The following is a 72,089-nucleotide window of genomic DNA, read 5'->3' on the forward strand; positions in this document are numbered from 1 at the left end:
CCAAGCAAAAATCAAGCTCAGTCACATGCACATGTAGGTGTTTGGGGACGGGCACCAAGTGGAAGTGTTTGTGTCTGATGGCCTCCTGATTCCTCTGTCTCTGTCCTTCTGGGGTCACCTCTAGTCTTCACAGGAAAAAATAAGAAACAATGACAAAGGGATGAGCTTTGGAGACAAATAGCCCTAGACTGATAAGTGAGCTCTGCCACTTTCGAACACTGTGATCTTGGGCAAGTTACTAAATGTCTCTAAACCTTCATCTCCTCATCTGGAACATGTGAGTAGGATCTCTTCTGCGCAGTGATCTGGGAGAACTAAATGATGTCACGCAAGCTTCTGACACATACATGTGCAGTAATTAGTGGCTATGAGTACACTTGGGCTCATGCTTTTACCAACAGTAGGAACATACCTAACCTTGCCTCTCCCTAAAATAACATACGGTTCAAACCCCACAATAAACAAACATGTCTACACCTTCTTTCATGGTACTCTGTAAACTAATTCATACAAACCTGAAAATGCCAGCTGATGGCATTTGTGCCACAAAGAGTCTCTGTGGGAAACAAGATGCGTGGGGAATTGATACTTGAATTTAAAGTGTGTGGTCTCTTGTTGTCAATCACACCAGAAGGAGGGCAAGGGGCACCCGGGCCATAAGGCTGTGGCATAAGGAGGCACGGGTTACAACACTGCTTTTTCCTGAGAACCTAGGACATTCCTCCTGGGTTTTCCATGACTTACTATGCAGTTACGCATTCCAGTTTCTATTTCTCCACCTGTTTAAACCTTGATCTTCCAGAAGAACTGGCAGGATTCAGGTTGTCAATATCGTGGAAACCCACACAGAAAGGTGTCACGGAAATGCTTTTTTAACTGAGACTGATTTAAAAGTGCCCCTGTATAGAAATCAGGAGTGTTGTGTTCTAAATTTAGCACTGTGTCAGGAAGAGGAGTACAGTGAGAGCAATGCAAAAGGAATCAGGAAATATGGCTTTCGGTCCCAGTTATTTCCAAACTATCTCTGTGGACTTTAGCAAATCACTCAGCTTTCTGGACTGGGAGCGGTTTCCTGTCGAATGACGGAATTAAAATAGACCGATACATCTGGGCTTTGACTCACCCTGGGTCCCCTAAGAACTGTTGTCACTGCTCATCAAAAAATCCAAACCCTACCTTTCCTCCAAACTCCAGCTCAGCCATGACTCATTTTCTTTGTTGATAATTATGTGGTTTGCAGGAAAAAGCCCTTGTTCTTAAGAGATGCATGCCTAAGTATTTAGGAATGAGGTGCCAATATGTCTACAACTTACTCTCAAATGGTTTTGAAAAATACATCATATGTATACATTATACATTATATGTACACATATACATGTATGCATACATTTTTATACATAGAGGGAAAGCAAATACTAAAATATTACTAAATGCACTAAATCTCACTGCAGGTCATATTGGTGTTCATTTTATGATTCTTTCCATTTTTTCCATCTGTTTTAAATTTCCAAAATCCAATGTTGGAGAGAAAGACAGCTCCCGTTCGATCTCCTCCATAAGGCCTTTCTTGAATTAGCTGCAATAACTCCTCCAAATTCCCACAGCTCTTATGTGCTCTGTGTTTTATCACTTCCTACCTTGTATTTTAGTGATTTAAGTACTCACATAATGGGTCATAAAATGGCTAACACAATACTCAACTATGCAGAGAATATTTGTTCTAAAATGACTCTTTATTTAGTTTACAGTTTCTCTGTCCTCCTTGCAAGACCCCGTGCTGCTGAAAACAGGAGAAAATAATCAAAGCAAATTTTAGTCCAATCTCATAATCTCAGATCGATCACAGAATTTAAAATCACCACTGTAAACAATTGCTTTAAGTAGCCCAGTCAGTCATGTTTGAATAAAGGCCAGGCCCTAGGTCCCCCTACTCCCCCTTTTTCCCCAGGTGCATTTGGGTGCAGGAGAGAGACTGGTGGGGTTCAGGAGATGACATGGGAAAAGGTCCCCAAGATCAATTTACAAAACTGGCTAGTGATACTATATTCATCAGACAAGCATTTATTCTATACAGGTCCTTGAGGGATGTTTCAGTGTTACAGGAACCAGTAACATGGAGTGTCACTGCAGTGTACCCTGGAGGGACAAGTATTGGCATCCCAGTCTCCCTGGGCTGTTGCTCCTATCTCCAAAACATGACTTCTGCTATCATTGCTCACCAAAATGTCAAAAAGTGATCAATAATAATTTGATATTAATAATAGCTTATGTACTGAGTACTTAATAGGTGCCAGGCCCAAGGTCGTTATATATAATATTTTATTTAATCCTCACAATAGCCAGGTGAGTTAGCCTTATAATCGTTATAATAGAGACAACCATTGATCTCTTCCTTGCCTGAATATTGAATGAACTACTACTGACTGCCATGCTATGTTTGAAACTCCCATTGTCTGTGACCTCCCAATGTATTCACCCAACAACACCTCTTCTCTAGCCATATTATTTTACTTTCTACGTCCTATAAATGTTGTAAGTGTTCTGACCATCACATCTTTTTAAATTACCTTTTACATTCCCTCCAGTCTCCTTTACGCCTCTTTAGAATCCATGCTTTAAGGACCAATATTCATTCAATCATTCAGCACGCTTTTATTGAGCACTTACTTTATGCTCAAACCCATTGTCTTCTGTTCTAAAAGGGCAATTCCAAGAAAAAGAAAAGCAGGTGTGATTCCTACTATCACAGAATTTGCAATCTAGTGACTGTCTGTGCTTCAGTCTTGTCCCAGTTATTCAAACAAGAATAGCTATCTCTTGCATGCCCGGTGAAACCTGCATGGCATTTGTATCACCCATTTAACAGGTATCAAGCACAGCTCTGTAGAATTAAGCATCCTATCCAGGGATTTATTTATTGAGCATAACAATAATAACATTGCTAGCTTTCACTGACTGTACATCTCCTCTATGCCAGGCACTCATTCTATTTATATTATCCCTAGTTGTCTCACTGACATTGCAGGAAAAGGGTGATTATTTTTCCTTTTTACTAATGAAGCACTTGAGGCTCAAAGACACAAGTAATATGTCCAAGGCCACATAAATAGTAAATGACACTATCAGCTTGAGAACCCGTGTCCCCTGGCTCTGAAGACTCTCTCCACAACACACCCAGATGCCAGGTATCTTTGTTGCATCATGCGCTGAGATAATGAATAGTCAGTAAACAGGAGGTAAGGTAATGTAAGGAAAAGAACATGTTTTTGGAGTTGAAGAGACTTGCATTGAACGTCCAGCTATACCACTTACTGGTTATTTGACATTGGACAAATTCATAAACCTCTTTGTACAGATATTATGATTTCAAAATCACCACCGTTGAAAAAACGGAATAAATAAGGCCACTTATCTCACGCAGGGTGGCTTCCAGAAATAAATGAATGATAAATACCTGGAAAAGCAGCTGGCCTCTAATCAACATTCAGTCAGAGCTCTTTCCCTTAGCCTTTTGTTGATACAGATCATTTAAAAGTTTGCCATCTACCTTATTGTTGTGGATAGAAGTTCCAAAGCTTGATACTAAGAAACACCTGCAGAAGGGCCTTTCAAGGACCTGCAAGTATATCAAAAAAGCAGTTACTGGCAAGAGATAAAGGCCATACCATTGAGAGGAGATGGAAAACCAATCTAGAAACCAGGCAGTGGAAGGCAGTGTGGTTCCTTTTGTTAGGAAAGCTTTTCTAAGGCAAAGCCCTTGAAGCCTTTGTATGTCAAAACCATTTTAAATGCTTTTTTTCAGATGCACTAATGGTATCCCTTCTGTGGGAAAGAAAGCATGGTCTTATCAAAATGCTATTGATTTTTTCAGAAGAAATCTGGAGACTGCATTAATGGAACCTTGCAAACAAGCTCAAAAGCCCACCGTTTTTTTATAAGCTGGCCACCTATTCCAGGACATAACATAGCTAATAAACTAAATTTTCACTTTTACTAAGCACTCTGAAAGACCTCATACATCTACCACTTCATTAATCCTTTTAAAAAAGCCTTATTAAGTAGAGATTATTATTTTGTATGTCGCAACCAGGCACACTGAAGCCCCGAGAAGCTAAGTATCTTGCACAAGATCACACAGTTAGAAACTGTTGGTGAGATGTGAACTGATTCAATTTTTCAATAGTTACCAAGTGATTACTATGTGCCAGGTCTATATGATTCTAAAATTAACGTTCCTTCCACTATATAACTCTTCCTAGTAAAATAAATGATAAAATAGTATTTTTACTATATTATATTAATAGTATCATACTATCACTTATAACTTTCTCTCAAAAAGTGAAAGCAGTTAGCCAGAACATGAGATACTCATAGCTTAGAAAATCCGGCTGATTGGCCTGGCCAGGCAAGTGCCCACATGCCCCAGCGCTACTCTGTGTGTGTCCTTCTCAAAGCTGGGTGCTTAAAAAGAATGGTCCTCTACAGCCAGAAGTGCCATTCTAAGAACAAGCATATGTAAATATCTGGGCTTGACTGCTTAAAAACTTTACAAGGATGATACACTTCAAAATATGTATTAGAAAGTGGAACACAGGTGAAGGTTAGTGCATACAACTCACTAAAGTGGGAAAATCCAATTGTTAACAGTGTCTTACATTTATTCAAGGCATGATCATTTTCCATGTACTATAACATAAATGATGCTATTTTAACCTCACATGGATCCTGTGAGATCCAGAAGGTGATGGTTGTTGTACCCATCCCTGAGGAAACTAAGATTCAAGTTGCTAAGGTCCCTGGTATTTTAGACATGTCCAAGGTCACATCACTATTCAATGGCAGAACTAGAATCTGAACTTAGGTTCTTTCTGCTCTTTCTAGTATGCAATCTGCATCGGTCAAAGATGAGTTAGGTTATATTGCAGGAACAAGTGGCCTTCATATCTCAGGAACTTGCAATAATAAAGCTTGATGTCTTGCTTATGTTCCTTGTCGGCTGTGGCTTTGATTGACTTTGTGTTTATGGCAGAACCCAGCTAACAGAGCAGCCTCTATCTGGAACAGAGCCAGTCATGTGGCAGAGCAAAAATGAAAATGAAAAACCCCACACTGGTTCTTAAAGCCTATGATAGAAAGTGACTGTCATTCTCAGTTCATTGGCCAAAGCAAGTCACACAGCCTTGTCTAGATGATATAGCAGAAATGTATTATTCTTCCCCAGAGAGAGGCCCCAAATAGAGGTAAAAACTTTTCAGTTTATATTAGGGCAGTAATGTATAAAGTAGTTGTGAGCCTCCTTTCCTTGTGTACCATGAAGTTATTCTCTAATAAATGTAGTATACTGATTAAGGAATATTTCAGATAAAATCAGTCAAGCAGTCAACCTAAACCATATAAAAATTAAACAATTAAATGAATTTAATATTTAAAAAGCAGCAATTCTTAAAAATGCATGTTGAGTAAGAAACCTCCTGCATTTACAAACAAAGCAACTTTCACTCTGGGCATAAACTTTCCATTTCTGGCAGCAGAATTAGAGAACACTGAAGTTGTCCTGTGAATGGGTGTCAGGCTATCATATTTGAATGTGTAATGAGTAAACATTGGCAGAAACCCCCTTTGCCACGTGACTTCAAAACAAACACCAGTCAGTGGGGAACTACCAGCTGTGTCAGTAGAAAAAAAAAAGAAAGAAAAGAAATGCACTCACACACCCTCTTCTCTCTCCTTGAAGCAAAAATCCCCTGCCAAAATCACCTCCCTCTAGAATGTAGGGCACAAGTGGAGTCTCACTTGTGTTCAAGCACAAAACCCCATCCCTGGAACGTCCTCCTGGCAAATCCATTTAAACAATATTCAGAGGAAAACAGACATAGGACATGGAACAGTGTTGAGTCATTCACAGAATCTTGCCTTCCCTTAAATCAACTGGAAGCTTTTTCAAAAAGGAGTATTTAGGAAGAGTTTAAAGTAGCTGATTTCTAATGCTGGTTGGTTTTTAAGGTCCCTTACACATCTAAGATCCTGTGATTCTTTTAAGTTTCTGTGATAAGAAAGAGCAAATTTGTTTCTTTACTTAAGTACCAAAAAGAAAAGGAAAAAGAATACACTTTATATATTAAAATTTCATAAGGAGTAAGATAAAAAAAAATCCTAGGAACTATAAAGTTGTCTTAGGTTAGTCAATCTGCATATAGAATTCTGTTCCTTAAAAATTTTTGGCAGTGAGTCAAGACCTGATTTGTAGAAATGACACTTCTCCAATACTTATTTTAGAGCAGTGAGGGGGAGGAGGAATGAACTGAATTAGACCTTTACACTGGAATTTTTGTAAAGGTCATCAAAGGGAAAACCCATAAAAAATCATTGTCCTTTAGTCACTTGCAAATATGATATGTGATCCTAAGAAAATGGAGAATCATTATTACATGTCATATTTTAAATTAAATAACTAAATTGTTATGTCTTCTTCCCCCCAAGAATTCAAGCTAAAATGAACCTGGATTATTAGAAAATGGTTCTAAGTGCATCTAATTGCGCCTTTCTGAAATGCACTGTAATTTTACTGGCATAATTGTTGCTAGCAAATCTTCAAAACTGATTTTAATCTAACTGTAAGTAAAGCTGGGTCTCAGGTACCAAGAAGCCAAAACAGAATATCTGAGTGAAAGAAAAAAAAATGGATATATTAACTCTTTCTCATAGCCTTCTGCTTTTCTAGCAACTTTCTAAAGAAAGAGTAAGTGGGCAGATGTGTGGAATCTCTAGAGTCTTAACGGGACCTGAAGAAACTTCTCTAATGGCTGACAGAAATAAATAGCACAAGAGGAATATCCAAGAGAAAAGATTGTGGCTCATTTTCAGAAGATTTTGTGTTACAGTTTCAAAGGATCAAAATGTTTGAGAGAGTTTGGGATCAATGGAGACTTAAACATAGTTTTTTTCCTTTCCACAACTCACTCAAATTTCTTATTCATTCCTGAATCAAATGGTTGATGGGACATACAGGTAGTAGTAGAAGTCAGTAAAATTATAAAAAGAATCAAGCATTATATATACATATATGTGAATACATATACATGTATATATATATATAGACATATATATAAATATGTGTGGATATATATCTATATATATGGAGATAAACACATTATATATATACATATAGTACTCATACCCATCATCTATGCATAAATGCATGCATACATATGGATATACACACGTACATATATAGATATAAACACATATATGAACATAAATGTGCATATATATTTATATATGTATTTAACTGTTTATAAGAGTCATTCAACTGTATTTTTAAAAAGCTAAACCTAATTATATGCCATCTGCAAAAATAAATGTTTTTTAGATTGAAGACAACTGTAAAAAATATAATATTTTCAAGAAAATCTAGCATATTATGTATACATATATGTAAAAATCTGCAGATGGAAGGATACTTTCTTGACCAAATGCAGAATCTCTAAAAAAAAGATAAATATGTTTGAGCATATAACAGAGAATTTAAAACCTTTATTGGTAATAGAAAGATATCACAAAAAGGTCAATAGACAAATGATAGGTTCAGAAATATTTGTACCATAGATGACAACACTTTGGTTTTGTTTTTACAAATCAACAAAAACAGACAAACTCATGAAAAAAATGAATAAATAACTAGAATAGAATATTTTCAGAAGAGCAAGTCCAAATGACCAACAAGAAAATGTAAATATGGTCACATTAAACTCTAGTCCAGAAAATGCAAATTAAAATAACAAAAGTGTATCTTTTTTTATACCCTCAGACTGGCAAAAATAGAAATAATCTATAAACTCTACTGGTGATAGATATGTGGAGAAATGGATGCTCATACATTGCTGAGAAAAATTTAACTGTTAAAACTGTGGTAGGCCATTTAGCAGCATATATAAAAAATTAAACATACATGTGCCATTCAACACTACAATCTCTTTCCTCGACATCTCTCAGATCACCAGTGCACAAGGGTCTTTGGGAAAGGACACTTAATGTCAGAATGTTTATTGTGACAAGAAATGGGGATGGGAGCAGGGATCAAAGCAAATGCTAATCAATGAGAATGTCTAAATAGATTATAGTTCATCCACACCAGGGATTATTATGCAGCCATTCCAAAGAATGAGTTACAGCTGAATAGCTGCTTTTAAGGAATTTCTATACAGTTACACTTCAGGAAAAAAAAGTAAGACTGTGCACTATTTAAGGTTCATAAAATAGAAAATAACCCAACCTCTCCCATATAAATAAGCATAAATGTATATATATAATTATATGAGTGGAGTGGGGGGACTGTAAAAGTATATATCAGGTCATTATTTATAGATATGTGGCAGGGAGGGGCGCAGAAGGGACCCAAAAGAGAAAATAAAGGAAAATTGAAGCTAAATATCACAAAAAAAGATTTCTCTAAATAATAGGTAAATATGTATGTGAGAAAATATGTATACATTTATGCAAAATTATATATATGCTTGAGTATACAAAAAATTACAACAGAATAAAACTCTTTCAAAAGCAAGCTCAGGATTGGTAGTTACAAAATAGTCACAGAGATGTAAAGGACAGCATAGGAAATACAGTCAATAATATTGTAATAACTATGTATGGTATCAGGTGGGTTCTGAAAATATCAGGGGTGTCTCTTTCTAAAGTATGTGATTATTTAACCACTATGCTATATATCTGAAACTAATACAAAATAATATTGAATGTAATTTGTGATTAGAAAACATTTTCTAAATAAATCACAATAAAAATAATTAATATAAATAAATAAGCAAGTTCAGAAGATAATAATAATAATCTACTTATTTATTGAGCTCTTACTATTGACAGGCACTGTCCTAAAAATGTACTGACTCAATAGTCTTCACAACAGCCCTACAATGGTGATATTACTATCTCTATTTTCAATAAGGGAAGAGTCTAACTTACTCCTTCATAACTTTAGAGCAGAAGATTTGAAAAATTTAAATGAAACCAGTCATTTCATTTGCTTCTCTTGTGATCTTGGTTTGTTTTGTTTAGTGCCTGAATCTAGAAGATGGAACTTAACAGCGTGCCACAAATAAACCTATATCTGCCCAACAAGCCAAGGCTGGTGTGAGTTATCTAAATCAAGGGCAACTATCTTCACAATTAGCTTCCTGTGTAATTCACTTGTTCACCAAGGACCCAATGAACAACATCTATGCTATTCTACACCCCTGGAATTTGTTGGTGGCTATGATAGCTTTTGGGTATTTGATACCTTGGGGTGGCTAACAACTCACAATGTCCTAGTGCATTTTGACTGTTCATTCTAAAACTGGGTGGGGAAAATTATCTGGACTTACCTTGACAACATTACAGGGCAGGATGCCCACCTGTCCCTAAGAAAGGGGCAGCCTCAAGTTACATATCAATTCTACCTGACCCAAATTGATAAGTGGGACTCAATATTGAAAGTGACCAGGCCACAAAAGTAGGCTTCACTTAGCAGCCCACCACTGGCACTTAGCAAATCATTTCTTCATTGGTGTTTTAGAGAGAAGTTAAAGGTTGCTAGCTTTTTCTTCTCTTTTCATATCTAATATAAGCATTCTTTAACCTTCAATCTTAATGAAAAGATATCAAGCATCAGAGCATCAATAACAAAGTGCTTTATGTTAATAAATTTAATGATTAAGTGAATATAGCTGAGAAAACCCAGAGCATTGGTCCACTCCTCTGAGTTTGGACCCTACATGAGATTTTGAACCTGTAATACACAATGAAGAAAGTGCTTTGGTGTCTCACAGCTCTGTGCAAGAGCCAAGACGTTCAAATGTGCATGTGTGTTTTTCAGGCCCCTTGCTCTCCCTCCTCGTCCTGACTTTGGCTGCCTCTCACACCATTTTTGGCAAGCTGCGTTCTGGAGAGGCCTGGAGAAGTTTCCACCCAGTCACTCCCTTCGGTTAATTATTAGCAGCTCTGGTAAAAGTTGGTGGGGCCTTTAAAAACAAGTATCTGAAAAGAGATTTTCAGTTTAACCATAGGGTTCATCTGTTAGGAGATTTCGGAAATCCCGTCCTCCAAATGCTGAAATTACATGGACAAAAGTGAAACACAGAACTAAGGAGTGATGTCTAATCCTTTCTCTGGGACTAATTAGCAGAGTCATCCTGGTTAAAAGAGGGAAGATAACTCTCAAGGTGATGCATTAGGAACTCAAACAGGGCTCTCTTATTTAACCCCCAACACAACTTATACCCTACACATTAATAGCTCCATTTTACAGTTAGACTTGAACCCAAAGTGCTGTATCTTGGCATTAAATCCTATAGATTCATGCCATTTAATTCACCCAAATTTTGGAGTCCCTACCTAAGAAAGCAAGAAGGTCGAATTTGTTGCTTTCGAAAAGGTCTTTCTAATTCTATAAGCCCATGTATCAGTTGACCTAGGAGGCAATAAACAATTTCTTTCTTATAATTTTTACAAAGCTTTTTTCTTCTCAGCCTTGTTTTACCAGTAACCTTTGTGAGAAAATAAACAAATTTGTATTCTGCTCATAAAGACGCTAAAATAGCAGTGTAGTCATTAGTTGTCAATAAAACATAACACTTTTTCTGCTGAAGCAATTGCTTCACCCTTGTTTATGTTACTCAGTTTCGTTAGTTTAGAGCCCATTAAAAAGCAGAACTGGGCTGGCTGTTTTACGTTGGTGGTGAACTTTGTGCCTCAACTGTATTGCAACTCCAGAGTTTACTCAACTCCACCTGGCAGTACAGCTCCTTGAGATAAAGCAGGTTGTCTCTGGCGGAAACCAGTAGCAGTTTATCTTTTTGCTCTGCTACAGATATCACAGCTGGCAGGGCATCTAATAGACACTCATTTGCCAGTAGAAAGTAATTTAAAAAAGAAAGAAAGAAACAAAGAGAACATAAAGGGAGTACTACCATATAAGAAAAATTAAAACCAATATCTTTTTTAAGTAGCCTTCATTTGAGAAGCTACATTTTGTGTGTGTCTGTGTCTATCTATCTGCATGTGCATGCATGTGTGTTCCTTTAGACTGTGCAGATGTGTGTGTGGAAAAGGGTTGGGATGCTTTGAGTGAAAAGATCTGAAAAAAAAAAAAAATAGCTGCTGAAGACCCAAAAGAAATTCTTATTTCCTAGACTCTTAAGTACTATCAGGTTTGGATCAATTTGTCATGTTTGAAATGAGGAGTTTCATTTTCTTATTCTTTTCCAAACTATATGTAGTCATATTCTTGGATAAAAATGTAATAAAAATATTTGTATAAGAAAACAATACAGCGTTAAGACATGTGGAAGACAGCAGCCTATGTGCATTGGTGGTTTGATGTTAATGTAAAGCAACAAAAACTTTCATGCTGCAAGCTACATAAATAATCATCCTGAAAACTCCATATTCAAGTATGATACAGAAAAAGACAATGAGATTTTCTAGCTCCAACCCTAGGTCTATGAGCTGAATTGTTTCCCCAATATATGTTGAAGTCTAAATGCCCGGTATCTGTGAGTGACATTGTTTGAATTAGAATCCTTGTATATAATCAAGTTAAAATGAGGTTATTAGAGTAGGTCCTAACCCAACATGCCTATGTCCTTATAAAAAGGGGAAAATTTGGACACAGAGGCAGACATGCACACAGCAAGAATGCCAAAGCCATGTAAACATGAAGGCAGAAATCAGGGTGATGCATCTAAAAGCCAAAGAATGCTAAGAATTGCCAACAAATCCTTAGGCACTGGGAAACCCTCCTCACAGTCCTCAAAAGGAACCAACACAGTTGACACCTTCATCTTGGACACCTAGCCTCTAGATCTGTCTAAGCTAACCACTCTGTCATACTTCCTTATGACATCCCTAGCAAATGAATTAACTTAGGTTTGCTCATGTTCACCTCCTACAAGGATACAACTTTCCTCTTACCGCTTTACCTGCACAGCATCTCCAAAGGAAGAGAAGGAATGTTTGAGGACAGTTGAGTTTCCCCCCATTTTCCTCTCCTCCTTGAATTCTGTCTTTTCTAATTTCCAAAGTGGTATTTATAAGAAACTTTCAACATAACAATAAATGGCTAATTTTACCCAAGGGCCAAATAGAAAGAAAAACAAAGAATAACAATTGATCTGGAAACTTTTTTCTTCCCAAAGGGCTTGAGATGGAAACTTCTGTGACTGGTAATCCAATAGCAATTGAAGAAGATGAGAGCACAATAAGGATTTTCCTCTAAAGTATCCTTCAGTTCAAATCTGATATCAAATAATCTAATATAATTCAATATTTTGTTTGGGATACACATTTGCAGCGCTGTTTATTACTTTTTTAATCCTTACGTGAGGACATGTTTTTATTGATTTTAGAGGAAGAGAAAGGAGGAAAGAGAGAGACAAAGAGAAACATTGATTGGTTGCCTCCCACATGTGCTCCGACTGGGGTTCAAACCCTCAAACTACGTATGTGCCCTGACCAGGAATCGCAGCATTTTGCTGCACAGGATAATGCTCTAACCAACTGAACCACTTGGCCAGGGCTGCAGCACTGTTTTTAAGCAGCTGACTTTGGTCATACATTTGGACGGGTTTGGTTTCCTTATTTTGTTTCTGGAAGAATCTTAAAGAATAGTGAGCGAATCCTGACACTTGGAATTGGATTAGAGTTAGCTACTGCCTCAAGGACGAGCCAAAGGGCTGGTGTTTAGAAGATACATTTTACACTAATTTAGGGAGGAGGGTGTGTTCAAGCAGACAAGAGATGACCAAATGGCAGTGCATGCTGGGAGTTCCTGGCAAGGCGTCAGTCACTAGCAGGGGGTGGTTGAATAAAATGCTTTTGTGTCCAGGTTGCAGGAGGAACAGGAAGTGGCAAGTATATTTGGCAGATTCTTATATAAATTTATGAAAGAGGCATGAGTTTGATTATAAACAAATGACAATTTATTTTTCATGTCTCTGCTCAATTTCCTAAGAGAATTTTCCTATAAAAGTTGAGCCTCTTAAATTACAATTCTAAGTGAATAGGTGGTTTGAATGGGACAACAGAGCTTCAACTTATCCATATCAATAAGCTTTGAAAAGATGGCAGAAATCTAAGAAAATACTTAAACATGAAGTTTTGTTCCTTTCTATCCATGACAAAAATGCCATGGATGATTTCAATAAAAGGTTAGGCTCTTGGTCCATCAATAAAAAAACCAGAGCCACTCAGCTCTTCTAGAAAGAGGGAGCTGCTGCTTTTTGTGATGGAGGTTTCCTCTGCCAGGTACACATGCAGTTGAAAGCAAAGTTTTGCTACTTAGCTAGTCACTCAAAGCATACCTCTGATGAGGACACTTTTGAGATAGCCACTACTTCTGAACTCAGCCATTTTCAAATAGTATTCCTTAACCAGTAATGGGCCACACTTTCCAAATCACTGTGGTGGTTAACTGTGTGTTAGTGCGGCTGGACCAGGATGCCCAGATATGCCATCAAACATTACTCTGGACATCTCTGTGAGGGTGTGTTTGGATGAGGTAAGCATTTACATGGTGGATTTTAAGTAAAGAAGATTGCCCTTCATAATGTTGGTAGGCCTCATCCAATCAGTTGAAGGCCTGGATAGAATAAAAGACAGACCTCCAAGCACAAAGGAATTCTGCCACTGGATGCCCTTTGGACTTGATCTGAAATATTGGCTATTCCTGGGTCTTCAACTTACCAGCCTACCTTGCAGATTTTAAACTTGGTAACCTCCATAAACACATAAGCCAATTCCTTAAAATGAATCTCTTTCTATGTATACTCATATCTTGTTGGTTCTGTTTTCTCTGGAGAAACCTAACTAACATAGTCACTTAGAGATTTATCCCCAGAAGCTGTCTAATAAACCTCCCAGCAGATACCAAAGATAATTCAATTTCAGTTTGAATAATGCGTAAAGGTCAGCTGCAGCAGACAGTGGTGCAATGACACATGCACATTTCAAATAGCCAACAAGCTTTAGTGAGACTTTAAAACATCACCTCTATTTTCATGTGAAGGATAAATATATGTGCTGATTTTCTCTAGGGCCATCACGTTGCTGCACCCAAGGAGCAAACTTCCTCAACATCTGTCCACTCCACATTTGTCATCCATCTCCATATCCCCAGCAGAATGCGTGGCATGGAGCAGCTAATCAATTAAGGGACAGAATTGAATCTGTGGGGCAGGGAATGCTGATGTGAGTGATCTCCAGCTTACTCTTCTGATATTCACCAATCACATTCCCAGAAACCAGGCCACTGTGGCAGAAAAAAAAAAAAAAATTAACTTTTATTGAGCAATCATTGTATGTCAGACCTTTTTGTTAATAAAATGTACCAGTTCACTTTTTCCTCAAAATAGCTTCATGAGGTAAGAATTTATTTGTATCACTTCCATTTTACAGATAAGGACATGGAGATACAGAATGTTAACTAATTTGCCTGAGGTCTTACATACACATTTAGTCACACATCCAGTGAGATGCAGAGCTGGGCTTTGAACTTCAATAATAGATCTAGCAGATTGGCACTATCCAGAAATTTTTAATCTACTCTCTACCCTCACAGCATTGGAGACTGCTGTGGAAAATAAGTTTCATTAGAGGAACTTGAATTCAACATTTAATGCAGAATTGGCTAATCCTTTGTTGTGGAAGACTGTCCTGTGCTTTGTCAAATGCCTAGAGGAATCTCTGGACTCCACTCTCTCACTACTCACCCCTCTGCCCAAGTTGTAACAATCAAAATTGCCTCCCGATATTGTCAAATGTCCTCTTTTGGGCAAGGGGTGGGGATCGTCCCAGTTGACAATCACTGGCTTAATGTACTAAAACTCATCATCCCATAGTGTAGCATTTTTCTCTAAACCCAGGATGATTATGGTATCATTTCTCATAGTTAGTTACAGAAGTTCCTCAAACACTTTATTCAGCATTTCCCTGGTGACCATGTATACAGCTTCCCCGAAGGGTGATATTTTTCTAAAAGCTAATAGAGGCTGAGAGGGGAAATGAGATAGCAAAATGGCAAAACGGGACACAAGATGAATTACCATTCTGCATAATGACCCTCTTTTTAGGTTCAGGCCATGCTGTCTAGCAGTCTTGTATCTCCCTAGATTTAAAATACCAGCTGACTAAAGACCCCTGCCTCCTGGTGATGGCAGAACTTCTGCCATGATTCCCAGAAAACCTTTGAGGCTGATGAGAAAAGGATGGAAGACACCCTGTCTGACAGTGTATTTTTGCATGTTCTGTTCCCTGTGCCTGGAATGTTCCACCTTACCTCACCTTCATCACTTTCGGTCATAACTCCCAGGTCTATTTCCTTGGTAAAATACTACCATTGGAAATCATTATATTTGTTATTGTCTTAACTGCTGAATATCTTTCTTTATCCACAACTAGAATGTAAGCTTCAGGGAGCAGGGACCGATAACTCTATCACTAATTCCTAAAAACCATGACTGGTGCATAACAGGTGTTCCATACATAGATTTGAACTAACTAACTAACTCTAAAAGCTACCTTGTGCTATTTCAGATTTTTTACATTTCTCTTTCTGAACCACAAATAGCTGATGAAATGATCTTTATTGGGAAGTGAGACCCATGAGTCAAAAGGAAGAGTCTTAAAAGTTGAGTTGCTGAATGTCATATTACTGTCCGACTGGAGGGAGTGGTTTAAGCATCCTAGTGACTTCAGAGAAGACTTGCAGACAATTCCTTGCCAGTCTGTCACAGTTTTCAGATCCCAGTGTGGAGCATGAGTCCCTATGTGATTCAGCCACTATTTGCTCCTGCGGTGCGTGTGCCCCACCCTTGTTAGTCTTCACATGTGAAGAGTCTTAGGACTTGGCCCAACCGACTCTGTGCTCAACAATTTATTGCTTCGTCCTCTCTTCTTTCTCATATGTGAATTCTCCTGGGGAACAGAAGATTTTGTGTGGGGTAAAGAGAAACACATATGTAATAGAAAAACAAAACTGTGAAAAGAAAAAAATGTTTTTAATGAAACTATGAAATGACTATAGGTTGATTCATCAGAGGAAACACATGGAAACTATTACCCACAAATTCAACAGTTATGAAACCTGAAACCTTCTTCTATATTTTGTTCAGAATTACATGTTTGGTATTCAAGAATTCATGTTAATTGTCTGCTCAAATACCAAAGAAAACATCTAATTGGTTGGTTAAGAGATATAAATAGATCTGGGTTTTTTTTTCCCCCTAAATTAATATTAGAAAAACAAGAGGAAAAAAAAAAAAAAACACAGAAAAGGAGCCTTGGGTTGATGTCTCTGCAGCTGGGAAAATTCTAAATCAAACTTGTTTTGTATCCAAGGGCTGGAACGAGGTTAACAGGAAAGTAATAGCAAAGAACAGTTTGCTATTTTGACCCTGGCCTTCTCAGCCTATTCTAGGTATGGCTACCACAATGTGCAAGTTTCACATCAGGCAGTCAGACACTGAATGTTACTTCATAGTTTTCTTTCCAGTGATTTCTAGTATACTATTTCTTTTCTGGTATAATGACCCTAATGATATAATATGGATGGAGTTGATCTGGTTAACCAGTGATTCTATAAACTCTCTCCAGAAGTCATAGAGTAACCATAATCAAAATCTTTCATAGCAGTAATATATCAACAGAGGAAAAAAAAAAAAAAAACAACACAAGTCTCTTTGAAACTTCCATGCAAGAAGGGTAAAAGAATACATAGGTTATACAGTTTCCTGGTCAGGCAACTAACTAATATACTTACTGCGTTCAGTCTCACTCTGCCTCTCTGTCTCCTTGGCCTCAATATGTCTCTCTCTGTGTCTCTGTCTCTCTCCCAGGTCTTTGGATACCTTTGCCATCACGAGCTCTCTCACACAGGCCTTGGGTTCTCTGCTTCAGTTATTCCACCTGGATGTAAAAGGACAAGCCATGTACCAACTGTCAGTTCATGTTTGTAAAGTAAACTAGGCTATCTGAGAACATTAAAAAAGCTATATACTTAGAATAAGATATATTTGGTAGCTCTGCTATATCAAATATTTTCAATTGTACACTTTAAGTTTAAAGATTTCTAGTCAACCAAAAGCCAAAGGTCTTGCTAGTTAAGTAAAAGTAAGAAAGGAAATTATTAAATTTTGGTCCAATAAATATAATGGCACAGGAATGTAGCTTATGGATGAGTTTCAGAGGACTGACTAGATGAAAAGATCCAGAAACAAATTTGCTCAGAGAAGAAAATGGAGAGAACTTGGGGTGGTAAACATACAATACAGTATACAGATTATGCATTACAGAATTGTGCACCTGAAGCCTATATAATTTTATTAACTGATTGTACCCCCAATATATTTAATTAAAAAATAAATAAGTAAGTAAAAAGAAAATGGAAAGGAGAATGTACAAGTGATGGGTAGAAATGAACATTAAGATACTCTTCTCCACACATATTTGAAGAAAACTCTATGTGTAATGTGTATATTTGTATGGCGATAAAAAGCACCCTGATTAAAGGTGCCTGCCCCTCTCATGGACTGGTGGCTCCCAGAGCATCTGGAATAGAGCACGGCTTATTAAGGGCATCAGTGCATCTCCAGTGACAGCGCTGAGTGACAGTATCTCTGATCCATGACAGAGTGGTCATGAACTCAAGAGCATGTGGCTGTCTTCACATTCATTCAGCAAGTTATTGAGAGCCTGCTAAGTTATAAGCACTGTTTTAATTTCTTGAGACATAGCAAAGAACAAAAGCCAAGAAAGAAGAAAAATTTGCCTTCATGAAGCATATGTTCTAGTGGATGATAAAAAAAAGGTAATGAATATATAAAACATACAGTAAGTTAGATTAGATAGATGACATGGAGAAAAATGGATGCCATGGAAGGAAGTAAAGAAGGTTGGAATCATGGTAAAATTTTAAATAAGGGGTTAGGAAAGACTTCAGTGGTAAGGTGATACCTCAGTCCACCTAAACAGTTAAGGAGTGAACCAAGTGAGTATCTGGGGAAAGAGGTTAATAAGCACAACTGGCTTATTTCTGAACCAATCACTACTTTAAATTTAGGAGCTCTGATTTTGTTGACTAATTACATGCATTCCTGTTCTCTTCACTTGGCTATCTTCTACTAATCCCTCAGGTCTCAGCTTAATATTGATTTTCTTGGGGAAGGATTCCTTGTTTATTTCTGGTCCAGGTTAGGAACCCTTTTGTAGTCCCACAACCTACTACTTGCCCTCAGAATAGTGATCAGACTTCATAGTGTGTATAACTTGTTGTTTCTTTTCCATGTTATTCTGAAAGGACTGAAAAGACCTCTTCTCCCACTCAATATTATAGCCCCAATATCCAGCACAATGCTGAGAAGACAGCATTGTGTTGGGAATCATACCACTTGGGTTGATATCCTGGCTCTAGCACTTACTGAATGTTCCTTTCAACAAGTTTCTTAATCTTTCTGTGCTTCAGTTTCCTCATTTTTAAAATGGAAGAATATATTTAGCAAGTGCCTAACACAAAATTGATATTTGATCAATGAATCTAACAATAATTATATCCTCCAGAAACACTTTAAATCCGCAGGGAGAACTCCCTTTCAAGATTGCACATTGAAGACAGTGTGTCCCAATGAAATGGGTATAAATTTTAGGCTCAGATAAATCTGAATCCATTGGAATACTGAGTTCATTATTCTGTAATTACATAAACAGGGATAAAAATCTTTCTCTCAAAAGTTTGTTGAGGATTAAGAGACAACATACACAAGATGCTCTTTTTGCCATCACCATTACTCACACATATCTATTACCATCTTTTATTTGCATTTTATTGTGTGATGTTTTAGAAACATCTCTTTTATAGTCATTTAACCTTCCCTTAAAGTCCGAATTCTGTCATCCCCACTACATTGTAAGTTCTTTGGGGTAAGACTCTTCACTTTATTTCTTAGGCATTCTCATGATGCCTCGCAGAGAACTATTCTCAGAGTAGACATTCAATATAAATTGAATGAATAATAAATGGGCAGGGGGAGAGGGAGAGAGATCTTGTTAAGTCAAGGGTTATGAAGAATAGAGACCTAGTAATGGTTCATGAAAATCAATGTAAATGACTCATATAAATGAACTGACTGAAATACATTTAGGGCCTCTTAAGGGGTGGGGAAAAAAAAAGCCATTTCCATCCATAGGATAGATATTTATCTGTTTGGAATCCTATAGATACAGTCCTGCCTGAAGAAAAAGATGACCTGTCAAACCCTTTGTTGGCTTATTATTCTCTCTCTCTCTGTTGTATTTTAATCAATTTATCAATAAATTTAGACAGAAAGAGGACCATAATATTGCATGAATGAGATGCATATTTTCCCACATGGTACAAATGGTAAAAATGTAATATTACAAAAGATAACACAATTACTGTTCAAGGTATTACTAAGAAAAGCTAGCTATATTTTTATTAGATAAAATACTCTCACTGCAGATAAACCAATCTGCTATTTTAATACTAAACAGAACAACTTTGAATTATGCAAAAAGTAATGGCAGTTTCTGGTGACTATAAAATGCATTACTAAAATCTTATTACTAAAAAATTTATTACTTATTACCAAAGTATTACTAGATGCTATGATACATTATTTATAGGTTAATATTAGTAACCTGAGTGCTGAGAGATAAGAAATTTAAACCATATAAGGGAAAATGGCTCAGCACATGGTGAAAGATGTTTATTTCACAAAATGTCCCCATTAAATTTGAAGTAATGAACTAAGAAACTTATAAATCCCCTAACAAAAGCACAAACAAAAGGACCCTACGGACCCACCCAGTAAAATACAGCAGTATTTGGGTCAAGAGGCCAGCATAGATAACCTGCCTTGCCTCCTCACACAACCACATCAAAATTACAACTAAATTATAGAACAACCATCACACCAAACCATCAGAAATCAAGCTGAATGGAAGTCTGACAGCTAAGGAATTAGAGAAACCACATCCATCCAGCCTGGTAGGAGGGACATAGGCACAGAACAGGCTGGTCCCACATTCACTTGTGGTGGATAAAAAATCAGGAGGGATATCCCATGAGTGACAAGTCCCAGTACAACACCAGGACTCCCAGCTCAGGGTTCCAGTGCCAGCAAGATAAATCTCCATAATGCCTGGTTGCAAAAGCCAGTAGGAGTTGAGTCAGTGGAAGAAATTTCTGGAGTCCCAACCAGTTGCCCTTAAAGAACCCATACATGGCTTACTCAGACTTACTTCCCCTTAATTCCAGCACCAGAGTAACAGCTTGAAAGGCACCAGTAGCATACAGGGAAGAACTGAAGTGTCTCGCACCAAGGCAAGACCTGGGTGACAGCTTTCTTCCAGACAGAAAGGAACAGAGGACATTGTCCCTTTCCTGAGCCCTCCTCCAACAAGGCACAGAGATGGCAGGCAGGTGCCATACCTGAGACTCCATCAACCTGGTTAACACTGTTTACCTCACCCTGGAGATCCCCTGAGGCTTCACCCCACCCAACTTACAGCTGTTAACAGTGGCTTTTCCATATGAATGGCTGGTCTTGGCTCATGCTTCACAACTTCCTAAATCCTTTCCAACAAGCAGCAGCTTGTCTTAGTGAGCCCTCAGCTCCTGTACCTCTTGCTAAGTGGCCCCAGGCATGGCACTAGCAGTAGCCAGCCTAGATGCACAACGTGGCTTTGCCTGGAAATCTCCAAGTCCAGCACAAGTAACAGCCATCTCAGATTGCTTTAAAGCTCAGGTAGGGTGGTTTGGGAAAAACAGGTGAGAGCTGACCTTGGCCTAAGTCACCAGGGAAATTCCAGGGCCAGTGCACCCAGTGAACAGCTACAGACCACATCAGAGCACCACTACCCTACCGTTACACAACTGATCCTCCATGGAGGGCAAAGGTTGGTGGTCAGTGTCACAGCCAATCCTTGCAGCTGACTGGCCTGGGTAATTCTCTCCCATTGACCTGACAACAGCAATCAGGGCTCAACTACAACAGGAGGGTGTACTCAGCCCACACAAAGGGCACACATGAAGTACCTAGCTTGGGTGATAGGGAAGGCTGTGCCACTGGGCCCTACAAGTCACCTATTACCTTACACCATGCTAACAAGAAGGGGTGTCATAGCAACTCCATACATAGAAACAAAAACAGGAAGGCTGCCAAAATGAGGAGACAAAGAAACATGGCCCAAATGAAAGAAAGTATCAAAACTCCAGGAAATGAACTAAACAAAATGGAGATAAGAGATCTATCAGATGCAGAGTTCAAAACACTGGTTATAAGGATGCTCAAGGAACATAGTGAGGACCTCAGCAGCATAAAAGAGATCCAGTCAGAAATGAAGGATACACTAATTAAAATAAAAAACAATTTACAGGGAAACAACAGTATAGTGGATGAAGCTGAGAATCAAATCAATGATTTGGAACATAAGGAAGAGAAAAACAACTGAGCAGGACAAGAAGAAAAAGAAAGAATCCAAAAATATGAGGACAGTATAAGCAGCCTCTGAGACAACTTCAAGAGATCCAATATCCATATCATAGGGGTGCCAGAAAGAGACGGGAAAGAGCAAGAAATTGGAAATCTATTCGAGAAAATAATTAGAGAAAACTTCCCTAATTTAGTAAAGGAAATAAACATGCTAGTCCAGGAAGCACAGAGGGTCCAAAACAAGATGGAGGCAAAGAGGCCCACTCCAAGACACATCATAATTAAATATCAAAGGTTAAAAATAAAGAGAGACTCTTAAAAGCCACAAGAGAAAAGCAGTTAGTTACCTACAGGAGAGTTCCTATAAGACTGTCAGCTGATTTCTCAAAAGAAACTTTGCAGGCTGGAAGAGAGTGGCAAGAAATATTCAGCAATAAAAAGCAGGAACTGACAGCCAAGATCATTCTACCCAGCAAAGGTATCATTTAAAATCAAAGGGCAGATAAAGAGCTTCCCAGATAAGAAAAAAACTAAAGGAGTTCATCATCACCAAACCATTATTATATGAAATGTTAAAGGGACTTAAGAAAAAGAAAGATCAAAACTATGAAAAATAAAATGGCAATAAATATGTATCTAGCAACAACTGAATTTAAAAAACAAACTAAGCAAACAAGAAGAGCAGAGACAGAGTCATGGATTAGGAAAGCATTTGATGGTTGCCTGGTGTCAGGAGGATGTGAGTGAATGGGTAAAGAGGTGAGGGGATTAAGAAGTACAAATAGGTAGCTACAGAATAGCCATGTGGATGTAAAATAAAGTATAGGAAATGTAGTAGCCAAAGAACTTATATGCATGACCCATGGACACGAACAATATTGGGAGAATTGCCTGAGGGAGAGGGCAGTGCTGGCTGGAGGGTGGCTAAGGGAGAAAAATTGGGACAACTGTAATAGCATAATCAATAAAATATAATTTAAATAAAATAAAATACAGTAGTATTTATCATCCTGGGACCCAAGGAGTCTTAGAGGATCCACAGGCATCTGTTTAAGGATTATGAATTATAAAAAACTTTGATTTTTTTGTATATTAATATTAGTGATATATTTTTAGATTTTTTTATTAATTGATTTTTAGAGAGAGAGAGAGACATCGATTTATTGTTTCACTCATTTATGCAATCATTGGTTGATTCTTGTATGTACCCTGACTGAGGTTTGAACCCACAAACTCTGTGTATCAGAATGATGCTCTAACCAACCAAGCTATACAGCCAGGGCTCTAGATTTTTTTTTTTTTTTTTTTTTTTACAGTTTTAACAACAGAACTGTGTTAGTTTTCTATTTCTGCTGTTACAAATTATCACAAACTTAATGGGTTAAAACAACACAAATTTATTATAGTTCTGGAGTTGAGAAGTCTGACACTAGTCTTACTGGGCTAAAATTGAGGAGTCAGCCAGGCTGGGCTTCTTCTGAGGGCTTAATGGGGGAAATCTTCTTCCTTACCTTTTCATCTTCAAAAGGTCACTCACATTCTTTGGCTTGTAGCCTCCCTTTTTTTTCATCTTCAGAGCCAGTGATGTAGCATCTCTCTGACCCTGTTTTCATTATATCTCTTTCTTTGATCAGAGCCTGGAAAGAAAGCTGCTCTATGTACAATAATTCAGGTACTAGATTAGCCCCAAGTAGATAATTTCCATGTTTTAAGATCCTTAAACTTAATCATTTTAGCAGTCCCTTTGGTCAGGTAAAGTAACATATTTACATGTTCGGGAGATTAGGATGTAGACGTCTTGGGGGAGGGGCAATATTCTGCCTAACACAAGAATATTTTTCTCATTTATAATTGGCAACTGAAAAAGTTTCTTAAAATAATATTTTATCTCCATAAATCAGCATTCTTCAAATTGGAATAGGTGAACACACAATCCTGAATAACTATAGTACTTTAAAGATATTTCTTAGTTTGAGAAACCTAGACATTCAACTTTTTCCATTTACATTTCTTATCAAATCAGGGAATGGGTTCCTGTGAGAATCGGTTAACTTTGTTCACATTTACTACCAAAGACTCCATCTGATGGAGATGCTACCATATGAATATATGCTTTAATTCAAGAGGGTCCATGTTGAGGAATATAGACAGTATTATACAAAGCCTATTGCCATTCCTGAGGGGAAAAAAAGCACTTTCCATCTCAATAATCATTTTCTACTATTGTATAACAGTGTCATCATCACCAGGTAGAAGAAAGAGTTCCCTAGGCACCTCTTCAAGAATAACATAGGAGAAGACTCTTACTAAGGGATTGTGGGACTGGAGCAACTCACACTGCCTGTTCTTGTCACTCCATTACTTTATGATACAAAAGAAACAGCACATCTTTGATCAATCAACATTAGAACATTTCGCCAGAATAGAAGTGGAAGATGTGACAAGAGAACAAGGAGCAATGGGATGGCATTAGAGATAAATAAGAGACAGGGATCTTAGAGAATAGTAGTTCTCAACTGGAGGCCCATCGATGATCTTCTAAGGACCTCAGAATCCTTAATATTCTCTGAGTATTTGTGACTTTTTCTTAGGAGAAAGATCCTACCATTCATAGGATTCTCAAAGAGATATAACTCCAAAAAGAGGGGGCAGTAGGTATTTATATGTTCATATGAGTAAATGTTTATTAAACAATTGTTTTAGAAATGAATATGAGAAGAAATGGAAAGCTCACAGACCTTTTTAAATCACCAGCTGCATTTTTCTCTTCCTCCTACTATGCTGCACAGCCAACCCAGCCCTGCTCCTCCTAGCAACATGGCAGTCGGCCTTTGTCTTTGGCTCTTGGCACTGTTTAGGACAGTGGCCTCAAATATGAAGGTGTTGCATTTATAAAGCTCTGGGAGCTGATGTTTAGAGACACATTTACACATGCACACCCAAATATGCTGGCACATAGCCCTTTGTAAAAGGGGCTCTTGCTCTGCAAAAATAAATAAATAAATAATAACAGGAGACTTACAGCTCCCTGTCTCTTTTCTACCAAATCAAGCCAAAATAGAAAAACAAAGATAATACCACTCTGAAATACACTCTTTATAGCACATTTGTAATGGTGCAGTTTACCATGACTCTCAAAAAGAATAAAATGTATTACCAGTAAAATGCAGTGAGACTCTGCCCCAGAAATAGAAGGGTTGTGGGACCATTCTTCTGGAAATATTTACTCACATTTACCTATATTTACTGCATTAAATGCCAAATTCTACAACTGAGTCAATACACTCTGATCTCTTATTGTGTCTTTTTAATCACTTTCTCTCCCATAAATAGTTTGGCGTTCCAAATCTCTGCCATTCCATTATAAATAGGGCTCAGTCACACACATTTTGTTAAAACACTCCATGTTACTTCTTGGATTCCAATTACCCAACAGAAGGTGCATTGAATTTGCCTGGGAAACAAAGACAATGTCTGTTTGTAAAAATTTATGCATTCCTTCCTCCCCTCAGAGTGTTTTTGACATCTAAGAAAGTCAAACTCTAGGGGGAAATATAAACAAGCTGCTTGGAATATACACACAATTACATATCCTATTTGTAAAAAATACTGCCACCATCTTGCCAAGCAGTGCAAAAAGGAAACATTTATCCCCGTGTAAGTCGCACAAACATTTTTTTCTTCATCCCCACCAAAGCCTAAATGGCTTAAATAGTGAATACATCATTTGGCTGAAACATGCTGTGATTGCACGTGTTAAAATTCCAAGTATAAAATGGTGACTTTGCATCCTGCTTTTATTTATACGTAAGGCAATAAATATTTGAGGATCAATAAGACTCACAGAGTATAACACCAAAATTCTAAGAAAAGCAGAGCAAGAGAATATATTCAACCAATCTTACCTGGTGGTTGGAAAATGCATTTAATACTAGAAAACAAGAGACTTCATTATATACACATATATTGATACATATATATCTCACATGGAATCTTGCAACTGTAAGCACCTCATAAATTAAATAAAATTGATTACATAGTGTGGCCAGAGGAAAGAATTCAGGATTTGGAATCAAATAAATGTGGATTACAATTCTGTATTTGCTACTCATTAGCTGTTCGATTTGGAGCAAAAGATATTATCTCTTTGATTCTCCATTGTTTTTCTCAATATAAATGAGGGAAATGCCTTTCTTTGAGATTATTGAGAAGACTGGCTTGTACCTGACACATGGTGGGCACTGGAGAAATGAAAGCTATTAGCAGTAATCACGTAATTACTTAACTCATTCAATGGCCACGGAGTTCCTACTCTCTTCTGCACAGTGTCTTCATGGGATCCTAAACATATGTTGATCTTAGTGCCTTAGGTACATGCCTCAACTCATATAATTTTTTTCTATTGCTCAATTTACATTTTGAACCCTCATTCTGCCTATTGTCAATACCTACACACAAGCAAAGCAGAGTCCTCCCTCCATCTTTTCTTTGGGGTTATGCCATGATTTAGAAGGTAATATAAAGGACATACATAAGCTCACAATCTAGTGAAGGACAAAAATAAATGATCTGTTTTAAAATAATGTGATGAATACTATTGCAGTGGGATGATGATATTTTGAAATATGAACACCATCTCTACTTTAGAACCCCTTGCTCTTGCCCTATTTTAGCAATATGTGTTCATTGCCAAAGAAATGTTACAGCAAAAAGCAGAGTATATGTTTTTAACTTTCAAAAGCCTAGGTTTGAAGGAATTCAGGACAGAGAGAAGACAGGATGGGATTAGACATCCACACACCTCCTCCCACCCTCCACCCATCTCACTGACTACTGAACGATATTTTCTCAGAGAGGGAAGGAACAACATTCAGAACAAAGGACGAGTTACATGGAGCTGGACCTGCAAGAAGGGCATTTGTCCCAAGGAAGAGGGGATGACAAGACCTTTAAATAAAATTGAGAGCTCCGATAACAGAAGACTTTGTTACTCGGTCTTTCAAAGAGCTCTTGAGAAGCATTCAGATCCCAGAGAAGAAACACCAACACACCTCATCAAGAAGGGCTAACAACAAGTTCTGATGAGAATGTGGAGAAAGGGAGACCCTTTTGCACTGTTGGCAGGAATGAATACTGGTGCAGCCACTGTGGAAAGCAGAATAGAAATACTTCAAAAAATTAAAAATGGATCTGCTTTATGACCCAGCAATCCCACTTCTGGGTCTATATCCAAAGAAACCCAAAACACTGATTCAAAAGAACATAGCACCCCTATGTTCATTGCAGCACTATTTACAATCTGCAAGATATGGAAGCAGCGCAAGTGACCATCAGTAGAGTAGTAGATAAAAACAACTCTGGGGATTTACACAATGGAATACTACTCAGCCATAAAAAAAAGAAAATTTTACCCTTTGCAACAGCATGGATGGACCTGAAGAACAGTATGCTCTTCATACTGAAGAACAGTATGCTAAGTGAAATAAGCTAGTCAGAGAAATACAAATATCATATTTCACTCATGTGTGGAATGTAATGAACAAAATGAACTACGAAGCAAAATAGAGATAGACTCATAGATAAAGAGGAGATGACAGTTAGTGGGGAGGGGAAGTTAGGAGGTGGAGGGATCAAGCAAAAAGAAGGACCCATGAACACGGACAACAGTGTGGTAATTGCAGGGGGAGGAGGGTATAAGGGGGATAAATGGTAATGGAAAAAATACAATTAAAAAAAGGGGCAGGGCCTCGGATAGTTTCACTGAGTTAGCAGAGTGGTTTTGTGTTTCTGAGAGTGATCGAGACAGAGGTCAGCCTTGGAGCGCTATACTTTTCCATTGCCTAACGCAGCTTGGGGACATATATTTATGTATGCTTAGGAAGGGCACCAAAGCAGGGATTTTGCAACATCATTTTGAAAATGAGGGTGATGTTAGAGCCGCCTGCCTCTAGCGACAACCAAATGAACAGTAAAGACAATGGGTTCAAGTAGAGGACAGCAAGAATCTATGATGTCCAATTTGATGTCCAATGATACATTCCCTAACTCAAATGCTTTTGGTCTATATGATCCATGAAAGTCACATGTATTTAAACATAACCCCAGAGAAGAGATGGGAAAAGTGCTTGCTTTCCCTAAGCTTAGGTATCCAACAAGAGGCACTGTGAGGGTTCAAAATGTAAATTAGGTTGATCAATATAAAAAAATTAGGTGACCGGTTCAGGGCACATACAAGAAACAACAATGAATGCACAAATAAGTGAAACAACAAATTTACCTTTCCTTCTCTCTCTCTCCTCCTTCCCTTTCCTCTCTGTCTGTAAAATCAATCAATAACTTTTTTTTTAAAAAAAGAAAAAAATTATGTGAGCTGAAGTGTGTACCTCTTGCACTAAAATCAGGTATGTCCAGGACTCCATGATTCCAAAGAAAGAGGCTAGAGGAATCAGAATAGGGTAGCTCGGCTGCAGGACTGAGGATGAAGAGGAGTTCCATCTGGGATCAGGAGTGCCCTGCACAGAGGGAAAATCTGTGCAGTGGTACAAAGGTAAGAGTGGTGGTTTTGGGGTGGAACAAGTAATTTGGCATGGCTGGTTTTAGGAGACAGGTTGAAGAGTGGTAGGAGGCCAAGGTGAAAAAGAAAAACTGGATCAGACCACAAAGACTATTTTCCAGAATGCTCTAGCACTTTAAAAGGGACATTCTGGCAATTATGTACAAAGTTATTTGGGAGGAAATGTGAGAGGGCTAAAATTAGAGACCACAAGTCCAAACTAGCTAAGACCAAAAATGAAAACAAAACTGATTAAAAGAGAAAGCAGAGTAAAGCTAACAAAGGCACCCAGCATACCTAGGAGGGATAAATATGCAAGAACAGACAGAAATAGATTTAAACGATGTTTAGTTCACTAATGGAAATCCTAGAAGTGAATTTAATTTAGGTTTTGTTTTTCAAAGAAGAATAAAGTCCCAGAGTCAGAAATCTTAATACAAATTGTTTTATAAAATGATATCAAATTCCAGAAATGGAAGAATCCAGCCACCAGGATTTTCCTCTCACCTCAGCTTTAGGGGCTTAGGGGAAAAAAGTCCCCAGTGCCTTCTTTGAACTCATCTGAGTTGGGGCCCAAGATTTGCATTTGCAGCTGTGGGATGCAGCACAATGGCAGCAGACTCACTGGCATCTCTGCATGGACAGAGAGCACTCAGCTCTTTTTGGCATAATGAGGTCTGGAATCTAAGCCTTGGGAGATTGGCTTTGAATAATGATCCCTTACCTCTCATCCCAATTCCCCTTCTCCACTTCATCCCTGCTGATGAGGACTCTGATTTTTGGCAGAGCATTTGGCTATGCAGGGTAGAGACTGCGTTTCCTAGAGTTCCTTACAGGAGAGTGTAGCTCTGAGATTAAATTTGGACCATGTGTTATAAGTACAAGTGTCATGTGGCAGTTTTAAGGAGACTGCCTCAAGAGGAGAATGTGTGTGTGCTCTTTGCTGTTTCTCTCAGTCTCTGACCTGCTGCTGAAAATCAGAAACCATTATTTTGGACAATAAGGTTGAGGCTATGTGGGGTTGAAGAAACGAGATATAGAGAGAATGTGGGTCTCTGAAACCATGAAACATTATGCCACACTGGGGCCTACCATCAATACAGACTTTTACATGAATTAGAACTATACGTCTACCTTTTTTGTTGTTGTTTTTTCTGTTGCTTATATCCAGATAATTCATATGAGCAAGCTCTTTCCATGGCCGAGTATACACTGATAAATCTTTGTCTTGAACCCAAAGATTGAGTCTAAGTGCTTCTGGGTGGGAGATTGTTCCCTACAATGGAGTTGAATGCATCCAGTTCTCATAACCTTGAGATATTTGCATCATAGAAAAAATTCCTAGTCTGATCCTATACTTATCTAACAACTTTATTATAATTTGACATCCTTAGAACATGTCTATAAGGAGAACATGTTCTGACCCAAAGAGGAAAGGCCCCAGTACTCCTGACAGTTATAGTTCTCATTCCACATTTGGTAAATTAATGTTCTGATTTTTACTGTAGTCTCGAGGAGCCCATTCCAGACAAGCCAAGCCTCCCACTGGACTGCCTAAATCAGAATTCTGCAGATGTGTAGGCTAGTTTCTACATGGAGTAAACTTGCCAAGATTGTGGCCATCTATAACATGTCTTTGGATAGTCACCCCAACTCTCCTGCCACCTCTCCAAATTTGCCTCATACTTCCTCTTCTAAACTTTAACAGTCACAATCACAGTGGGACACAATTACCTAAACTGATTAATAGTGTGTGGTATAGTCAGTTATGCTAGCTCTCATTAGCCAAGAACATATGGTAATGTTCTAAGAACATAGGGAAAAACACATATTCACATTACCCTATAATAGACTTTTATATACATTTTATTTTTAGAAAATATTTTGAGATAAATTATATATAATGGATCAACTCCACACAACTATGATTAAAAGCCTATTCTGGAGTCTTGCTGTTCTTGAGTTTGATTACTGACTACACCACTTAGCAGCTGTGTGATATTGGGCCAGTAACTCAGTTTTCCTAAGCCTTAGTCTCCTCATTTGTGAAAAAGGAAAGATAATGGTGCTATCTCATTACGTTATCATCAGGATGAAATTAGTGCTATATATATCTGAGAATAATACCTGGTATATACTAAGTGCTACTATCTATTATTTTTTTGAGGATTGAGATAACCCATTTAAAATACGTAGTGTTCTGTCTGGCACAATCATTGCATGTTGGCCATTGCCATAATTATTAGCCAAAGTCACTCAATATACCTTTCTCCTAGTCTGGCCAACAAGGTCTGCAGTGGAAGCAGCAGGGGAGTGGACTCTAACTGCTACTACAGCCGCCCTGGTAGACACGGCTTCAGCTGCTATTGAGCTGTCCTCCCAGATAAGATAGGCTTTGGTACTGCCCGACTCTGATAAGAGAGGGAAACTCTCTCCTATGAAGGCCTTTTGGAAACCCAGAATGAGTTTCCCTCTCCACTTCCCTTCCTTATTCTCATTGAAAGAACAAACACAGGTATAGAGCAGACCCACGATAGCTTACCTGCAAACTGAATGGCTCTATATAGCAGATACTGCACAGCCCTGATAGAGAGACATTGGCACCATGGTTTCATCCCTCTCTCCTCTATGGAGATGAATGTTAGTCTTGACATGACAAGGATGTCCTTCATAACATTAAACAACTTTCACATGAAGACACCTCAAAAATCCATACAACTTGCATTTTCAATAGACTTTACTTTTAGAGCATTTTAGGGTCACAGCAAGTTGATGAGTACAAAGTACAGAGATTTCCCATATACCCACTGCCATCACATAGACAGGCATAGCCTCCTCCACTATCAACATCCCTCACAGAGTGGTACATTTGTCCAATCTACATTGACACATTATTATCACTCAAAGCCCATAGTTTACAGCAGGGTTCACTCTTGGTGGCATACATTCTATGGTTTTGAACAAATGTGGAATGACATCTATCAACCATTCTAGTGTCATACAGAATAGTTTCACTGTCCCTAAAATCTTAGGTGCCCTGCCCAGTCATCTCTCTGTGTCCCCAACCCCTTATCTTTTTACTACATTCATGGTTGTTACTTTTCCAGAATGTCATATAGTGGGAATCATATAGTATGTAGTCTTTGTAGTGTGGCTTCTTTCGTTCATTAATATGCACTTAAGGTTCAATCCATGTCTTTTTATAGTTTGATAGCTCTTTTCTTTTTAGTGATGAATAATATTTTCTTGTCTGGACATACTACAGTTTACTGATCCATTCACCTGCTGAAGAACATCTTGGTTATTTCCAAGTTTTGGAAACTATGAATAAATCTTTTATAAACATTCATGTTCAGGCTTTAATGTGGACATAAGTTTTCAGTTAATTTAGGTAAATAGCGAGGAGTGCAATTACTCTATCATATGGTAAGAGTACGTTTAGTTTTTCAAGAAACTTTCAAACCATTTCCAAAGTAGTTGAACCACATTGCATTCCCACCAGCAATGAATGAGAGTCCCTATTGCTTCATAGGCTCATCAACATTTGATGTTGTCAGTGTTCCAGATTTTGGCAGTTATAATAGGTATGTAGTGATATCTCATTGTTGTTTGGACTTGCAATTCCCTAATGACATGTGATGTTGAGCATCCTTTCATATTCTTATTTACCATCTGTATATCATCTTTGATGCACTGTATCCTTGGCTTTTTAGCCTATTTTTAATCAGTATTTTTACTTTATTACTGTTGAGATTTAAGAGTTCTTTGCATATTTTAAACAACAGTTCTTTATCAGACATGTCTCTTGCAAAAATTTTTTTTTCCAGTCTGTGGCTTATCTTCTCATTCTCTTGATAAAACGTACATGTTAATATCTATTTCCTTGCAGAAAGTCTATTGCTATTGCTTTCTTTGTTGATGATGAAAAGAACAACAACAAAAAAAAAGGCAGAGAGACCACAGTAAAAGAAACAACACACATTGCAGAACACTCAGCTCAGGAAGTGCAGAATATTTGTCACTGATCAGGCATGTATAGTATATTTTTCTGGGTCAGCTCGTACTGGATGAGAGCATATGATAACGCTCAGAGTACGGGAACAATATAATATGTGATCACAGAGTGCTGTAATAAATTATTACATATATTTTATTTTTGGAATATATTTCAGAGACAAATATCATTCTTATGAATCAAACACAATAAGGAGAATATTTTGAATTGATGAGAAGGGAATTTCAGGCACCCTACCTCCTCTGAACGTATTGCCTTTCCACCTTGGGACAAAGGCTGACTAGAGAAAAGCAAATGATCTTCATGGGGCCCTGAAGACCTCCTGACACTGAGTAGGGATTTATCTTGATTTGGTAAAGGAAGATAAGAGTGCATAAATCCCCGAATCTGTCACAGAAGAAGGATATTCTGAGTCTGATGTGGTCTTTGTGTACTACGCTGAAGGGCATGGAAATTTCCAAGAGAATATTCACAGAGGCAGGTCTTGGATTACCTAAGTGTATTATCCCTGACACATTGAAATTGCACATAAAAGTATTTCAGGTGTTGCTCAAGTCATGCAGGAAGCTTGAAAAAGATACCTGTCTCTCTTACCCAATGCCATGAATCAGACACACACACTCACAAATTTAATATAAAGTTTACTGTAAAATGCTGAGCTCTGATAGTAAGTGCAAGCAAAACACTTGTGGAGGTCTCTTTTTGTTGGAAATATCAGGTGTTAGGGCCTAAGGCTCAAGATACTGCATTTGGGAGGGGCCATTTCCTTTGGCCATAAGGAAGGGCTGTGCAATCCTGAAAGTACAGGAAATAAGTACCAGGGTCTTCTATCTTTCGCAGAATTATGCTCACATTATCATAATGTCACAGAGACCAACACAAAAGGGTACACAGATTTCTCTACTCTGTCTCAAATATAGAAAGCTGTGTTAAATATGCTCTTTGAGGTGGCCTTTCAAGTAAATCCCCCAACTCTAGGCTGGAAATTGGTCCAGGAAAGAATCCTGATACACACACTTTCTTAGTCCTTTTCTTTCTATAGCTCATCAAGTAGAGGAAATAATAAATTAGCCTACAAAGGCATCTGGAACTGATCACACCAACTTTTAAGAAACTTTCATTTTAGGCCTATATTCAAGAATTCATGGTGGCCCTTATTCCAAATATCCCAAATATCAACAACTATAATAAAGGCTAAAGATATTTTTAATTCCTTTTAATAGATTATATTTATAATATAATTCACACAGAATATAATATAATTTTTTAAAATTTGACTTTAAAAAATACACTTAGTCATAGAGTACAAATTAGAATGTGACCTTACAGTTCATGAATTTAACTTCTTCATTAGATTCAATAGAGATAAAGTGACTTTTCCTAGCAAGTTTGTGATAAATAAAGTTCAATCAAAGGTCTTTATGCTAAAATACATGGTATAATGGACTTGCTACTTTTGCTATTCAAAATCCACTTACTCTTTTCTTGGTTTCCCAATTTTCCTTAGGGGAATGCTGCTCCCCTAAAAGAAATATACTTTCTCAGTCGTTGTCATTTCAGGTAGAACAAGTGACATAAGCATAAAACAATCAGCACACATTTGCTCTGATCACAATAATTTTTTCAGAAACAGGCAATCACCCAGTCAGAACAAAAGAGACAAAATAAGATTTTTTTCTGGTATTGCTGAGACAGAGACCTTCATTCTTCCCGTAAAGCTGAAGTATAAGAGTGTAAGAACCAGAGACACTACAGCTATCCTACAGCCACAAAAGGCCTATCTATATAAAAATGAAACTATCACATAAAGGAGAACAGAAAAGAAAATGTTTTCTTAATTCCTTTATAAGACCATGGATGAAGACGGCCTGAGTCCCTGAGTTTTCAGATACATTTAGCCAATAAATTCCTTTTTTCACTCAGTTTCAAAAGTCACCATTGAACTTCATTTCCTCTGCCTAGAAAATCCTTCCCCCAGATAACCACAATTAGCTCTATCCCTTCCTTCAAATCTTTACTTAAATGTCACCCTCTCAATATGGATGGGCCTGGAGAACGTTATACTAAGTGAAATAAGCCAATCAGAGAAAGACAAGTACCACATGATTTCATTCATATATGGAATCTAATGAACAAATTGAACTAACAAGCCAAACAGAGACAGCTAGTAGGGAGGGGAGGTCAGGGGATGGAGGGATTGAGAAAAAGAAAAGGACTCGTGGACATGGACAACAGTGTGGTTTGGGGAGGTGGATATAAGGGGACTAAATGCCAATGGAAAAAATATAATAAAAATAAAATTAAATAAATAAAGGTATGCCCCCTCCTCAATGAAACATTTCTTGGTGGCCATATTTAAATTTGCAACCCTCACCATCAACATCTGTAACCACAGGACCAGCTCAGAATGGTCCTACCCTTTTTTAACCTGATACTGAGTTGATTTTCAGAGACAACAGACCACAGCTGCAAGTCATGCCAAACCATGTGCGGACAAGAGAATTCTGACCTCCAGCTGCACTCAGAACCAGTCTCACCCCTCCCCCACAGAACCAAAGGACCAGGGCATAATGGAACTTGAGCACTAGAACACTTTCAAAAGCAAAGGATCCATTCTCGGGGAATATCCTATGTTTACTCCACTTAACATAAATGGCCAAGTTCCAAGGTCCTCCACTTTAAACTTGCCCTGCCAGCATTTCCACCTACCTGTTCCCCCTGTTTGCTTAAAAACCTATCCGGAATCCTGGATTGGGAAGTTCAGGCTTTTGAGCATTAGCTTCCCATTCTCCTGGGGGGTGCCACTCGTAACAAAATAACCAATCTTTTTTCACTATAATTCTTAGTGCTTAGTGTTAGCCTTTGTTAGAGCTGAGTGGACAAACTCTCTGTCCTTTAACAAATTTTCTACCTTTCTTACCATTTTTCCCCCTCTGTAGCATTTCTCTGCATCTAATACTTTATAGATTTTATTTATTTCCTTCACTGTCCATCTTTTCACTACAATGTCAGTTCAGTGAGGGCACAGATCTTTGCATATTGACTGCCATTCTCCCAGGTTCCAAAGGAACCCCTGGCAAATAGAGGAAACATTAAATAAAAAACGATTACATTAATTAATTAACTCGCCGTATCTAACACATTGTCCATAAATGACTTTCATCTTAAACATTTATCTGGTAGACATGAGGAGGACAGGGACAACCACAATGGCAAACAAACATGGACAAGTTACCAAAGTCTAACAACCTGACAATGATCTCACTGTCTTTCTTTCTGATTTATAGACCCACTCCCCATGAACAGGCTATCTGAAATTTCAAAGACCTAAGCTTTTTCTTCTGCAACACTGAAATTTAACTTCTTCTGGTCCTTATATTTTAAAACTATCCTCTCCCCATTAAAAAATAAGTAAATAAATAAATAAGAAACACACTAGGTGCTATGTTAGCAAAACTGAGTAATTTGCATCTCTGAGTTCCTACAGAGATCAGAATAGTATTTTCTCTGACTCTCAGAATACCTCTTAGGAATTTTCTCACAATCTTCAAGAGCAAAATGGGTATTTCTATTATTAAAAACTACACCCTGCCTCCCAATACCCAGCCCTGGCTGGTGTGGCTAAGTGGATTGAGTGCTGGCCTATGAACAGAGAGGTCACTGGATCGATTCCCATTCAGGGCATGTGCCTGGGTTGTGGGCCAGATCCCCAGCTGGGGGCATGTGAGAGGCAATTGATCAATGTATCTAACACATATAGATGTTTATCTTCTTCTTTCTCCCTCCCTTCCCCTCTCTCTAAAAATAAATAAATAAAATCTTCAGATAAATACCCAGAACACAGCCCTGCAAGGTGCCATTAATATCTACCTCCTCCAAAGCTCCAGGACCAAGTAAAACCACACCTTTTCCTGTCCCTATCCATGTTCTTTCTTGTCACTTAAATTTAACACACAGGTTTCAGGAAGTTCTTTAAAACCTCTGCTGTAGTCCAAAGCTAATTGTGCTATATCACTTTTTGAACAATTTTTTATGTTTTTTTTTAAATATACCATCTACTAGTCCAAATGAAATACGTGGCAAAACCAGATTGAAGAACAACTCACTTTGAGTAGAATTAAGAGCAATAAACCTCCAGCCTTGGTAAAACTCACACACTAACTTTCCTTTTTGAGGGCAGATTTAAATAGACAAAAGCCAAATTTTTCCATGAGGTTTATGTCCTCAGCTTAGGTGCAATTGACAGGATAAACACAGACTAGTTAATCATTACTTCCTGATTATTATTATCCACTAGAATTTATTAACAAGATATCAAGTTAGGTATGCAAAAGAAAACCAAATAAAACTGTAAGAAGATATCATTAACCCACAGCACTAGTGGGTGGGAATTCCCAATATGTGGGTATGGATTCCTACTAATGGGTGTGGATTCCTACTAAATTCATCATATATTCCATCTTAGTCTCTTCAATTAACCTCTTCACCTTTTGTTAACTGACTGGACAAGATAAAGGTATAATCAGAGGACACTGATTCAGATGGGCTTCTGACCCAAACTCTGGTGTCATTAGAAGCATGATAAATACTCTAAACATTTCAAATTTAACAAATATTTCAACTTTCACCAACCTTTATTACTGTGGGCGGTGGAACAAACTTTCATCTACCTTCAAGGTTCTTCTTGATGGTCTAATAATCAAATGGACATGAGAAAGATTAGAAAGAGAAAATAACCAAATGTAACACATATGTATATATGGGAGCTCCCCATACATAAGAGAGTCAGAGGCTCATAATGCAGGAGAGATTCAGAGATTAAAAGGGAGACAGAGGTATGTAAGACCTGAGCTAGGGAAGAGATAACGCACCTTGGAGGATTCAGAGGGTTATTGCAGGGTGATAAAAAAAGCAGATGTTGCCCTGACTTGTGTGGCTCAGTTCGCTGGGCATTGTTCCACAAGCTGAAAGGTCATCAGTTTGATTCCTGGTCAGGGCACATGCCTTGGTGGTTCGCCAGGTCCCCAGTTGGGGGCATATAAGAGGTAGCCTATTGATATTTCTCTCACACATCAAAGTTTATTTCCCTCTCTTTCTCCCTCACTTTCCCTCTCTCTAAAAATAAATAAATAAAATCTTTTTTGAAAAAAAGGAGATGTTTAGTAAATAAAAAGTTTACTACAGATAGGTCAAAAGAAGTTGTTTCTGAAAATCTCTCTTTATGAGAAATGCCCCTAATTCAAGTTCTTTCAGGTAGTCAAGGGGATGGGCAAATGTATCTGTTGAGCTTATGGCTAACTTCGCCTTTCACTCAAAACAACCTGCCCACCACAGAAGCACATCTCGGGGTGACTCATTCTGGACCCCCATATTACTCTTAGAAACAAAGCCTTGTGTTAGTTATCAGTCTTAAACACAAACCTGACCATTCTCCTGGTCTCCTAGGGCGTACTTCTAGTGTGGATTAGACAGATAACTACTGTCTAGGAGCTCTCACCTATCAGAGAGGGGTCAGAGTGTTGGGATTAGAGGAAAGAGATGAATTCAAAATGATGGGTCTGGGACAGTTTCTGAGTGAAGGTGAGATAAGAACTATGGTTAAGACTTTTATAGACATCGGTGCATTTATTCACTAAGTATTTAGTGTTTGTTCCTGGGCTGGGTACAGGGGACGCAATGGTGAGAAAAGTGGTCTGTGAGTGAAAAGATCTCTTCACTCAGAGAGTTTAAAGTGGAGGAACAGTCCTTAATCAAATAATTGCATAAATATAATTATAAACTGTGCATATTTAAGTACTGGAGCTGTTACTGAACAGCAGGTGGGGTCCTGCTGCCCGCCACCACCCTCCAGGCAAAATTCCAGAGGCAAAGTTTTGGCGATAAAGGAAAGGAGTCTTTATGCAAAAGCTTCACAATTCTGGAATAACAGCTTTTACTTAGCCTATCAATTTAGGCTAAACTCTTTAATACCCGAGTTCTCCAATCATTCCCCCTGTTAGTTTTTGGTTATCTTCTACAGGGTTAGTTTACAAACTAAAACAATATAAAAACTGCACAATTTTGGGAAAATGGCAAACTTCTGCCTCACAGTTGGTTCCCTCTAGAACACCCAAAGAAGAATAACCCTGCCGCCCTTTGCCAGGCCAGCCTGATCCTATACTGAGCCCTGAGTTTCTTCCCATCCAAAATACTGTCTGTTGGGAAATGCAGGAAGCTGCCACACGATCATCCAGGCATCCTCGAGGAAGAAAGCCTAAGAGCCAGAAAGAGCCGAGCCAGCCAGAGACCCCTTCTTTTATTCCAAATCTTCTCACCCATAATTCCATGCCCTCCAGAGGCATTCAGCTGCTCAGCCTGTCCCATCCTAGGCATTGCATTGGGCAACCTCCTTCTAAGGCCCTTTCCTACTCCTTCCCAGTGATCTAATCAGATTACTCTGTATCAGAGCTATGACTGTATTTAATCTGACTAGCATAAGAGCGGGAGACAGTGAAAGCTCTCTGGGAAGGGGTCTTGGAAGTCCTCTTGCAAAGTGATTTTGGAGTGAAATCTGGAGAAGGAGTGACAATTATACAACCAAGTGCAGCTAGCAGACAAGCTGGGAGGGCACTGCTGGCAAAGACTTTAGTGGGAGAGGGCAGTTGACCAAAAAGAACCTGCGTGGCTGAAGCACAGCAACAAAGAGATTCTGAGGTCTGTCCAGGGGGTGACAGTTCACCAGCCTCCTAGGGAAAATCGTGCATGGCAAGATATAGTTTAAGCTGAAAATAATGATTGGGGTCCCTCACATTCTGGGAGTATTCTTCCAAAATGTTAGGTATTCCGCAAAGTGTTAGGGTGGTCCTTCATGTGGGCTGTGAAAGAATTTACAAAGAAAAAAAAGTGTAGAAAGTAAAGATTTTATTCACTCTCTGATAAGGCAGAAGGGCACGATGTGGAGAGATTAAGGTTTTGCACACAACACCAGCATTGAGAGGTGGGGGGCTTTGAGCTTTTACTGGATTACTGGATTAAAAAAGGATAGGGCAGGTGGCTGTTGTGTGGCCCATGGGCTGGTGGGGCATTGTAACACAAGGTTTTGGGGGGTTTTGCATTAGCTGCAGTTTGCTCCAATATTATCTTTTGTCTGCTGCTGTGGGGGGCAGTTAGTCACCTTCTGCTCTCACTTTCCAGTAATTTCCAGTCTTGAGGACATAAGCTCAGAAGAGTAAAATGGCAGTCATGTTTAACAAGGTCATAGGTCTCCTCGGCAAATGGTGCCATGATAGCAAATGGTGCCAGCTTTATCCTTTCACAAAGCAGGTTAGGGGGGTTGAATTGTATGCTGTAGGCAACAAGAAATCATTACAGGCACAGAGTGACGGGGCACCTGTTCAAGGATAATTGTCCTAAAAATAGTATTAAAATGAATTTTGGTGAAGTGAGAGAGTGGGGAGAGTCCCTGAAGGAAGGATAATAATTAAGGGGAAACTGTAAATATCCAAGTGAGAGGGAACAAGATCTTAAACTAAGACAATGGAGCTGAAAGAACTGAACAGGTACAGGAATACCGTAAAGTAGAATCAACACATTTGACGGATAATTGCAAGTAGATGTGAAGGGGGTGGCAGAGAGAAACAGAAGAGAAGTAGTTCAAAATGACTGACAAGATTCAGCCTAAATGTTATTAGGACACCCCCATCAGAGTCTGGGAATAAGAAGAGTCGGAAGCTTTGCGGATGGCAAGTTAGTTTCAGATATGCCATAATGATATCTGGGGCAGACAGGTAGCTATTGCTGATAACCTAGCATTATTCAAAGACTGTGTTTAGAGATAAAGGTATACAGGTCAGTCAATCAACAACGTTTACTGGGTGCCTACTATGTACCAGACGTTATTTTACATACCGAAGATAGAATTAAAAATTAGACCTAATTTCTGTCTCCATAGGATATAACTTGTATATAATAGGTAGTTTGTGGGGGGGGGGGGGGGGGACAGGAACCCAAAGGTCACGTGATTAACCGCAGAATAAACCATAAACAAATGATATATAAATGAGACAACAATTTAAAGAATTGTCCATTATCTGATATCAAATTTGTGAAGTATAGCCTTATGAATGTTGAGGCTCTTCTCTTAGGAAAGACATTAGAATGGAAATTCAAGTAACCAACTATTGTCAAAGGAGAGGTAGGTTTTATAAACTCTTTGTGAATTTCACCCAAGAATGTAGAGGACACCGCAAAGGACAGGATAAATAATAGGTGTTATTCCTTGCAAAAGAAAAAAAGAAGACATTGGGAAATCCCACTAACAAGGACACTTAAACATTTTGGCCCTTCATCAACACTCAGAGTATATATTCAATTTCGGGGGCCGAGGGGGAAACTTTGACATTTTTACTCCCAAGCAGGTGCCAAAATTATCTCACATTGAAGCAGTAGGACTACTAGGGTTTTCAGGCCTTATCATTTTTGGAAATAAATAATGGATAAAGCATAATATACAAACTAAAATTATGTTCAAAAGAAATGAACAACAAGGAATCATTGAGAGCTCAAAATAAGAAAAAATATGAAACTACAAATAAAAAAAGTATTTATGTACAGATATATGTAAAGATATATAACTATATAAAGATTAGATGATTGACAGATAGGTGATATAGATTTGTATAAAATTAGGCAAAAATATTTAAAAAGTTTTAAGCAGGAGATTGAAACTAAATGTCTATATCATACAGCTTCTCAGTAAGTTATTAAATCTCTGATTTATTTACCTAACTGATGCTTGGAAGAGAAATTTGGGAAAATGTTGATAAAATTCTAATGGGGTCAGAGGGGGCTTACTCAACTAGTAACTACTTTAAATCTATAATAATTAAAAACAGTGCAGATTAGGCAAGCAGAGCAATCAAATTAAAGAGTCTAATCATAGGCCCAAGTATGTGAATTCAGTAAATGAAAAAGGTTCATGTCAAACCAGTTGTAAAGATTTATCAATGCTTACATAAATGGTGTCAGAATAAAAAGCAACTTATTTAGAAAAATAAGGTATGATCTCCATTTAGAAAAGGATCATCTTAGCTCCATTGATTTAGCCCAAAGAATCATTTGCTCTGGTGTTATTAATACTAACAAGTTTCTGAAAATTGCTTACAAACAATTTTGAAAAAGCCTTTCTATGTTTGAACCAAACATCTGAAGCCATTAAGGAAGTTTGACTCCTTTTACTCATCGCAGATGATGCATAACACCAGCATTTTTCAAATGTTACATGGAGGGTGACCTAGGGCCCTCACAGTCACAGTTCCTTGCCATGGGAGGAGGTGAGAATCAGAGGCTGATTGGTAACAGATGTAGGTGGGGACAACAGATAGTCAAAGGTCTGTGGGAAAAGTGTGTGGGACTGGGGCTTTAAAATTATTTTCTAGTATTTTTATCATTATAAATGTAACAGATTCTCACAATTAAAAATGTAAAATAATCCAATAGGTACTTTTAGATATAGTATCTTTTTATAGATACTTTTGTAATAGTATCTATTACATCTAAATGTACTTTCAGAGATAACTACTGTTGATAATTCAATGAATATCATTCCAGGTCTTTTTTCAGTTTGTTCATTTTTTTAATTATTGTCCTTAGATGTTGGACCTCGAAACCAGAAATCCAAATTTTTTTAATACAAATACACCCTCAGATACTATGTCTCACACAAATCATTTCTTAAATGAAATCATAATATGCAGAGTTGATCTATCTAGTTTTGTCGATTAAATACCATCTGTACATATCTGGGCATTCTTCAAGAAGAGATGAAAGGAAGGAATTGAGATACTCATTAGTAAGTAGAGATTACTACTATACTGGTACTTTTAGGACCTTTTTTAAAAAACTTCTTTTCCTCTTTGATATAAAAGAAATACATGCTCCCCTTAGGAAACACAGGAAAGCACAAAGAAAGGAACAGTCACCCATATTCCACCACACAGAGCCAACCATTGAAACTCTTGACGAAGAAAGATTCCATGTTTAATAGACCCAGAACAGCTCTGGCCAACAACTTTCGAAAGCCAGAGTTCAATAACAAGGTCCTAACAACATAAGATAAAGTGGAGTAGGTAGGAAGTTATATACCACACACCCAGTACCCCCTGATAAACAGGATAAGGAGGAAACAAAACGTGGTCAGTGGCTTTAAAAAAAAAAGCACACTCTTTGAATTAGCAAAGGCAGAACTCTGAGCAGAAACACAAGACACCAGTTGTGGGATGGGCAGATGTTTCAGACAAGCTTACAACGTTGAGCTGCAAACCTGTGCAACACTGTGGACTGGCAGAGGGTGTCTACAAAGTGAACATGCCACAATACTAAGCTGATTCGTCAGATTTTTCCTACCTCAACATTTCCCCATATATTTCCACTCAAGCTGAGCAGACACCAGTGGGGCATTTCAAACCTGATGTCTTTGTTTAAAGGCCAGCACAGGAACTGACTGATGAAGAGCCACAATACAGATAGGAAGCTTTAGTGAGAACTTTACACACTGATTCCATTTCACACTAGAAAGCAAGAAAAGTGTTTTAAATAGTAGCACGAACAACATTTTCATATAAAGATTATAAAAATACTGGAATTGTGGATAATTTTTCACTCTCAAGATTTTAGAAATGGTCAGAAAGGTGTGCCCACTCTGTGATTCTGCAAAAAGCTTAAGGCAGGGATCAAACTTTCCCTGCAAAGGGCCAGATAGCAAATGTTTTAGGCTTTCCAGGCTAACCTAAAAGTCTCTAACCAACTGCTCAAATCCATAGCCAGGGTCTTGCGCTCCAGCCATAGACAATACATAAATGAATGGATGTGGCAGTGTACCTTTAAACTTTACCTTTGGACATTAATATTTGAATTTTACAGAATTATCATGTGTCACAAAATATTCTTTTGATCCTTTCAATCATTTAAAAATATCAACATTCTTCTTAGCTTTGTAGGCGGCACAAAAGCAAGTGCTAGACTGAATCCATCCCACGTGTTGGCGGGTAGTTTCCTGACCTTCAGTCTCAAAGCAGGTTTTCTGTTTCAAGTTTACATTCTAACTATGTAGATAAGAACAAACTGGAGAATCCAGAGGCATTTTAAATGGAGAGGGTTTCTGCATAGGTGAGGGGGAGTCCAGGCGGTGGAAGAAGTTTTGGTGGCCAGCAATTCAGCTGGAATTGAAGAAGGAATGTGGGGCCAGAATGTGTAGGAGCACAGGAAGACTTCCCAAAGAGGCTGGTACCCAGTCTGTATCAACGTGGAGTTGCCCTGCAGCATCAAGGGAGAGAGGGATGAGAGAATGCCTCCCTATCCAATTATGCATGCTCTATTTTCCCAATGAATCAGGCCAGTGAAAAGATTAGTAGCAGCTAAGTCAAATTTAATTCATAGGATTTTTTTTTTTTTGCATAAAGATGAGGTCCTACTTTGTACACAAAAACAGTTCTCAGGTCTACATGAGTAGGCTATCTTTGTTTACCTGTGTGTACAGGCTCTTATGCAAATTCCAGCAGCTGGTAAAAAATAAGCCTGAGCTTGGCCTTGATGGATTTATTTCTCATTTGCTACAGGCACAGACCACTTCTATTGAAGATAAAAAAATACCAGCTCCTCCACAGCCGCTTGCCCAGGAGTCCCGGGCCTGCCTGGCAACTAGCCTCTTTGCTCCCTTTCCAGTGTGGGCCTGACATTACCTTGCCTTTGAATAGTCTGGTGGAAGAGTTCAGTGCAGGGTTTGCACTTTCCCAGCCATTTGCCAGCTGCCAACGCATTTCATTATCTTAGAAGTGTTTTGTACGTCAAAGAGAGCCCCAAACAGTGTGATCAAGTGGAAGTAACAGCTCCTGGTCAACATTATAACTTGCAGCTTTTTTTTTTTTTTTCATGGATATAATGCCATCTGGCACCCAGGAACAGCAAAGGCCAGTGGTGGAAAAACCCGGCTGCCCTGTTTTTCTTTTTGGTGTAATAGTTAATCCTGATAAAGGCCAAGGCCTCTGAGCAACTGCCCCATTGTTATCTTGCGTATTTATTGTCTTAATAAGGGCCAAGCTGCCCTGAACCTGGAAAAGGGAAGGTTACCCATGAGATTGCCTGAGGGGAAAAATATCCAGGAGACTTGGGAAAGGGTGTTTTATTTGTCTTTTTGTTTGTTTAAATTAATTAGCAAACATACACACACACAGGGAAAAGATAAGGATTTAGAGACTTCTACTTTTCAAGCTACTAGACTTTTGGGGGAAATACTAAGTAACTGGCTTTGAAATCCCTGAATGACGCTCTTCTCTTTCAATTTGCTCTTGATAATTTTGAAAAAAAATCTCTCTGGCTTTCAATTAGTGATTATAGGCCACCAACTCTCCCCCAAATTGGACACTTTGAAATTGATTTCTGGTAACAAATTTCTCACTGAGTCTTTCATTTTGCTCTCTTACAATTAAGGAGAAAGAGCTTCTCTGAAATGACAGCTAATAAAAAGGTTCTGAGTAAACTCACCTGTAGCACACTGAAAACACTGCTTTCTGGGTATCTGATTTTCAATTGGCAAATTAGGAAAGAAAATACCATGAGTATCCTATTGTTTTTATTTTGACATCAATCTTTGAAACCCTGGAGACCAAAACATAAAATGGACAGTCTCCGTCTCTGCTAAAATGAGCACAGATGATTGGGTTTATGGTATTCTTTTTCCAGTCTCAAATGTGGTTTCCTCAATGCACTGCAACTGTTTATAAACTCTTTAATGATTTTTCCACTCATTACACAAACCCCTCCCCCTTCCTATCTTCCACTAACATTCCACCGTCCCATCTCTGCAGGAGGGAAAGCCTGAAATTTTGAGAACAAATTTTGAAATTTCCTTCTCTTGGTTAGGTTCACATCAAGAGATGGTTTTGCAATTGCCACATAAGCAATTATGTAAGCTTTTCAAAAGCATGGAAAGTTTCTGGGGCAATTGTCACCTATACATAATTGTTAGAATCTAGATGATTTTAAAAACAAGTAGATTTTACCTCATAACCAACCTGTGGTTTGAAAAATCCGACATGATTTATCTCCTCCCAGTGTTTTCCTCTTCATTATAATAAACCGTAACTGAATTATCACACCCATGAGGGACAGAATTGTTGTTTTAGGCTGCCATGGACACTGAGCTCAGAGGAGTGAAGCCCCCAGCAGCCAGCATTGAGAACAAACTTCTCTGACTTTCAAGGTCTTCAAGACAACAACTGTTTTCCTCACTTCTTTTCTTCCTCTAAGAAACAGTGGGAAAGAGAGAAAAAGAGCCAGAAAGGAAAGGAATTAAAACTGTGGGCAAAGTGAGGAGGAAAAAAGGGTGCATGATAGTTTCCCAAACCATGATGGTCAGATATCAAAAGCCGAATTATTCCTTTATAATATGTGCTTCAAACTTTACATTTTATAAAATGCTGTGAATCACTCGCTATAGAAACAAAGGTGTGATGGGATAAATTTTCAAGGACATCTTTTGTAGGTGATGAAATATGAAATCAGCTGTTCTAAGTTAACGACAAAGCTTAAACAGAATTCAGGACTTCTATTGCTTTTGCCACAATATGCATGCATTTATTCATTCATGCATTTAGCACCACTGGTTGACTGCCTATCATATACCAGATACTGTGGCAAATGCTGAGATACCTTTTACAAGAGTAAATAAGAAGAGATTCCTACTCTGGAGGAGCTCATAATCTGATAGTGGAGACAGGCATGTAAAGTAAGAATTGTAATAGAGGGACAGATGCTTAGATAGAAGAGGCAGCACAATGGTGGTGAAAAAAAAAAAATAGATCAGTATAACAGAAAAGGTCTTCACTATTCCAGCCTTACACTCATGTTAAAATAGTGATCTGCTATTGTGCTTAACAAGTGAAATAAGCCTTTGTCTTTAAACTATCCTAGAAAAAGAATCAATTACTTGTGGCAAGTCTTAAATTCCACTTCAGGTAAAGCTTAATCTGTCTTGTGCTTCCTCTGATTATTCCAGATTTGTTGGTGCATAATTTTAAAGCACTGGAGCTCTGTGATTTCCCATTCAGATTGTTTGAAAGCAACATTCCCTGTGGGATTTGGCCAATATGCTAAGCAGCTGAAATTTGGAAAGCAGTGCCGCAAAAGGAGACTAGTTCATATTAGAAAATTACACGTAACTTCTTTCCTCTAACTTTGTGAAAATCTTAAATCCACAGTTGCTAGGGATTAAAAAGAACTTTAAACAAATACCTACTTCTGCAAGGCTTTTGTTAAATTTTTTCTGAATCTAAGTCCAAGATTTAAATTTCTAAACTGACGATTCTATAGCTATTCCCCTGTGGAATTAATTCCAATTTTAAGGGTGTTGCAGCATATTGGGCAGTCGACACCAGTAGTAGCAAAGGGAAGGTAAACTTTGTTAATACATGCAGGCACAGTGGAGTAACCTGGCAAAGTCTGGGCCCCCAAATCACAATCCCGCAGTCCTTTTGTGCTTGGCTTAAGGGGGAGGGGTTCTACGGGGTGGGGCATTGCTTTTGGCTTAAAGCAGAAAAGAGCCGTTACTGTTTCAGCCAGGGTCAAAATGACCTTTGCCGCCAGGGTCACGATCCTCCCTCTACAAGGGGATGTCCATGGACATTTTTCTGATAGTACTTTGAGGGTCTCAAATGTTCACTCTATTTTTCTCACAAACAGGTAAAGGTTCCTAAATGCAACATTGGTGACTATCTTGGGTTGTTACCTCATTTTGTGCAAAGGCAGTGAGTGGGAGGGGAATGATATAATATTACAGTGCTTAGTTTGATTCTGGCTTGATAGGCAGATACAGAAGACAAACTCTCAGCCTGCTTGAATCTCAGTGTATCTTCTGGAATCTCTAATTCGGTGCCTACTAGTCTCAACCAAGGCAAAATCACCAATTCAGAATAATACTCTTATTTGATAGAACCGTCTTTATTTTTCTCTCCAAATTGATTTTAAAAAGAAACCTAAAATTCAAACTGTAATCAGTAAGGAAAAAAATTTCCTAAAGTTCTTCCCCTCCCCTGGTTCTCTTGCCTCTCTCTAAATCCCTCCCCTTTGTTTCTTTCTGTCTCTATCTTACATCATAAAACCCGAGAAAACATGGGCATTCAAGAAAAATGAAAGGCAGATGAGGACTAATGTATACATTGTAAACCAAAATTAATTTTAGACTGTAATAAAGAACAATGAGTTGTGGTGGTTGTTTTTTTCCTTTCCGGAAATGCAGCCCAGGAGACACAGATTCAGTTAGCTACCTCAATAGTGTTCTGCCAAGACAAAGTAGAGGCTGCATTTTATAGTGAAAATTCCTACCTGAGTTCCCAATTAGGTCCATTTTATGTAAATAACGTATCCAAATTTGCACACTTCTGATTGGTCTAAATAGTGCAGTCCTGGCTGGTCAGCATTATGCATCCTGACTGGTTGTTATGGAGCAGTTCTGATTGGATAGGTCAGGTCTTAGTCCATTGGTGAGAAGATAAACCAGGAATTCCTTTATGACAGTTGAGTCACATGGTAAAAGTGAGTAGGGCATAGCTCGGGAAGCCAAGAGTTCAGTCCGAGCTTCTTACTGGTATGAAGAGTATGTGAGGAACCCCTGTCAGAAAATGGCTGCTAGATGCCTATTATTCATAAACTTTGGGTGCTCGATTGATTTATCCAGGTCAAGACCATGGGGAGTCCATTGCAGCAGATAAATTCTTTCTTGGGGTTTTCATCAAATGAATCTTTTTTTTTTGGGTCCACAACATAAAGAAAATAATGTAATCTACCATTTTCTGAGATACATTATTATAGTATCTGCATCAAAGGGGAGTTGTGAGAATTAAATATGCCAATAGAATGAGAAAACTCTATAACTGTTCCTGAAACACAAATTTTAGATGGTATTACTGTTCATTTTATTATTTTTATCACTATTATTATAGCATAACTTGCATAAATACACTGAACAAAGAGTTGAACAAGTATTAATTGACATTTAGTTGGTCATAATATAACTTAGTTTAAAAAAGAATGATTCTATTTCTAAACCCTAAATTCCTACCAATACTTGACTACTTAGGGAACACTCATACTCAATTTCTTCCATAAACTGAAAAGTACAACAAACTATTCCTTAAGTAGGATGTTATTTGAAGGTTTGCTGTAAAATAGTTGCCTTTAAAATATTCCCGGAAATTCTAAACCCCATGTATAAGCTGTCACAGCCCAATTCTGGCCTGTTTCTCCAGACTTCACGAATGCCACTTCCCATTCTGTCCATTTGATGTACCCGTCACAATGGGCACTTAGCCATTCCCCAAGCATGCCTGTCCCTTCCCACTGTGAGGCCATTCTGCTTCGGTGTGCGTGCTGTCCTTTATGCCTCGAATATCCTTTCCTGCTTCTCCCTCCAAATACATTGTAAAGCCTTTCAATTTTCACCCAGCCAGAAAATACGGTAATCCCCTCTTAGCCTCAGTTTTGCTTTCCATGGTTTCAGTTCCCGGCAGTCAATTGCAGTCCAAAAATATTAAGTGAAAGATGCCAGGAGTAAACAATTCATAAGTTTTAAATTATGCCCCATTCTGTGATCGTGTGATGCAATCTCATGTGGTCCCACTCAGTACAACCTGGGATGTGAATCATCATCCCTTAGTCAGGAGCCTGCCTGCTGTGTACTCTCTACCCCAAGCCCCACCCTCTTCCCCACATCCCTCATTAGTCTCTTGGTAGCCCTCTTGGTTACCAGATTATCTGCAAGGCATCCCAGTGCTTGTACTGAAGTAACCTTTATTTTATTCAATAGTGGCCCCAAAGTGCAAGAGTAGCAGTGCTGGCAATTTGAATTTGCCAAAAAAGGTAAGTATGTATAGGAAAAACATGTAACGGGTTTTGGTATTATCCTCGGTTTCAGGCATCCACTGGGGAGTTTGGTATTTATCCCCTGAGGAGAAGGCTAGGGGCTGCTCTATCCCTCATCTCTGCTTGCAAAGCGCTTTATTCATCCTACTGCTGAGCTACATCCTTCCTCCTTTTAGCCATATCCCACTGCATGAAAATCCCTTATTTATGGGAATTCTTTATTTGCCGGCCTGGGAGCTCCTTACAGCCTGTGTCTTACTGGACAACATTCCCAGTGCCAAGCAGAAGGTCCACACATAGGAAGGACTCCTGCACTGTTTGCTAGCTTTCAGCAAGAACATTTCAAGCAGAAAAGACCAAAATGCATGACAAATTACGCAGTTCCTGAGTTCAGAATTGAGGACAGAGGAAGACCAGAAAAAAAAAAAAAGAAATGCTGTTTGGTGTCCTTAGACTTACTGAGTGAGCATTTAATTTAGATAATAAAACAACTTCTCATGTAAAAGTCATAATTATAATAACAATAAAAAGAAGAGCCATTTGTTTAGCTCTTACTATGCTCCAGTCTCTATTCTCAGATTTCACAACTACGAACCTATATAATTCTCAGAACAAGACTATTAGTTATGTCTTATCATTCCCATTTTACAGATTTAAAAAAAGAAGCACAAAGGGGTTGAGCGTCTATGTCCATGACCATACAGCTAGGAAGAATTGGACAGAGATGTGACAGCAGAATTTGAACTCAGGCCATTGCTGCAGTGCCAGATTCCCTAACCATCTATTTGAAGTGGGTTAAGGAAAGTTTAACACTTAGAGTACATAATAAATAGACTTATTCCAATAATCTAAAAGCTGTTCATGGGGTTGATAATGACAAGTTTTAAATTCTTATTTTTCATAACCATTAACTACAGACATACCAACTCTGATTGATTATTGTCATGACCAAATGTATGACATGTAATAGGCACTGAAAGTACTTTACAGACTTTTCCTAAACCTGGCCCCATCATTCCAAACTTATATTATCTCTCACTAGTTTCATGAATTTCCCATGCTCCACATCCACCAGCCCGTCACGTCCTTGTACCCACTGCCCTCAGTAAGGAGGCGGGCTCTTTCAAAAAGATGGCTTATATTGTTTGCCTGGTCTCTCTGCCCTCCTACCCCTTACAACTTTTTCATCTCCACTTTTCATAAGCCTACTTTTAACAAAATAGTGATGATAGCTTTCTTCTTGTTAGTTTTCACATTATATAACTTTTCCATCTTTGTACTGTCCATCTCTCCTGTACATTTTGGGTGTTTCTCTCATATATAATGTATAGATGGTTTTCTGTTTTCTTTTTTCAAAATCTGTTCTGACAATATCAGTCTTTTTATTGTAATAGTTAGTCTACTTATATTTAATGTAATTATTGATATATTTGGGTTTAAACCTACAACTTTGTCATTTGCTTTTTTTCTATACTACTTGTTTTGCATTATTTTTCTTTCCTTTCTTTTATTTTCTTTTAGTTATTTGTATAATTCTATTTTCTCTTGCTATTAACTTGATAGCTATACATTCTCCATTCTCTTATTATTTTTTGCTACCCTGGGGATCACAACATGCATTAATGACTTATTGTTATCTAAGAAAAATGAGTATAACCTCTTCTCAGACAATGCAAAAACCTTAGAAATCTTTAACTGACTTTATCCTCTTATCTCATGTTATTTATAATATATTTAGCCCTACAAGAAAATATTATAGTTTTATATCAACATTACATAATTATTCTATTTGAAGCTTTTATATCTGTCCTATAGCTTTGATTTTCCATTTAGAATATTTTTCTTCTCCCATGTTCATACAACTAGAAATTATTTCTTTTTGTATGAGTCTGTGGGTGTAAAATTTCCCTGTGTTTATTGGAGAATACCTTTATTTCATGCTCATTTCTTGAAAAATGTTTTTTTTCAGCTTAAAGAAACTCTTTGCAGGTGTTTTCCCAGAATTTTTAATATATCATTCCATTGTCTTCAGGCTTCCCTTTTTTTTTCCCCTGTAGGAAAGTGAGCAATAACTTTCTTCCCTCCAACCCCCACAGCTGGCTACATGATGTTTCCTCTGTCATTGTATGTTGGTGTAGTTTTCTTTGAATTTATTCAGCTTGGGTTCACATATTTTTTTAAAGTATAATTTCATTGTCTTTTCAAATATTGTTTACCACTTATCTTTCTCATCTTCTTTTGGCATTCTGCTAATATACAGGTTTAGAGCTTCTCATTGGTTCCTCTTTGTCTCTTACCTTGTTTTCTCTGTGTGTGTGTTTTAATCTTTTCATCTTTTTGTGCTTCATTCTGTACCTGTATATATATATTTTTTGGATTTGTCTTCCAGTTCCTTAATTCAATATGTTTAGCCTCATGTTAGGTTTGTCCCCTGGGTTCCTGATTGCAGTTATAGTAGAGAGAGAGAGAGAGAGAGAGAGAGAGAGAGAGAGAGAGAGAGTGTGTGTGTGTGTGTGTGTGTGTGTGTGTGTGTTTAGAGAGAGGGGAAAGGAGGGAGAAAGAGAGGGAAAGAAACATCAATGTGCAAGAGATACATTGATCAGTTGCCTCTCACATGCACCCAGCTGTGGACTTGACCCACAACCCAGGCCTGTGCCCTGACTGGGAGTCAAACCAACCTTTTGGTTCACAGGCCAGCACTCAGTCCATTGAGCCACACCAGCCAGCACCTGATTTCAGTCATACATTTTTTTGTTCTAAAATATCCATTTTATATTTTTATAATATATCGTTGTCTTTTGAAATTGTCAGTCTCACATTTTATTATCCCAGCTACATTATTCATGTATAATTTAAAATCCATGTATGAAAACTCAATTTTTAAGATTTTTGATGAGTTCTTTATACTGTATGTTGCTTCTTCTGATTTTCCACTACACTGTTTTAATTCCTTATATGTCTGGTTATTTTTCACTCAGTGTCAGATATTGTATATGAAAAATGATGAGATAATTTGAGACAGACTAGAATGTTACCTTTCTCAAAGAGGATTTTGCTTGTTTCTAACAGGTGGCTAGAAACATTAGCAATCCTGGATTATCCCAATTCAATGATAAAATGGTATGATTAGAAGCTAGTTTTCAGTCCCCTGCAAGGAAAACCTATTTCAGGACCACCCTTATTCATTGAGTGTGGCCTTAAAATTTGGAGTCTCAACCTAAACCTTGAGAATCTATCAATGCTTCTCTCCTTTGTCACACTAAACTACTTTCCCTCCCTTAGACACAAGAGTCTTTCAACAGCTCAGCTCACCTTCTGAGTCTCCCACTTAATCTTGAAAATTGGCAGATGCCACCAGGGGAAAAGCTGTCCCAAATGCAAAATTCTGTTCTCTGGGTTTCCTTCATTCTTTAACTTGTTGGTTCTCTGTTGACTTTAGTGGTTCTTTTCTCTTGAAATTTTGTCTACATTTTGTAATATTTTTTAGCACAAGGGAAATATTTGTTTACTAATATGTTTGTTTTCATATATATAAATTTAAAATATTTATATAGTCCTATTTCTTGATTTTTTCCCATTATTCATAGAAAGGCCTACCCTACTTCAACTTATAACTGGTACTGATTTTAGTATGAGCTGTGAGATAAGGATTTGGCTCTATCCCAGATATATTTATTTGGGTAATATTTTTCCCAAATAAAGATTACCTAAAAATATTAAACAATTCATATGTTCTCTTGGATTTTTTATACATACACACACACACAGGTTCCATTAATGTGCTAAGTTACTTTTATATTACTTCAGCTTTTTTCTGGATATTCTATTCTGTTTTATTGTTTTCTCTCTTTATTTTTGCACAGTACCTTACAGTTTCACTGTTTCTAATTGCTGTCACTATATATTATATTTCTTTATCTGGTGAGAAATGGCTTCCTTCTTCCACACAGGCCCATTACACCTGCCATATATATATTTTATATAGCTATATGTAAATATTCTATATTTTATGTAGATACAATAGATATATAATATATAAATATTTATACATAAAAGTATGTAAATAATATATAATTTATATATATATATATATTTCCTGACTAACCTAGCATAACTAATTGTATCAGATATGCTTTAAAAATCTTTTGTTTCAAATGGAAAACCTCCTTCCCCCAATATATACCTGAAAGAGAAATCTCATTGTGACTTTGGTTAGGATTGCATAAATTTTAGAGAGTATTTTAAGATGTATAAATATCTTTACAATTGAATTTCTCTAGTGATAAGCCTCTGAAATCTCTCAGTTAAAGTACATAATATTTTATATAAATGTTTCATGTTTATTAATATATTTTATAATTTATCCAATATATTTTATAATTTTTTAAATAAAATATTTTCCTCAATTATATTTTATTTGGTTATTCTTTGTGTTAGGAAACTACTGATATTTCCCAATATTAATATTGTAACAACGACCTTACTATTTCTAATTATTTCTGATACGTTTTATCAGTTGATCCACTTAGGTTTTGAAGATGAAGAATTATATTGTTATCTAGTACTGAGAATTGTATTAACTTCCCTATAATATATATACTCCTTACTCTGTTGGATTGGGTGGGGATGGCTCTCAAACTTGTTTTAAGCCTGAGCCTTAATTCACTCAAACTAACCATTTGTCATAATACCAATTTCAGAATCAAGATGGTAGAGTGAGTGGCAGTCACACTGACCTCCTCCCAGGACCAATCTGGAATTACAACTAAATTGTGGAGAAATCACACAGAACAAACAAATGAACAATAGTGAGAGAGGAGCCTTATGACCTCGGACAGACAGAAGAATCAGCTTCAGCACAACCTAACTGGTAAGGAGTGCAGGAGAGACATGAGAGGGTAGGCAGGGCACCCACTGGTGGCAACACCAGAAGGATATTGAAACGGCCAGTTGGATCCCCTGAGATGAGTGGGGTCTAAACCATAAGCAGGGATCTCCAGCCTATAGCACCAGAAACCAAAAAGGACACAGATAACAGCCAGCTGCAAAAAGCGGCAGGGTTGCTCTCTGCCACAGACGGGCTGCTGGAGATGCAAAGAGCATTGTAAAGGGCCAACACATAAATTTTTCTTTACAGCCACTTACCCTGGTCTCTGGCAAAGGTGAAGACTGAGTGGACTAGCGATGTCTGAGGAGACTGGGGAAGGGGGGCTTTGGGAGAGAACTGAGAGAGTAGCTGGCGGGATCCCAGTGCTGACCCATCTTCTGTACAGCAGCACCCATCTTGCTTAGGCAGACCACTCCCCTGAGCAGCTGCAGCGGGAGAGGACACAATAACTCTGCCCCAGCCGTGCCCTGTGGTGCCTAAGTGTAACTGCTGAGTGACTAGATTACCAGCTGAAGGACACAGCCACAGACAGTAGATTCCTGGAAGTCTTGAACAGACTGCCTAAGGTCATACAGGGTCAACATCTGACATCAGAAGCAGATGAAGAGGAGGGAAAACAAAAAACAAAAAACCAGCAGTCTCCTACCATAGAAGTTCACACCACAAAGTCAGGAAACCAAGACAGATCAATTTAAGAAGCAGAAGCAAAAAAGAAGAGACTCACAAATAATGGGAAGACAAAGAAACAGCCCTCAGTCAAAGGGAAAGGAGGAATCCCCAAAAAGAGACCTACTGAAATAGAAGCAATTCAACTATTAGATATTGAGTTCAAAACGACAGTTCTAAGGAAGCTCAATGAGCTCAGTGAGCTCAGAGAGAATTACCAAAAACTACAGGGAAACTACGAGGAACTTATGAAAACTATATCAGCATGAAAAAGGACATAGAAACTATCAATAAGAGACAAGAGGAAATGAAGATTACAATTTCTGAATTGAAGAACACAGTAGAAGGAATCAAAAGCAGGCTAGATGAAGCAGAAGATTGAATCAGCAGGGTGGAGGACAAGGTACAAAAAAAGCTCCAGAAAGAGCAAGAAAATGAAAAAAGACTCAAAAAGAATGAAGAGGCATTAAGGGAAATGAAGGGCAACCTGAAATGTAATAATATCCTTACAATAGGGATACCAGAAGGAGAAGAAGAGGAGGAATGGATAGAGAACCTGTTTGAAAAAGTCATGATGGAAAACTTCCCTAACTGGAGGAGAGAAAAAGTCACACAAGTCCAAGAAGCACAGAGGGTCCCATTCAAAAGGAACCCATTGAGGCCCACTCCAAGACACATCATCATTAAAATGGCAAATTACCAAAGACAGAGAATCCTAAAGGCAGCAAGGGAGAAAGATGTAGTAACATATAAGGCAGCCCCCGTACAGCAAGAAGCTGACTTCTCAACAGAAGCACTATAAGCCAGAAGGGAATGGCAAGAAATATTCCAAGTCATGAAAAGCGAAGGCCTGCAACCAAGACCGCTCTACCAAGCAAGACCCTCAATTAAAATGGAAGATGAAATAAGGAGTTTCCCAGGCAAAAGAAGGGTAAAAGAATACACCTCTACCAAACCAGCATTGCAAGATATGCTAAAGGAACTGCTTTAAGATGAAGAAAAAGAATCTATGAATACCCACTTCCTTTCACAGTCACCAATACTTGATATTACCAATATTTTTAATACTTATTAATCTGATTGTGACAATGATCTGTCATTTTGTTACTTTATTATTTGTTGAAACTAAACCTATTTTTGTATATTTCTTGCCTATTTCTATTATTTTTAAAAAGCTTTAAATGATTTTTTGGTATTCTTTATCCATTTTTGATTAAATGTTTGTAGAACTTTTTCCATTAAAAAAAAAAAAGACTTTTTTTAGGTGTGTCTTAAATACTTTCCTATTCTAGTATTTGTCCTTTAACTTTTTTTATATGTGTATTCTTGCTATATAGTCTTAAATGTTTAACATAGTCATATGGCCAATATTTTACTTTATAGCTTCTAGGTTTGAATATTTTACCTCAGGGTAAGAAAAATATTATTTTGTATTTTCTCCTAAAACTCCTTAAATTTTACATATTGATTTTTAACTCACCTGAATATTTTTTTATAATGTGTGAAATAGGGCTCTATATTTGTATTATTTCAAGTAATAGTGGTCCCCGCACCTTATTTGTTGAATAAGCCTTATTTTCCCCATTGATCTGAAATAGCAATTTGATCATATATATTACTTTGTTAGACAGATATATATGTTTGTTTCTAGAATGCTCATTTTATTTCATTGATCTAGTTGATTATTTCTGTGCTGGTGTCATGTTTTTTAATTGCTGAGAGTTTATAATGGATTTAAATTTTTAATATTTTATAATGGATTTTGACATTTAAAAAATAAATGAATAAAATCAATCTGCATTAAAAAAAGAAAGAAAGAAGGAACTCTTACCTTTTGTGACAATATAGATGGAACTGGAGAATATTATGCTAAGTGGAATAAGCCAGTCAGTGAAAGACAAATACCATATGATCTCACCTATAAGTGGAATCTATTCAGCAAAATAAACTAACAAACAAAATAAACCACAGGCAAGGAAACATGGAGCAGACTGAAAGTGACCAGAGGGGATGGGGAAGGAGGACAATGGTGGAAAGAAGGAGAAGAGACTAGACAAAGAACATGTATGAATGACCCATGGACATGGACAACAGTGTGGGATTTGACTGTGGGAAAGGGGGGTGGGGTGGGATGGGTGGACGAGGGCAAAGGAAGAAAAACTGAGACAACTGTAACAGAATAAACATGATTTAAAAATAAAAAATTAAGAAACAATAATAACACCAATTTCACCAAAGTGATTGGTTCAAATATGAGTAATACAGGCTCTGACGCAATAAGGCATGCCATATCACTTGGTCAGAGTGTGTGTGTGTGTGTGTGTGTGTGTGTGTGTGTGTGTGTGTTAGGGTTTGGCCCATGATTAAAGAATTTTCAAGGTTCTTAGAAGAGGGGCTTTCTCTTTTCCTGGGCTGTAAAGTATAAACACATGGAAGGCTTTGGATGTCTGTGGCCCTTTTGCTCCCATGAGAGAAGCAACTCAACACAGAAAGGAACACAGACTTGAAGGGACTGAGAGAAATCAGATAGCAAAACTGAAACAAGACATGCTTGAAACTAAACCTATCCTATAACTTTATAAGAGCAAATATATTCCCCTTTATTTTTAAAACCAGTGCACATTATTGGCAACCCAAACTAATCTAACAGATATACCAGCCCAATGCTGTATTCGAGAAGCACACCTAAAACAGAATGACAGAGAAAGTTTGAAAATACAAGCATGTGGAAAAGTACACCAGGAAAATGTGTGCAAAACAGAAAGCAGAAATGACAGAATCAAAATCAGATAAGAAAAATTCAAGATCAAGACCAGTAAGCAGGGAAAAGAGTCATATTATGATATTAGCAAGTACATTTAATGAATTCTTGTACACCAAAAACTATAGCAGCAAAATCTATAAGGCAAAACTCTAAGACAGATATAGCTACTATAAAAATCACAACTCATAGTCAGGAATTTTGCATTAGAATTTGATGGATCAAACACATTCAGATAAGTAAGAGTACAGGGAACATGCATGATACAAAAAAAAAATCAATGTAAAAAAATTAATACTCTTCCTCTCTTCTTCACAAGAGAAGAAATTGGAATATCACATAGAATCACCATTAGAACAGGCCTAAGCCCAATCAATTTTACTGCAAACTTTAAACTTCAAAATAGCATATAAAAGTTTAGGTAGTATTTCTCACCATCTCAACTCTCACTACACAACTTAGGGACTGAATATATTCAGAAGATTTTAACAGAACCTTTGGTTTCTGAATTCTCATAACTTACCATCCAAACCTTAAAAACCAAATATTATCAAATATTTTGGTATCTCTATCTGAATGAACTTCTGCTTCCTAAACTCAGGCTCAGATAGATTTGAATGTTAAGGGAATATTTATAATTCCTATTTTATCTATACTATTCAAAATATTCTACACCCCACCCCCAAAATAATTGATAAATACCAGGATGGTCTTCTATGCTAGCACAAGGATACCCAAACTAAATAACCAAAAAAACTTTACTTATAAAAGGAAATGTTCTCAATAAAATATTAGCATATTAAGTACATCCAGGAATTCAAAGAATAATATAGCTTGGTCATGTAGATACATTTCTCAAACTATAATTAGTATAGTAACAATTCAAAGAAAATATACCTATAAATACAGAAATATAAACATTTTGTGTAAATGTATAACAAAAATGTCTAATAAAAACTGAATAAAATATCATCTTTCATTTATCCAAATATCATTATCATCTTTCATTTATCCAAATATTCTCATTCTCTTGTTTTTCATTCTTATATTTATTTTAAGAAATCTAATGTAAAAAATACAATAAAGATTAAGAAAAAAGAAATCTATATCAATGAATTTTTAATGATAACAGCAAAGATATTTTATCAATGGTAATATATTTAAGCCATTGCCATTAAAATCAGAATTAATTAAGGATACTACTATTATTTTTCAAAATTATTTCAGATGATCTGAATAATACAATACGGCAGGAAAACTAAATCAGTAGTGTGGGTGTGTAGATGTACATATAAAACTAAAAATTCATTTAGACTAATAGGAAAATTTGACAAGGCATCAAAATACAAGAAAATTATAGACAAACTAATAGTTTTCTTTATATTAATATTATGAAGTTAGAACTGGGCATATATAATTTCCTACATAGAGTAGCTATACAGAGTATAAATTATCTAGAAATATATTTAACAAGAAAAAGAACATGCAAAAAATATATTAAAAATAAGATGAAAATGAATGTAAAAATATAATTTTCCTAGATAGAAAATCTTAATATTATTAAAATGTTAATCTTTCCAAATAAGAACATAAATTTAATACAACCACAATTACAGTTTCAAAAAAATTTTTTTAAGATTTTATTTATTTTTAGAGAGAGGTGAGATTGGATGCCTCTCACATACTCCCAACTAGGAACCTGGTCTGCAACCCAGGCATGTGCCCTGACTGGGAATTGAACCAGCGACCTTTTGATTGGTAGTCCTTCACTCAATCCACTGAGCCATACCGGCCAGGACCCCAAAGTTTTTTAAATCTTGTTGTATACATTCAACATTTTATAATACAAAATTTTAGGATATAGTAGAACAAAAATCTCCTAAGGGAATTTCTGAATATGAATTTTAAAAATGCCCACTAAAATGTCTAATTATAATATTGTACACTTAAAACTAATAAAATATTATATATGTCAACTTTAACTAAAAAATAATTTTTAAAAATGCTCACTAAGCTTTATAAATAATAGAACTCACACTGCCATCGATAAAGTACAAGAAGGCCTGTTCTCCCACATTCTCACCAGCAGAAAATGCAGAGCTGTAAATAGTAGTACAATGAACAGACCACTGAGTTACCTAAAAAAAAAATAGAACATAACCAAGGCAGTTGAAGCTCACTGTGTATACATTTTAGATTCCATTCCCTAATCCCTTGAGGTAGCCACTCTCTTGAATTAGGCATTTATTGATCTCATTCATTGCTTTATATTTTCATGTTATACATATAGAAATGTTTATGTTTTAAAGTTCTACATAAATAATAAAAACCTGTATGCATTCCTCTGTCATTACTTTGTTTGGTTTTGGAAAACAGTATGTTTATAAGATGTTGATGCTTTATTTACCTTCAGCTCCTTCTAGTATTTCCTCTTCTAGTACACAATTCATATAGGTTGGGTTTTCATATCTATGAGCTCCTAGTCAATTTCTTTCATTGCCTTACACTTTTCCAGTTTCTTTTGGGTGTTTTCTTCTCATGCCTGCCTTTCATATCTCAGACTTCTTTTTCAATGTTGATTCTATCTCCTTTCAGCTTCTCAAGCACTTTTCACTTCAAAACTGATCTTATTTTCACTTTTCTTTCTTAAGCATGCCAATTCTTCCATACACAATGACGGTAATTCCTTTGAGAAGAGAGAGGAAATTTAGCCTATTGTTTTTATTTCCTGAAGTAATTATTATTTTGATGTGTTTTATGTGCCACCTATCTTTTACATGTCATGTTCCTTTTTCTTTTTTTTTAATGATTTGTAAGGAAGTCCATTTTTCCTGCTTCTTATTCAACTTTTATTGGGCACAATTTTATCTAGTCTTGATACTTGTCCAATAGCATTGGTGGATTACACATCCCTTTGATGTTTACCTGGTTTCCTTGAATTGTTGCTTAGGTCTCTGGCTGAAAATATGGACATTTGAGAAATGTTAATGTTTTCAGTCAGGATACTGAGGAGGGGAGAGAACACAGAGAAGGCAGACAGAGGTGATGAGTAGCTGAAGTTGTGGTTATGTTGTCTATAGGCACTTTTCCAACAAGTGTCTTGATCCTCACCCCAGTCAATCCCATTAAGAAACATGCTTCTTAAATTTTTGTCATTTACCCTTTCAAGGTAGAGTTAACTCCATAGGAGACCAGGTCAGTGTGAGAGCTCTTGGCTCAAAGGCATCTTACTAGTGGTCAGTTCTAGTCAACTTTTCTCTGTAGCTGTTTGGTTCTCAGGAACTCCTCTTTATCCACTTCCTCTTATTTTCTTGCCCTTTTTTTAAAGGCAGGGTAAATAATACCCTGGTTAGAAGGGCTTTTCCCCTGCAGCTTCCCTTTCTCTCTGTAGTATGGAAGTGTTCTGAGAGTAGGGATTAAACTTTCCAGTCCTCATTTCTCTGAGAACTGTTAGATAGGTCTTAAAAACCCTGTCATTTATTTTCTAATCATTGTACCATTTCAACTGGGGCTAGATCAACTCTTTGTTGAAATTGTCATAGGTTAACTTCTAAGTTTGTGGGACAAGACAGCGGCTATTCCCTAGCTGATGGAACATTATATACACATGGAGTTTTCATGAGGAATAAGGGAATTGTGTGCTCTAAAGTGTATTTGAATAACTGAGAGACCTTGTTAAAATTGCAGGGATAGGCCTGAGAATCTGCATTCTTAATAAGTTCCCAGCTGATACTGATGCTGCTGGCTACAAACCACACTTTGACTAGAAAGGTTGTGCATTAGCCAGGGTTCTCAGAAAAAACAGAACCAACAGGATATACACCTATAAAGAGGTTTGTTATAAGGAATTAGATTCTGTGATTATGGAGGCTGAGAAGTCCATGATCAGCTAGCTGTCTGCAAGCTGGAGAAACAGGAAAGCCTGTAGTGTACTCAGAAGACCTGAGAGCCAGGGAGTCAAGAGCAGGCGGAGATCGATGCCTCAACTCAGTTAGTGGAACCAAGAATCCAACCTTCTTCAGTCTTTTTGTTCTAGTTTAGTTCCTGAATGAAATGGGTAATGCACACCCACCTTGGAGAGGGCTATCTGCTTTACTCAGTCCACCTATTCCAACCTCTTCTAGAATCGCCCTCATGGTCATACCCAGAAATAATGTTTAACCAGATATCTGGGCAACCTATGGTCCATTCAAATTAGTTAATTTTCAACACAAAAAATTAACAATCACAGGCTATAATCATGCAGCATACAAAGCAAGAAAGTATTCTTTGGCTAGTTGCAAATTTTAAAATAATAATTAATATTTATTAAAATGTGACTACATTCTAACCGCAGTATGAAATGCTCTGCATGCATTATCTCATTTAATTCTCACAATGATCTTGTTAGGCAGGTACTGTACTATTTCCATGTTATAGAGGAGGAAATTGAGACACAGAGAGGTTGAATAATTTGTTTGAGATTAAACACCTAGGAAGTGCCAGAATTGAGCAATTGATTTCAGAGCCTCAATTTGAAACACCATCTCCTGGTGCAAACCTGGGGCCATCTGTTACTCTTCTGTACTGCAGAAAGCAAGGGTCTGGGTCTGGCCACGCTTTTATAACAAGCAGGGTTTTGCTTATTGAAACTGGTGGGATGTTGGGAAAGATGCTCTGGGAGTTTCCTCTGAAATGTAACACAGTTCTGGTGATTCCCGCAAGGTCCAAGTTGAGAGAGAAGTGAATGTAACTTTTACTTAGAAAGGGAAGTGATAAATACCAGTAAGAATAATAAAAGGAAAAACAAAGAGAAATTGGTGCAAAAGAAAACACAGAACTTAGAATCCTTACACTGCAATTTAGAGAACGGAGACTCTTGGAATAAATTTCCTTAGAAAGCCTCAGAAGAGTTGTGTGTGTGTGACAAGTCTGTAGGATAAAGGGAACTCGTATTTCCCTGGGCAAAGTACTGCTTCAGGAGTCAGACTCCAATGAAGCTTTATAACCAAACCCCAACTGCCACCACAGTCAGGGCTTCCTCTTTTATGTTCCAAAGGCCTTCATGCCTAACTCAAATGCAAAATGTACCCTCACTCATTCCTTTGTTGACATTCCTCCCTCACTAGACTGTGATTTTATTTATGTTATTTATTTATTTATCTATTTATTTATTTATTTTTAGTACAGGGTCTTGGCTCATAGACATATCTTGAGGTCGAGGTACACTGGAATTCCCTATTCACTGAACTTCAGCTTTAGAGTCTGGAACTCATTCCTTTCTTAAGATTGGCACCCCTCAACCCATCGCAGTTCATTGCAATGTCCCTGTTCTTACGAAGTCTGCCCTTAATTAAGCACTTCAGTCTGCACCTTTATCTTGACACAGAATATTCTTTCTTATTGGTACATTTTGCAAAGCGCTTCCCTGCATTAAATTATAGGCTCCTAGTGGTTATGACTCTGTCTTCATGACCTTTGAATTCTAATTAATGCTGAGAAGGATCCTGCACATCAGTTGATGCTCGAAGACTCAAGATATTGAATACATATTTAAAAAGAAAGGAAAGGAAAAGAGATTTAGGCAAAACATACCTGACTGGCTAAAATGGAATCAACAACATCTTAAAACAGTTTAAACAACCCAAGAGACCTTCCAGATCCTTTCGCATATAGGATCTTTCCAGACCTTAATTTCTTTTTCTACTGAACACATTACTCAAGAATGAGTAGATTTTTCCTTGTTCTTTGGATAGTTATCACGCACTGTTTTTAGTACAGAAGAGGGATGGTACCAGGAGCTAGATTTACCTTTGAACTAAGATCAAAATAAAAACAATCACTGAATAAAAAAAAATATTAAGAAACAACAGATTCAGAAATGCAGAGATTTAAGAAACAAAATATGTTAAATTTTATTTTGTTTGAGAGGATGACCAGACATTGCCTGCTATGGTACTGTTCCTGGAGAATGCATAAATGCAAAGCTTGTGAGGGGAGACTACTGATTTATTCTCAAGTGGATTCCATGGGCCATGAGAGGCCTTAGAGAAGACTAAGAAAAATGTGGTTACTTGCACTATTCCATTACAGGATAAAAAGAGAGCTTTTGTGATTTCCTTCTTTATTCCTATGTCAATTGCAAATGTTTTAATTTTTTACAAATTCTCTATTTCTGTCTTGAGACAATACGATAGGGGGTGAGTGGTGAGCTATATAGAACCCAGAATTCCTTGACAACTAAAGAGAAAAAAATAGAAATTCAGTAAAAAAAAATTCATAGTAATTGTGCTTAAGACAAATTTATTTCTTTGGCCTCTAAAATGACTGTCATCAGGTAATAAATTTCAGCTCAGTTTACAAAGTAAACATAAAATGTTATTAAAACTTGAGGTTTTCAGTGTCCTGTTTGCATCTTCTTTCCACTTAGAATGATTTATTAAGTTCATTGTCACATTTGTTTGTTTCTTTTTAAATCAAGACAACAACACAAAAATTCCACTCTTGGACTAGGTTCTCAGAAAGCAAAATCTTAACAGTAAAACAAAACACAATAGAATCATAACAAAACATACTTTTAACAACTTAAGATATTTCGTGGAGTACATACTGAGAAAATATTCAGCCAGTTTGGGGAAACCAGCACAGACATCCAAAATAAATCCACACCTTGCTGCCAGATGGGTGGTTTCCTTTTTTCTTTCTTTCTTTTTTTTTTTTTTTTTTTGCTTTTGTTTTTTACTGAACATCAAAATTTCTCACAATAGAAGAATGTTTTGATTATTTTATCACCTTGGGGCATTGGTTATTAATTTTTCATCTCAATCAATCAAGTTCTTCTAGTCTAGACCCATGTGTTCTTCATACTCAACCTCTTAAGTTTATGTGCAGAAAAAGGAATTTTTCTTATCTCTGATGAAAATGCCTTATGGAGAAAACACCCAACAAAATACCACTCTCCCCTCAAATCACCTTATATTCATAGCCTAAGTTTTACATTGTATGTGTTTATTTTCCATGTCCCCCACTAAGTTGTCCCCATTGAGAAGTTTTTAGCACCAGGCTCCTGAGAAAATGTCCTGAGAGTTTTATAGAATTACTATTTTACATTTAGCATCTTTTGACCATTAATCACTGTTCTCAGAGAAAGGTACTGCAGCTTCACAGGTAGGTAATCAGCTCTCTGTTCCCTGGAACAGGAAGGAAGAGAAGGGAGGGAGGGAGGGAGGGAGGGAGGGGAAAAGGAAAAGGACAAGGAAATGGAAAGGAAAGGAAGAAAGAAAGACACCTGCACTCCCAGGTTGAATTTCAGAGTTGAAGATTGGATGTATTTTCAACTCCATTTTACAAGCAAAGAAACAGGGATTCAAAGAGGATCAGGTGCCTTGCCTCTTGGCACCTGCAGCAGAGTTGGCTGGATTCAACCAGGAAATCTCGGATTCTAGAGCCTGCACCTAAACCCCACTATTCTGCCCCTCAGGCTTTCTTTTGGTGTCTAAGTAAATGCAGATGTGTCTGATGTCTTTCTGCCAATCCTGAAGACTTAAACTGTCTTTTCTGTTCATTAGTACTTTCTCTGCAAATTCACCTAGAAAATAATAGTAAAAAGAAGAAAAAAAGGAATTTTTTTTTTCCTTCTATAAAAGAAAGTATCAGCCTTGACTTTTTAGTCCCTTAGGGATTTGAGTTTTGCTTCTGAAAGACAGGGCTGAGAAGGGAAGGGAGGGGAGAATGGAGAAGGGGAGGGAACGGCCGGGGAGGGGAGGGAAGGGGAGGACAGGAGAGACGAGGTAGGGGAAGAGAAGATGGGATGGTGGGGGGCACGAAAGGAAAAGGAGAAAGGACCTGGATCCTGATCCAGAAATGACCAAAACATTGTTTTAAATCCTAATAATTCAAGACGTCTAAGTCACCTTTCTAGGAGTCAGTGTTTGTCAAAATGCAGATAAGGCAAAGCTTCCTCTCTGGTTAGCATGCAAAAAGGACAGCCCACACGGCTGGTAAAAAGGTCACCACACTGCTCTAATCCAGCAGAGGCAGTGGTTCAAGGGCAGAGTTCAGAGGAAAGGATGTAATACCCAGGAATGTGCAGAAACATGAGAATGACATTGGACTTTATCTGGTCAGAAGAATTGTGGTTTGATCAATCTAACTCTCGAGGTACAGGGTGACCCTGGCAAAAATTGAGTTTCATTAGGTCCTAGAGGTGGTGGATGGTTAACTTTCTGCACGCAGATAGAGCATCTTCAGCAGCTAGTCTTACCCTCCTACATTCTAACGTGCTTTCTCCTGGGAGAGGAAGGAAACGCTCCTGAAAATACACATAACCCTGAAATGCCCACGGGAGCATGTGATTTAGGAATGTTTTTTGCTGTGCCTATTAAAGCAAGAAAAAGGTTGAGACCCATTGCTTGTGTTTTTAATTTGAAATCCTAATGGCTAAACTTGAGCTGAGGGGCCAAATTGATGCCAGAAAAAAAAAAAAAAAAAAAAAAAAATCAGGCCTCACGAATCCAAGTTTCGCACGGGCACAGAAATTTCAGGATCTTTTCCGTCTTCCATGCCACGGCAGCCGCACCCTCTAATCAGTGATTCTACATCACTATCTTGGGTGCTAAGTTCATAGATGGGCATTTAGTTGAGGTTCAAGTATAAAGTGAAGCTCAATTTACTTCCTCTTTTTATTTTTTTTTTAATGTTGTAGCTTTGGTACTCCACCACCACTGCGTGGCTAAGGCCTTGTCAGCGTGCCAATTTGTACATTGCCGTGTCTGAGATGAAGAGGAAACACAATTCCAAGGGAAGAGCGTCCCTGCCCGGGCAATACTCCCTAAATGCTAGTGATTTAAAAACCTGTGAAAAAGGTACCCTCCTGGCTCACAAACTGTCTTTGTCAGGCACTTTACTCTAAACCAAAAAGGATAAGGTTTTAAATGTTATGTACACAGGGCTTATTTTTTTGGTGTGATAATAGACAGTGGTAAAGGGAATATTTTTCTATCTCTGGCAACTTCCTTTTACCAAAATCAGTGTCTAGACATTAGAATAAACCATATATTAAGTTTTTAAGCTAATCAGCACATTTCTTTCCCTGCACTAATTTAAGAAGGGTATACTTAGGCATATACATGTAACGCTCAAATGTATGCACAGACTTTTACTCTTCTCTTTTCAGGGCTAACCATACACTCCCATAGCCCCCCAGCAAACACCTGTGTACTACGCATATACACACATCTGTGTTTTGCTCCCTTGAAGTAAATTTCTAGTGAAATGAAAGTTTTCACAGGAAAAAAAAATACTTTTAGGTCAGAGAGTTGGACTCAAAATACTAAAGTATATTTTTATTCTAATTATACCCTAAAACCTTTAAGCTATTAAATAGTCAACTAAATAACTCTATTTCAGTTAGCTTCATCAGAGCTTTAATTATTGCCTAACACAAAGTGTTACACTAAATGACTCAGATTAAAGATGTTTGTCCAGCCACATATTTAGATGTTTTTATTTTATCTACACAGTACCGTACTATCTAAATTGACAAGTTCAGCATGAGTAGGCAGAAGTAAAAAAACAAAGGCACATTCATTAATGAGGTAGGGCTTTTCTCATGAAAACAGAAGGGCAAAAGAGCACCTTTCAGACCCAGAGAACCATTGCTAGCATTTTTGATAAACCGAATGAATTTTAATCTGCACAGATGAATCTGAGAAATCTTCTGGAAGAGATGCTGTATTATCACAATAAATATTATTAGCAGAGTTACAAGGCTATAATCACTATCTGTATCCCTGATACCGAGTTTCAGATTAACATGTTTATTTTACTTGTGTTCCCAAATTTAATGTTAGGGAATTTTGGTTGTGGTACCATCATCATTAGGCAAATATAGAGAGAGAGATAATCTGAAAGTATAGATTGATCAACTTTTACAAGAACAATTGTGGAGTTTTAAGAGTCTACTTAAAATACCACCTGGCCCCCCCCCCCAAAAAAAAACAGGTCCCATGGCACCTTTGATAAATGTTTGCTTTGGATTAAATTTCTAGTTCTGCATAAAAATTGTACATGACATCACTATAGCTTTTCAAAGTATATTTTCCCCTTTATTTCATGTATTCTCTTTCCCTTCCCCCTCCATTTCACCCCACCATAATTAGTCAAATGGCCAGAATTATCTAGTTCATGTTTGGGAGCTTTTAAAAGGATCCTTTCTTAAACCCAGGAACCTGGATGTCTGCTTCCTTTTTAGCTTTGCTTAGACTTTCAAATGAAGGAGAACCATATCCGATTTAGACTCAACCTTGAAATGCTAAAAGTACTCATCCAACTTTTATACAGTCAAAGGAAGACAACCTAGACTGGATGGATACAGTAAGCTTCAAACTGTTTGGAAGGAGATAGTCTTATTTCTTGGGCTGGGATCCTGGCTAACATAGAATTCATGGTAAAATATATTTGACAAAGTATGTTTTTATTCGTCTTTGACAAGAAAGTAGAACCAGGGAAATATCCATTTTTATATCCTCACATCAGGGACTTTCTGTAACTTAAGAATAGGTCAGATACCTGCCAGCACCTTAAAAAGATGCTTAAAAGTATGCCATGGTGTTTGAGTGACTACATGATGAAGGTAGTGTATCTTTACTTTTATCTCATCTCATACATAAATGGCAGGGGCTCTAAGTGATAACGCATCTCTGTACTTTAATCTCAGATTCTGTAAGGAACAGGCATTTTGATAACTGAATTATCCAGTTATCTAAATATCAGCAAGAAAACCCTTTATGTTTTCAATGCTTGTTAGTTTTCCCAGCTATACATCCCAACAAAATATTGAGCATCCTCCTGAGCTTGTATCATTATATTGAGCATCAGTTCTCATTTCTTATGCATTATAGCTATAAAGTTTAAAGAAATCAGACTTATTTTTTAGCAAAAAATTCAGGTCTTGCCCTGGCTGGTGTGGCAAGGTTGGTTGGGCATCATCCCACAAACCTAAGATGCCTAGATTGCCAGTTCGGTCCCAGGTCGGGGCGTGTAGGAAAGGCAACAAATTGATATTTTTCCCTCTCTCCCTCTCTTCCTCTCTACCTAAAAGCAATAAGCATGTTCTGAGATGAGGATAGATAAATACATACATGCTTAAAACTATGTTTAAGAAATTCTGGTCTTCTTATCAGCCTGTTTATTATGATCTATAATTCTCACTAAAACGGAGAGGATAAAAAAAAACAATTGGGTATTCCAATAATCAAAGTTGTGCTTAGAAAACTAAGTAACAGTGATCAGGAAACAACCACCGTAAACCAGATTACTTGACATTAAAGTAGTGTCCAAGAATGTCAAGTTACAATCATATATTTGGGGAGAAATGAGCCTGACAGATTTTGGAATTCACTCAATTATTGGAATGGATATTATTTTCCCAGATATATCCCAGGTTGTTTCTCTGGTCTCTTCCAAGTTTCTGCTCAAATGTTACCTCCTGACTATTTTACTCAAAATAGCAACCTGCTTCCTCTCCCCTACCTCCACCCATAGTACTGTTCTATTGGGTCCTCTCATGGTGCCCCATGGTCTCCTACAATATTCACAACACCAACAAAGCAGCCCTGCCCCTCAGCAGTGTCACCATCTGATATACATTTCACTGACTTGTTTCCTTCCCTCTCCAAGGGGAAGAATTTTTGCTTGGTGCTCTGCTGTACTTCCAAATGCCTAGAACAATGCTGGACACATAGTGGCTGTTCAACAAATATTTATGAATGAATAGATTGACTAATTTTAGCATCTTCTAAGGCTCTGGTCTGAGAGTCCCTGACTTCAAGGTCTTCCTGTCTAATGGGAAAATCAGACGTGGTGGCAAACAATTACAATACAATGGGATCAGAAAGCAGTGCCCTGGGGTCCAATATTGGTTAGGAGCTGATGCTTGACCTCAGAAAAACCTGGATTCTAGCCTCAAAGTGTCCCATAGTTCTCTGACCTTGGGCAAATCACAATTATGACATTGCTGTACCACGGTCTCTTCAAACCAGCGATGACTATAGGAACAAATATTTACCCTCACAGACTTGTGATGAGGAGTTAGTGAAGGGATGCACTTGGGTGCTGAGCACTCAAGAAGTCTACAGGAAGTGCCTACAAATCAGGTCAGGTTTTTACAGAAGCAGAGAGCACAACACAGCGCCTAAAGTGGTTGGGTACTCCTGGGAAGGCATGACAGTAAGAGAACAGAGATAGAAATGGAGAAAAAGTTGTCCTCAGCATGCACACAATGAAAAACCAATATTAAATTTTCCTGTCCTTAATGTATAAAACTTCTTTTTAAAAACAAGTAAATGCACATGTAATCAGAGTAGGGACATTTCCCATTGAAATGGGTTATCGACAACCCTCTCTACTAACCTGGCTGTAACTTTCCATACACCTTCACTGAGTTGCCATTCTCTCTAAAATAGAATGTAGGGGAGAAAAAAAATCCAACTGGTACTGAAATATTAGGTATTGTTGTCTTATGAAAGAAAAGTCTAAGCCACTCATCATCAGCATTGTCAACATCACTACCCACCATTGTTTTGACAGCAGAGGTTTTGCTAAGCAGACGCATTGTCCTTCTCAGGAAAAAATAGTTAACTCATGATCTGGTTCCAGTTCATGTTCCTAATCAGAACACAAAATCTGCAGGGGGAAAAAGAAGTTTTTGATCTCCTTTTTGATTGCTGGTGAATTATCTCATTTCTCTACCCCTTAGTAAATTCCAAATTTACTAACAGTCCCTTTAGGACAAGTCTTCCCATTTCAGTACTCGAGAATCTTTAAAAACAATGACACACAGCTCTTGAGTTCAATTTCACAACTAATTGTGCTGCAACTCAGGTCAATATTTTAATTGCTATTTGGAAACTAGAATTGAGAATTTTGAGATAGAAGGAAGTGCTCAGCTATACATAAGTTTAACACTCATCTCCTTTTCTTGTCAGCAAGATCTACCATAGGGTGACAATCACACTAAAAGAAAAAGGGGGCATAATATAAATTTGGCATTATCACAATCTTTTTCAATTGATGACTCGCAGTTTCCGCCTAATAATAAACACCAGACAATCTTAAGTAAGCCTATGAGTTAGTGATAGAGAGATGATTCAAATTTTACTACTCACTTTAAAAGACTGAAAAACCATACCAAATTAGGCAAGGATGTACTACATTAGTGACCACTAAATCATAACTAGTTAAAAAGCAATGATTTCTTCTGGTGACAATTTGCTTCATGTTTAAAGTAACCATTACTGCATGGTTAGGAAGCAAAAATAAAGTTAGAAAAAGGAGAGGGAAAACAACTCATTTTTAATTTGAAACCTGGCTCCACAATCATATTACTTAATCAGATGTTAAATTCCCCAAAAGGGGGTTTTCTGGGGAGGTAGAAATGTTCTACCATTCAACTAGGGCATGGATTACATGGGTGTGCAAATTTCACTTAACTCTATGTATTTAATTGTATACAGTTTTCATATCAATTTCAAGAAAAAAAATGTTAAGTGACCCACACCTTGAAAGTATGTCCAGGTGGTACTTAAACGCAAAATGTAAACCTGGAATGAAACCATTTTTTAAGAATTCTATTCAAATAAACACTTACTGCAGAAATGGCGAATGCTATAACAAAAAAAAAAAGTGGGAAATACTCAAGATATGGTTGAATTGTGCTGTTTCGTACACTATTAAAGTACCTCTAAATCTAGCAGCTCACACTAAAACCCAACTTTCTATGCCAAACCTTTAAAACAGCAAAGTAATTAATGTCTGTACCAAAACAAATTATAACAACCTAGCTTACCAAAAAACCAATCTTTCAATTCTATTTGGATTCCTTTTGGGCTAGAAAAGGTGTTTTGTTTCTTTTTTTCCTTTCTGTGTCTGGCTTTTTTTTTTTTTAATTGAATTTCTTAGGGTGACATTGGTTGATAAAATTATCCAGGTTTCAAGTGTACAATTCTATAATATATCACCTATATATTGTATTGTGTTTATCATCCCAAGTCTCCTTCTATCAACATTTATGCCCCCTATAACCTCTTTTACATGCCCTACCTGCCTTTCCCTCCGCTAATCTCACCATACTGTTGTCTGCGTCTATGAGTGTTTTGGGGGTTCTCTTTTCTATTTTTTTTTTCTGAATCCCCTCACCTTTTTCACCCAACCCCACAACCACCCCCTCCCCTCTGACAGCTATCAGCCTGTTCTCTGAGTCTCTTTCTATTTTGTTTGTTAGTTTATTTTGTTCATTAGATCTCCATATGAGTGAAATCATATAGTACTTGTCTTTCCGAGACTGGCTTATTTTACTTAGCAGAATGCTCTCCGGGTCCATCTATGATGTTGCAAAGGGTAAGATTTCCTTCTTTTTTATGGCTGAGTACTATTCCATTGTGTAAATGTTCCACAGCTTTTTTATCTATTTAACTATTAATGGACCCTTGGCTGCTTACAAATTTTGGCTATTGTAAATAACACTGCAATAAACATAGAGGCTCACGAGAAGTCTGTCTGGATAAAGTCCATCGACTGTTAACTTAATGAGAACAGTTTGCATGACATCAATATAACCTGCTAGCCAAGGAGTGTGGACTAGGATGTGCGTGTGTGAACAGTGACGACTTCACTGTACTAGTCAGTAGGGGTGGTAGACACTGTGGAGTGAGCATGTGCTTTGTATGACCATGACACTCACAATGACTGACCAAGCCCTGATTGGTGTGGCTCAGAGCACTGAATGCCGGTCTGCAGACTGAAAAGTTGCCAATTCAATTCTTGGTCATGGCATATGC

At 37.6% G+C, this 72,089-nt stretch overlaps 1 long non-coding RNA gene across 1 annotated transcript; it reads right to left on the minus strand.

Annotated features, from left to right (window-relative positions):
• Positions 1–3,507: 3,507 nt before the first annotated feature.
• Positions 3,508–36,776, minus strand: LOC129075944 (uncharacterized). The gene is made up of 4 exons (XR_008529684.1): positions 36,698–36,776; positions 16,808–16,953; positions 14,039–14,299; positions 3,508–3,616 (listed from the first exon to the last, which is right to left on the minus strand). It is a non-coding gene; the product is annotated as an uncharacterized LOC129075944 (long non-coding RNA).
• Positions 36,777–72,089: the final 35,313 nt, after the last annotated feature.

This window comes from Pteronotus mesoamericanus, unplaced genomic scaffold, assembly GCF_021234165.1.
Source record: "Pteronotus mesoamericanus isolate MK-2021 breed Mesoamerican mustached bat unplaced genomic scaffold, CSHL_Meso_final contig_56, whole genome shotgun sequence".
Taxonomy (NCBI): domain Eukaryota; kingdom Metazoa; phylum Chordata; class Mammalia; order Chiroptera; family Mormoopidae; genus Pteronotus; species Pteronotus mesoamericanus.